Raw genomic sequence first — 72089 nt, 5'->3', positions numbered from 1 at the left:
AGGGTGATGGTTCACCTCTCGAGGCCACGCGGGGTTCCCCAAGGCGGCTAGGTGTGTGACGTGTGTCGAATCGCTGTCGACAGTTGGAAAGACGGGGCGACGCTGTGTCACACCACACCGAAGCCCTCCCGTCAGCCAATCGGCGCATAATCCCGAACCCTTCCCCCCGAGCGATCGTTAGGCCCCTGGCTGGCGGGATCTTAGTAGTCTTATACCCACTGTATATATGCCTTACCGGTCGGAACCTGTAGGCCGTGTAGCCTCGGCCCTTTCCCGACCGGTTTCACCCGACTTGGCAGTGGAGTCTTCCCGATTGCCTCGATCGGGAAGGGCCTAGGAGAGGCAGTGCCAGAAAGCTAGCGCCACGTGTTAATGTTCCTTGGGCAGGGTGCCCGCGGGTGCATGACGGCCACGCGGCAGGCATGCCGAAACCCCGGATCTTGCCCCCTAGCCCTCTATAAATACCCGCATTTATGACGTCAAGATGGACTTTTGACTCTTAGCTTGACCAGGAGCTGTTCGACCCACTGTTGACTGTCCCCGAGCTCAAGCCCTAGACATCCGTACGGGACAGTAGAGGCATTCGTATATACTTTATCAATGACTATTTAGTCGAGGTAATTCACTATTCTACCAGTGAACAATTCAATGGTCATCCGTAAAGTAACTTTTTACTTTTCAGAGATTCACTTCTCCCATCAACCTTTTGCAACCTTTCGAATTTGACTTTAGAATAGTCAATCCTACTACTTTCCAGTATCAACTAACTATCCGGTTAGTTTTACATTATGGTTAAGGTATGGCCCTACCACTTTCCGACCATTAACTTTCCAGTCTTCAAGTATTATACTCTTCAGTCTCGAACACTTCAGCTTTTTGTTTTCTGACTTGAACTATTCGGATGTAACTTTCTGTTACACTTTTCGGATACTAGAAATTTACTTTTTGGACGTAACTATTCATTACATTCTCTTGACATTCTTAAGGTTTACTTTCTTGATTGAATTACTTTATAGGATTTTTACTTTTTGGTAAGTATAGTTCGTTCCTAAAGTTGACCTTGCGAAATTACATTGAAAAATTCCTAAGCCTAGAAAAATAAAAATATTGGGGACCTAAATTTTCTAACTTGTTTGGTATCATCAAAATATAAATTACATATGTTCATAATAATTTCTTTCTTTTTGATGATGTCAAAATCTATACTCATTTTTATGGCTGATTTTGAAAATTAACTTAATCAATTTGATTTTTCATTGGTTTTCAGCGCATAATTGTGAGTTTGACAGTTATCAATTCTAAATTAAATACACTGAAAGCAAAAAGTAAACTGAATATTCACTAATCATCATAAATCATTACAAGTACATGTTCAATAACTTTGAAAGCAAGAAAGTAAATAGACATTACAATTCTCAATTGAACTTATGTTCTTCCTCAACTCTCTTCTTTTATTCTTTGATCTGCTTTCTGATCACTTCTCTTGCACAACTTTTTTTTTTTTTTTTTGTTAATTTTGCACCTTGTCATCCGGATGGAGTCTCTAATGAACCTCTGGAAGTGCTAGGATATATTAAAGTGTATATAGTTCCCAAATGCTTCATGTTGGGCATCGGTCGGGTTGGCCTTGCTCGATTTGAGACAACGTTGTGGCTTACCATGGAGGGACATGGTTAAATGGTTAATGTCTACCTACTTATCACCAATCAATTTTAAGTAAGATATAACAACCAAATAGCCAAAGAACTTTCTAGTTAAGCATGCTTGACTTACAACACTTGTAAGATGGATGACCCACTGGGAAGTAAGCATATTGAAATGCAGAGATCCATCAATTGTTATCAGAGCCAAAGTCACAGATTCGAATCGATGGCGAGGCGAAATTCGAGTCTAGTCCCAAATGGGATGTGGGCGTAGGTCGGGCCAAGTCCAGTCCCGAGAGGGGGATTAGAGGGTGCAGAGGCTAAGGACCGAGTCAGGCATGCTGCGTAACTTGACTTTGTGAACAAAGGTTGCGGCAGGTGCTAGGAGGGGGGATTGTTGGACATTAGTAGAGTTGGTTGAGTTCAGCCCCTGCTCGATTGGTACGTTGCACAGTGGCATACCATGGAGGGATGTGGTTAAATGGTTAATGTCCACCTACCTATCACCAATTGGTTTTAAGTAGGATATGACAACCATATATCCAAAGAACTCCGTGGTTAAGTGTGCTTGACTTACAACACTTATAGGATGTGTGACCCACTAGGAAGTAAGCATAGTGTAGTGCTGAGATCCATCACTTTATACATATCTTCGCTTTCTATCACACCTAACATCTACCAAGTTATGCATTCCCCAGTTTTTCCTCCATCCGTAAGAGCTATGTTTTCATCATTGATGATGTTAACAAGAATTTTTCTTAGATGTTAGTCCATGTTCATCTTTGTTCTTTGTGCCCTTCTAGCCAATCTTTGAAGAGCTTCCAACTCATCCTTTGTACGTTAAACATCCCTAAGTACTTTGGTAGCTATATGATAGGCATATTTTACACTCATATTTTAGGTACATCTTTATAATAATTTTGCATTAGTTATTTATAATTATTTAATAATTATTTCATTTTAGTGTTTAATAATTAATTAGTTATAAATAAGTATTTTCTATTAATATTTAGTTAATAATATGTTTTGAACCAATGTGATATTAGTAAGCTCTTTAATTTAATTTTAATGCTTAAGTATGCTTGTGTTTGGCCCACCCCTTAATTCAAATAATTAACATTGTTTTTTTAGTTTGTTAAGGCACAGCAACGTGAAAAGAGGGCAACGTGAGAAGAGGAATTTGTCAAAGTCGCCGCATCATGTGTACGAAGACACGTTCACCTCCTACATGCCGCATGAATCTCTCAATTTTGAGTATAAATAAGCTTAGCATTGTTCTTTGTAAAGACACACATTTCATGTTCATTCTTCCCCTCTCGATTATTCTGTAAAGCTGTTATCAATGTCCATTCATTGCTAATTTCTTTAGCTTGGTTTAGTGAATTGAAGCCCCGGAATTGATTATGCTGTAAGATTATTTATTTATTTTTATTATATAATTTTTATGCATTTGGGTATTAAATATTCTTCTAAGTTATTTGAATAGTTGTATCATTTAATTGCTAGGGAGGCCTACTAGTTATTTACTTGATATAATTATTTGCTATATTATATAATGTTGTGCTACAAATTATTCTAATATTCAGTAGCAACTGGGTTAATTATTGACGGCTTAGTGATAATTGGACTCGGGTATAATATTTTCCTAAATTAAATGCAACCGCTTGTGCTTGTGTTATTTAGTTTGTCGGTTTTCCTAGTTCCTATTGCTGCTATTAAATTAAATCTATAGCGCTTGTCTTAGGTTATTTAGTAGTTAGGGGTAATTAAACCGCGTGTGCTTTAGTTACCTACAACTAAGGGAAAACGAAAATGAAATAATTTCACGACAAATATTCAATTACATATTAATTGCTTTATGAATCAATGATCAGTGTTATATTCCGGTGATGGACCTTTACTAACCAAGGTTTTTTATTATAGGTGCTTTCAATATATTGTTTTCATTGCTTTATTCGTTTATTTTCTTTGATTATCACCTTCATACCAACCCCCCCCCCCCCCCCCCCTTTACTTTAATTTGAGCACAGACATTAAACTAGTTACTCCTCGTGGGATCGATCCTTACTCCCGCTACTACGTTTGTAAGGTTTTAATTTGGGAGCCTACGACAGCTCACCACTACAACATCTTTATCACGCTTCTCTTGCTCCTTAAGCTTGGAATTCATCCAATGCATCCACTCCTTTTTCTTTGAGTAGCTTTCTTTAACGTATAGAGAGAGGTTTGACATGTTATATCTCTATAGATGAATCCACTTGCCTTTCTTATATCCATAGTATAATTTGAATTTCCTTTTAGATTTGTTTTCTATGAATTTACCAATTCTACCAAGTTTGGAAGTATGTGTTGTCTAGGGTGATAAGTGCCAAAGATGTTATTTTTGTGGAGTGTTTTGGAAGCAATTTGTGCTATAATTGTGGTCCTTGGAGCTAATTATGTGCATTGAATATCTTAATTTGCTTAAAGTGATAATAAGGACTAATTGTTAGTGTATTTGTGTATTTTAGGAAAGTGGAGCCATATTAAGGGCATTATAGTCATTTTAGAGCTAAAAAAGAAGAAAATTCCAAAGCATGAGGTTACACGGGCGTCTATACACTCGTGCACTTGATTGTTCAAATCGAGTCTTGTACTTGTCTTAATTAGTTATCTATTTAATTAGAAGTCTTTGTCTTAATTAGTTATCTATACTTATTATTTATTAGAGTATTGTATTTTCCCTATTATAAAAAGGGGGAATTCATTGAATTAATGGGAAGTACAATTTTAAATTCCAAAAGGGGATTAAGGAAGTTTTGATATCTCAAGCAAACCCAATCTCGAAGTGTGGCAAAACACTTCCTCCTATTCCTTGTTACGCCTGTGACTTAGACTATAACATCTATTTCCGTTGCTAGGATCATGGGCGATTCACTTTCAAACAACCTAGAATTCAAAACTCTAACGGATTCACATTAACATTCACATCAACTCCTTTCTCACACTCCCCTTCCTCTAAGATATCTAATTCCTCATCCTTATCATCATTCACAATTTCACAACTCTCAACAATATTTTCTATGCAAACACCCACACAAGTAATATTAGAATTATCAACACAAATAGGCACACCGATATCATCACAATCATCATCCTCATCACACATATCACCCCATGATTTAGCACTATTGTTACTAAGAGTAGTGCTAACACAACTAAGATCAAGAGACTTACCATTTAACAGCTCAAAAAGTGTCACCACAAGGCTCTTCATCCTCACGTACTACTTCAACCTCCTCATCCTTCTCTTCTTCAACTTCATTTTCATATCTCCCGTCTTGATTTTCCTTCTCTACGCCTTGTAACTCTTCACTAGCGGGGATCACTAGCTCACTCTCTCTTATATCTTCAATGACCTCCTCCAAGGGCACTTTGAAGCTCACATGTTTCCCACGGTTATGCACACCATGATCAACCATTGGAGTCACTCTTATACCCTCCTCCATATTATCATGCGGCATAATGGTGATTCCCAAACTCCTCGCAAAAGCCCAAGTTTCTTCACTCAACCCATACTTGCCTTGAGGCTTGGCATTGCACCATTGATTAGCTCTATCATCCCTACAGTGCTTGTCCCTACATTCACATGAGAATTTGGTCATACATCTCTTGCAATAAGGGTAGTTTTGGCATTGATACCTATAGTGAGGCCCTTTACAAGTATGACAAATCACTTGTAAGTTCATATCTTCAAACATATGCTCCTCAATGATTTTGTAGGGTTCATTTGAATCTCTTGCATTGGGTTCCAACCAATACTCATACATCTTCTCTCGGCAATGGATTTCTTTTTGGGTGGGTAAGAGTTATAAGATTGAGAATCAATGGATCCTCTTTGCAGAATGTAGTCATCGTCCTCATCATAGTGGCTAGAGGGGTAAGATTGGGCATTGTAGCGTTGGTGAGATGCACTCCTCTTATTCCCTTAGTGCTCATAGTAATAGTCTTCCTGATCATGGTAATTCCTAAGTGCTTCGTATTCACTTGAATTGTCATAAGAGAGATCTCTCCATAGTTGTTGGGGCTTCCTTAAATGCTCATAATCATAACCATAATAAGACTTGTGTAGCTCTCCGCTAAGTCATCATATGCATATCTTCCTTGAGGTAGTGGTGGAGCTCTTCTTGAGTGGTTGTAATCACCATATCCCATGTCATTATATTAAGTTCTTGGTGATTGCCTTCTTGGTTGGTCACGCTCATCATATGCCACATCATCATATGTCCTTAGTGGTGGCTTTCTTAGTTGATATTCTTCTTGTGAAGGTCCATATCTCCTTTAAAATGGTGCTCTATAGTCCTCATCATTTCCATACCATAACATCAATGATCAATCTACAAGCACAAACACTTTAGAAAGATTTTGCAACTAAAAATAGTTGCAATAAGCTTAGAGTGTAGGAGTAATCCAAGTAGCTTAAGAAAATAAAAGCAACAAGATTTGAGATCACAAGACAAAACAACAAAACTAGGTAACAAAAGCAAATGAACACCACGAGACAACAATGACAAACACAACGTAGAACAAACACACCTAAGTAAAAGAAATGCAATATAGAAAAGTAATGCAAAAGAACAAGGGAAAGAAATGACCTAGACTCCCATGCTAGAATGCTTGCTTATGTCAACCCAATGTAAACGCATTCTCCAAGATCGTTTGCCATCCTCGATCGGCAACGACGCCATTTTGATAATCATAGTATGTGTGGGATGGAAAGAAGGTTGGGAGAGGTGAAGCTTCCCGGGATGTCGTCTCTAAGGATGCCGAAGGGGAATTGAACAATGTGCGGCTAAGCACAAGTGCGTAAGAGCCGTAGAAAGCTAGGCTTCAAGACTTTAAAAGAGAACATTATTAAAGCAATAAGGAAAAGTAAAGTAACCTACAAATGTAAGTAAGTGAATGGAGGGGACTAGGACTAGGTGTTCCTTGATTGGATGCAATAGAATGACCCTAAGTATAGGAAGTAGTGTAATGCACTGATCATGATTCTTGGAAGATGTTTCCATTGCCAAAGCCACTCTTGTATTCTATTTGGACTATCAAGTAGTAAAACCCTACTCTCATAGCAATCCTACTACTTGAGACATTTCATCGAACACTTAGTGTCCACATTTTCTTCCGAACTCTACCTTTCGGTGCAAGGTGGGAATTGCAAGTGGAGTAGGTTATAGTGTAGTCACAATCTCTTGGTAGCAACACGCGTCCTAGATCTCTTATATAATGTAGCCGTCATTACACAAAGGCCACAGCTGTTGTGGTTCACCTGAACCATGCCTCCTGGTTACATGAACCGGTGCAACACCCTCTATAGCCAACAAAGAAACCGTTGGAGCCGGTGACTGTTCAACAACTGGCACCACATGGCCTGAACCCCAAGGTACACTAGAGTCAGAAGACTGAGCCACACCCTGCAAAGGAGACGCTGATGCAAAAGGAAACACAGATTCATCAAATATTATGGTTCATGCAACGATATCCCCTAAAAGACGTAGGATACCCTAAGAAGACACAAGGTGCAGAACGAAACTTTATCTTGTGCTGATTGTTTGGCCTAAGGTACGGGAAACAAAGACATCCAAAGACCCGGAGGAATGTGTATGTAGGGGGTGATATATACATACGGTAGTATGGACTATCAAAATGTAGGACCGAGGAGGGCAAACGATTTATGAGGTAAGTAGTTATTTCAAAGGCATAATCCTAGTGTTTTAAGGGAACCGAGCCTTCAGCGAAGAGAGCCAAACTGGTCTCAACAATGTGTCTTTGTCGGCGCTCAACCTGACCATTTTGCTCGTGCGTGTAGGCACAAGACTGTCTGTGCACAATTTCAAGAGAGTTAAAAAACGTCATGCAGACGACGATACTCACCCCCTAAATCAGATTGTATGGACTTAATAAAATGTGAAAACAAACGTTCTACCATAACACGAAAATGTGCAAACACCTTATAAACATCAGTTTTTAAATGTAAAGGATAAAACCAGCAAAAATGAGTATTATCATCTACGAATAAAACAAAATACCAAAAATCGTTCAAGGAAATAACGGGCGCAGGGCCCCAAATGTCCGTGTACACAAGGTCCAAAACATTATCAATATAAGAGTCTACTCTATCTAAAGGGAAACGGGAGGATTTGCCGAGTTGGCAAGCAAAACATAACCCCGACGAACCAGATTTATTCGGAATAACTGGACATTCCTGGAGGACACGCTGGAGGACCCGAGCATGCGGATGGCCCAACCGATTATGCCAAACTACGGATGAAGCACGAGCGGTCACAAAGGCAAGGTGAGACCGTGGAACTGACAGTGTGTATAAGCCACCTGAACTGGGACCCTTAAGGTGCACTGCCTGGTGATGCAATCCTTCATAAAAAAAACGAAGGGTGGAATTCGAAAAACACATTATTATCATTAGTGAATCGATGGACAAACAATAGGGAAACAGATAAATCAGGCACATGCAAGATATTTGACATATGTAAAGATTTAAAAACCGAGGGAATCGTAGCATGACAAATACGGGAAATACCCTGTGACACCCCAAAAATCCAATTCTTAAATGGAATTAATTATGTAACTAATTCAAAACCTTCCTTGTGAATTTCCCTTCCAATTCCTTAATTAAAAATCAGATGACTTAAATTGACCAATTCCTTGGTCAATTGGTTTAGTCAAAAGTAAAGACCTTGAGCTTTATAGGTTATACCTAGCCTTTTTATGTCTTCCTAACCTTTTTAATAAGGGAGGGCATTCTAGTCTTCTCACCCTTACTTGGCATTCAAGCCTTACCCTAACAAGACTACTTATTTCCTACATTTGGCAAGAAAACACTAGACTCTCTACCTTCTCCCTAAAAGTCTAGCTTACTCTCCAAGCCAACCAAATCCTCATTCAACCTTGCAAGAAAGTTCTCCAAAATTCCACCTTTCCACCTTTAAAACTCTAGGAAGGGTAAGATCTTAGCTTAGATAGTGCTTTTAGTGGGTTTTACCTAATCTTTATCTAAGTGTTGGTTTTCTTTGTGTGGTTTGGTTGCGTTGAGAAGACTTTATTGAGGAAGAGCTTCAAGGAGAGGTCTAGGAGGTAAAAAGGAAGTTTTTCTTAGACTACAAAGGTAACATATGCTCTACAAAACCTATTTTATACTTGCTATGATGATTTCTTGCTACTCTATTGATGTTCTTGATGTTCATGAGTGATTTGATGCATAATCTTGTGTTTATGCATGTTAGAGCTTGTATCTAGGTTTCATAAATGCTATTCATTGAGCTATTCATGTGTTCAAGTCATTTCCTTGTTGAATGTGAGGTTTTGGGTGTTTTGGACTTGAACTTGGAGATGTTGATGTTTTCCCCGAAGGGAAATCTGTGGGTACAGGCGTGTACCCGCGGGCGGAACAGCGGGTGGTATGGTGGTGATCGGCGGGCAGAGCCGCGGGTGGAAGTCCACCCGTGGTTCCACCCGTTGGTACCTGTAAAGGGGGTTGGCGGGTTGTTGTCCACCCACTGTTCCACCCACTGGTACGTGATGCTTTGACCTCCGTTTTGTTGAATTGTTATGCACTTGTGTGTCGCCTTTGATGTTTCGTACTCTAGAACGGTGTCCTAAGTATCCATGATAGGATTATGAGTCTTGAATCGTGCTTATGGTCCAACCTTGTGATTCGTTGGATTAATGTGAAGTCGTTGATGTTAGATTGAACCCTTATGTTATCCTTTTGATATACATGCTAGTTATGATGTTGTTGATGCTAGTATGTGTTGTTCATTCGTTCCTAATGAGGATTGACAACTTGTGTTGCCAATCATTTAATCTTTGGATTAAAGTCTATCGTTGTTGTATCGTTGTTTGATTGTTGATTCATGTCTTTCATTGAAATCTATCGATTGAATTCCTTGTTATGATCTTGTGCATATGATGTACCTGTTTATTAATACTTGATTGGGCTATTGATGAGCCTTAATCCTCTATGATAATGATTATGTGAATGTTATGAGATTGGTGGTAATATTATTGAGCTTTGCTCACATGTTGGCGGTATACTATCATGATTAGTACTAAATGATTAATTACATTGCGAATGTCTACATTCGGTGGCAAGCTGGCGGATGCAGGCGGGGAGCAATGTAAAGGCTCTAGAGGGATAAGGTTGGACTTGGTGTACAGGGTGGCAGTAGGAGGTAATGGTTGGAACTGAGATAAGGTTGGGGGTAGCCATAAGGTTGGAACAGGGCATAAGGTTGGAACTTGGAACGTATCATTGAATGTGAATCTTGTCTCTCATGGCTTATGAGTATGATTAATGTTGTCCCTTGATTGATTATCGTATGATGTATCTTGTTGTTAAGCATGTTACTTCTGTCGTTCTTATTGATCTATTGAGTAACCGTTGATGTTGGTCTTTATTTGAGAGTGAACGATGATGAGTCTTATGATGTCTCTATTCCTAGTTTTAAAGACTATATATAATGTATTCCAAGTCTCAAATGTTTTCTCTATATCTATAATATATGGTACTCAACGCGTATTGGTGGTTTTACCAGCATTATTCGCTGACGGGTGTTACCCTTGTGTTTTCAGGCGTTGAATAGATCATTGAGAGCGCGCTAGTGAAGGCTTAGATAGCGTAGCTTTCCTTTTTGTTGTTCTAGACATGTGGCCTGTGAGCCTAGAATTATTGGATAATAACTTATGTTGGTTTTTGGTTTAGATTCTAGCCTGTGCATCTATAGTTAAATAGATGTGGCGTAACTCCCTCGTACTTTATTGTTAGCTTCCGCTAAGCTTTAATTTAATGATTAGATTTATCTTTATATTTAAGTTTTAAATTATGTCGAAAATCGAGGGTGTTATATACCCAAACCTGTTCCATTGCTGACCCGGAGGACATCGCCACCGATATACTCCTTGGATTGCGCCATCATCGCGGCATCGGGCGTGGCATGCGAAGACGCACCAGGATCCGGATACCACGTCGTAACCTCCGTAGCAGCACCGCCATCGCCGCTTACTGCTACGTTTGCCTGAGCCGGCGGCTTGTCGTAACCTCCGTAGCAGCACCGCCATGACCGCGTCCCTAGATGCCGCAACCTTGCTGATTCCCACATCCCTGACCACTGCTGGACTGCCGCCCTCTTGAACCACCGTCACCATTCTGCTGGCGATTTCTGCCGGCGACCGCATCCAGCCATCATCGTCGTGGGAGACCTGCCAGGCAACACCCGTCGATCCCGACGGAAAATCGTCAGAGAAAATAAACTGATGTGCTTGCAAGAAATCAAACAATTGCGGGATAGATACAGGGGTACCTGAAACGGCAAGGGAGGCTACCATGGCTCGGAATTCCGGTCGTAGTCCCCGGAAGACGTAGAGATTCTGTTCGTCAAGTGACATGGAGCGGCCGGCCAGCGCGAGATCCTCCTCCAACAGTTGGCTCGACCAAGGTCCGTCGGTGTACTGTTGCCTTGACGGAGGGCTTGGAATTGTCCGAGTAGGTTGAGACAGCACACATGGGTGGATGAGCCTAGCGCCATTTCGATGGATAGCCATACATCCCGGGCAGTGGAGTGGTCGACTACAAGGTACATCACCTCTTCGGATAGCGATGAGATGAGTAACGATAGGATAGATTGGTCCTGTTAGACCCAAACGGCAAAGGCGGGGTTCGTCAGACGCACCGTCACCAGTGGTGGCTTCGAGAATCGCCGGTGGGCATGGCAAATTGCCATCAACGTAGCGTAAAAGACCTTGGCCACGGAGGAAGGGAATGAGTTGGGTACGCCAGAATAGGTAATTTCGAGTTGTTAATTTGATTGATACGAAGTGATGGGTGGAGGAGAGGGGGTTGGGGGTAGTCGCTGGTGATGGTACGACGGTAGCCGTGAGTGTGCGTTCAGAGGCACTGGTGGACATTGTCGAAAGAGAGAGAGAGAGAGAGGGGATAAGCCTATCGCTAACTGATACCAGATGAATGTAGGAGTTTGTTGTGTAAACAATATCACAAAGATAATACAATAGTACAGAATACAAGTAACGTAAGTATTCCTATACAATAGGCTACCAGTTAAGTCAAACTAAAACATAACCACATATATTCCTAATATCTCTAATAATCAAGCGGCTTCCTAATTGCAATCAAAACAATCTAGCATCCTCACAAGTAAACCTAATCCTAATTTCCTAATAATTAGCTACACATTGTCACAATTGCGTAGCTAGAATGAAGAATCAATTGAAGCATTAGAAATAAAAGTAAATTGCAATTGAATGAAATGAACAAACTTAGATTCAAGAACAATTTTCAATCTCCAAGAAAATCTCCAATCAATTGTAGTTGGAATCCTCATAGAATCCTTAGATCGATGTGTCAAATTGCTCTAAGAATCATATGAAGGATTCTCTCTCTAAAATCTAAAGTACAGTTCTGGACAAGAGTAAAAATCTAGATAACTCCCGCATATGAGAACAAAACATCTATTTATTGTAACACTTCCAATTCTAGGGTATAAATAAAGCAATAAAATTTGCAATGATAGCTAAACAAAGTTCAAACTGAAGATAAAACTGCGGAAGCAAAGTCAAAAGGACAAGGGTGTTATGCCACACTTAGGCTATGCTATTCCTAAGTGCTAAGGCAAAAGTCTACATCTCAAAACATAAGCATAAAGATGCTAGGGTACTACTAATATCCAAAACATGTAATCCCAAAGTCTAAACAAAAGTCTATTAATAGAACATCATAGCTATCTAAAAGGAACAGAGTAAAATTAGGCATCCAGCTAACACGCTCTTAGGAAGGGTCTTTACTCCATAGCCGAAAACATATTTTAAAAGATTAGTGAGAAATGCTAAGTAACCCCACTCCAGTATGTAAAACTATATAAATATACTTTTCATAATCAAAATAGCCTTTGAAACTAGGAATACATATATACATCAACTAGTCAACTTTATCTCAAATGGACCATTTAAGAATGAAGAACAGTTCATAACCGGTGTAAGAAATATAACCAACAACGTAAATCAATTCAACAAATAGACTCTAAATCAAGGACACGAGAACACTCATAATCATAAGGCAATGGATCACAACCAAAAGACTTACTCAACAATACAATGATATTCAAGATATGAACTCAAAGGAAGATATATGCCAAGTACATAATCCAAGTACATTCCAATTCACATCGTAGTTACACATACAATACCAAGTCTCAAGTCCTCCAAAGGACAATATCATAACACATTCTCAATAATCAATCACATCGTGGAACCAGTGTGGAGGGCTTCCATCCATCACCAATATCTCAAGTAACCAATGGAGACAACTCTAGATCCTTAAGTGTATACACCCCTATTGGGATTTCCAGGCCCCAATTGACAACCCGATAACTTTCCAAAACTACCAGATCAGCCTACAATGGTTAACCGATGCTCCCTTGCAACCGATCTGTCCAAGGCTTACAACACCGAACAAGACCCATTGTAAACAGAGTCAGAGGCCCGCCAATCTCATATTAATACAAACAAGTCCACACACTGTCCACATCCAGCAAAACATTCTCAACAAAGATTCCATCTCAACAAAGGAAATCTCAGAATTCAAGGATACAAATGGATTCCTATAAAGGGATTCAACACATAGATAATCTCAAAGCAACAACTCTAGCTAAACCAAGGCAAAGATTATCAAAGGAATCATACTAGAATCAAGGAATCAACATTAGTGGCATGTTAGTTAATAAGATACTCTCAGGAAGGAAATACAAGGGGTTCTCAACATAGATTCTTACATAATTCAAATGAACATCAAGAATAGGATTTTATACATGATCAATAGCTCAAAACCGAAGCAAAGGATTCATAAAACATTGCTCTAGACCCGAATATGTTATGGGCACGAGAATCAACAATGGAAAGTTAGAATATTTTAGAATTAGTTTTATTAATTAATAAGGATGATTATCTTAAAATTGTTTTAGATTTAGTTTGTTAGAATTATATTATAATTTATGTTTATCTTAGTTTGTTGGTTAGGATTAGATTATCATATTATTAATAATTATCTAATTCATGTGGTTGTAATCTGCATGCCAATGACTATTTAAGGTCATTGCATGCATAATGAAATATAGAGTTGATAATTTTTGAGATAGGAAACTGAGTGTTTTCTAGAACTCGGGAGAGTTCAACCATGATCAAGTCATGGTGATCCTGACTTATCAAGTGTGAAACCTCACTTGTGGCGTCGTCCCAAATCCTACGTATCACCGTATAACCCGGTGTGACCAAGGACTTATCAAAAAGCACAAAAACAAACCCTTATACACAACTTAAATTAAACCTTTTAATCAGATTTCACCTAGCCTAATAAACTGTTCTGAAATATTATTTTAGTCAGAGTATGAAGAGAAGATCAGGCTAACCAGGTTCGCATCATTTGGTATCAGAGCACACGGTTGTCTCTTCGCGAAGACTCATGAAACATTCAACGGTGCATCAACATATAGTCAAAAATGCATTGGAGGCAATAAAACAATACTGGAATCCAAACAAACAACACCTTGCGAGCCTAGGTGGCGGGGTCAGAGGACCCGCCGATCCATACCACAAGAACAAAACGGTAGAGGTTGGCGGGTCTCCCACTCACGCCAAAACTCCCCTTAGTACACTAACGGGGGTGGACTACGAGCGTGCCAGACCCGTGAGTCCCTCTCGTTAGGTCAAATAACAGAGCAGAAACAATAGGTCTCAGACCTCAACCCAGAATGCAACATCAGACCAAACAACAACATGTTCCATAACAAAATACACCAACATCAACAATAATCTTAGAATAGAAGAATGACACATCAAAAATACAAGAATATACTCGAGATTTCAAGCTACAATTCCAGCATAAACACAAGAATATGCTCATATAACATCAAGAACATCAACAGCACATATTTAGGAGTGAAAATAGATTTTCTTGGACATAGGGTTACCTTTCAAGCTAGCAAACCAACCAAAGCTCCTCAAGCTCACTCTAGCATTCCTTCCTCAACTTAATCATCTTAAAGCCTCCAAAAACCCATCATAAAATAGAAGAGAATATTCATAAGAATAGAGAGATAGAGAAGGAAAAAAAGGGTGTAGGAGTTAAGATCTTACCATTTCCTAGCTTTGAATGTTATAAAGGTGAAGTCTTGACTTGGATTCTTGAATAAATAATGGAAGATGAATGTTTGTGTAGGGAAGAGTGGAAATGGCGTGAAGGAGAGGAAAGAATGAGTGAAGTGTCTAGGTTTTTAGCTAGATAAGATGTATAGATATATTGGTGTACATACATTAGGTTATAGAAATGAATATGTGGGCTATATGTGCAAATATGTTCACTACAAGAAAAATGCAAATAGACAACGGTTTTTCACCATTGTCGTAGGGGTAAAATTTCTGTTATTGAAGTCGGTGTTATTGTAAGTCCCGTGCATAGATAACAGTTTTAAACCATTGTCTTTTCTAGAAACGACAACGATTTTTTAACAGTTGTCTATTAAGTGTTGTTGAAATCGGTGTTGTTAAAAGTCACGCACATAGACAACGATTTTTAACCATTGTCGTTTATACAAAAGACAACGGTTATGGATCCGTTGTCTATTGAGTGTTGTTGAAATCGGTGTTGTTAAAAGTCACGAATATAGACAATGGTTTTTAACCGTTGTCTTTTCTAGAAAAGACAACGGTTTAGGAACCATTGTCTATTGAGTGTTGTTGAAACCGGTGTTGTTAAAAGTCACGCACATAGACAACGGTTTTAAACCATTGTCGTTTCTTTCAAAGATAACGGTTTTTGACCTGTTGTCTATTCACTGTTGTTGAAACCGGTGTTAAAAGTCACGCACATAGACAACGGTTTTTAGAAAAGACAACGGTTTCTGAACCGTTGTCTAATGAGTGTTGTTGAAACCGGTGTTGTTAAAAGTCACGCACATAAACAACGATTTTTAACCGTTGTCTTTTCTCTAAAACACAACGGTTTTTGAATGTTGTCTGTTTACTGTTGTTGAAACCGGTGTTGTTAAACGTGATGCACATAGACAACGGTTTTTAACCGTTGTCTTTTCTTTAAAAGACAACGGTTATAAACTGTTGTCTATTGTGTGTTGTTGAAACCGCTGTTGTTAAAAGTCACGCCCATAAATTGTTTTCTGTTGTAGAAAATACAACAGTTTTAAATTGTTGTCTATTGTAAAATAGACAACGGTTTTTAACCATTTTTAACCTGCTTAAATTTTAATCATATAAAAAATCAATTTATCCATTCACCATCACCAAGTGTAGTTACATAATTTTGCACAAGCTAAGGTTCAAAATACAAAAGAACTAATTAACAAGTCTAAATACTTCCATGACCAATTCAAATCGAATCACCATGCAAGTCATACTATAAAAATCAATTCCACGAAACAAGTCTAAACGATCACAACGTTCTAATAATCAAATCATACCTACTGTATATAACTTAATACAATACCGGCCCATTCAGAACGCACCAGATCAATAACCGTCTTGTCATAATCAACTTGTTGGAACTACATGTAAAAAGTGAGTAAATAAATTAGTACGTAGTCAACATAACATTATAAGAGATAGCTAGCTAGATAGATAGTGAATATTAGCGGCAGTGTTAGTGGAAGAAAAGCAAAGGGAACTAGGCAGAAAGAAGACACTACCAATTAAAGGTCTGTATTTGGTAGGTTTGGTCCGTAACCAACCCAAAATCAAAATAACAGTGACAATCAAAACCAACAGCAATATTTTAAATAACCAAACCAAAATGCAAGAATTCCAAATATGAATAAACTAAAGCAGCCGTGGTATGTTGTTAGGCACTTAGGCTAGGTCTCATGGCAATAAACCGAGCTGAGCCACATTTTTTATTTGTTGGGTCTATATTCATTAGTAATTTATGAGAACATTTAATTTAATTGTAGGCTTAACATCACAGGTTTTGAGGTTCATGGATAGATGCCACTTTTTTATGCAGATAGGCCATTAATAGGAGATCCCTTCAGATAACCATGTGATGCCTATCTGGAATTGCTATTTGCTTTCAGATGACAGAAAAATTGAACTAAATTAAGGATAAATTTCATTGACCAACTTAAATTATATTGAAGTTTCACTACCACATTGACTACATGTCTACATATATCTTTCAACAATACTACATGACTACATGTCTACATATATCTTTCAACAATACTACAGAAACCCTAGGATTTACACCATTCTAACACCACATTCCAGGAAACGCAGCATTGTTACTTTACTAAGCAGATCAGATGAACTAAGATTCATAAAATAACACCAAATTTGGACCCCTATTATATATCCACATAAATAAATACCAATACCCAGAAAGCTCAAAGTGGATGTGCAGACAGTGAAGTAAAGCAATTCAAATGCATCATATTTCCACTTTGAAACATTCAAATCAGAATAATTTTTAAACACAAAATAGAAATGGAATGTATTACCAATGCTTGAAGATAATCTTTACCAGTGTTTGGCATATTCTCAATTAAAGTTTTCAGGTAAGCCATGACATAGAAACCGCATTGGTTACTATCTGGTTGACGAGGAGCCTACAAATGTTAAATAATATTTGCATGTGCATTGACAATTTATCTAGATATACATATACAAACACTTATATCTAATTAGTTAAAAATATTAAATTACCTTGACAATTTCCGAAACAGTTTTACTTCATCCTTTCTTTCCATTCCCAGAGGCCGCATGAACCATTTTAATAGCCCTTCATATATATTGTTGATTATTCAGATAATGTAATAATCATATTGATATCAATCGAAAGAAATTAAAAAAAAAAACTTACATTTCTACAACATGTTTCCAATCATCATCGCGAATGCGATGACTAAGAGGGTCCCGCAAATAAACAATATCCTTAGTGACATTGATAACTATCAGAATCCAATGGAAACTATGCACAAACACATAATAATATTACATCAACACAAAATAATATGCAATTGAAAGTATAATTGTAAGCATTCTTACCCTATATTACATGGCAACAAAAGTGCTGCATTACTTGGATTGTCAATCAGTCTGTCTGCTAAAGCTCATGCCCTGCTTTCCAACTGTTTTTCTAGAAAATTTTTATCTGTTCTTGTCGTTGGCACACGCCCTACATGACATGGCTGCATAAATCTGAATTTGTCAAGCTTGTTCTCTTCCATCATCTTTCTATAAAAATACCTAACATTGGAATGGAAACTGAATTAGAATAGCAAAGCATAGAAGTGATAAGTATATATGTGTGTGTGTGTGCGTGTATATATATATATATATATATATATATATATATATATATATATATATATATATATATATATATATATATATATATATCAAATTGACTCGAAATATATATTAAATCATGCCATATGTACACAGCAATACATGTGTACGATATTGGCATCAATTGACAAAAAAGGAGTCACATCTTCATCGTGCACATAGAGAGTACATTCTTCCCCAAAGACATTATGATCTAGCAATATTTTGAAACTCTCTCCATTCCCAAGTGCACGCTTGTAATAACAGTATAGTAGCCATAATGACTTAGGCATACTTGAGGAGTGCAACTCAAGCTTTTTGACTTCCTTGCCCGTTTTCTTCTTATTACATTGTTTCTAATTTTCAAAATATACACATATTAGCTAAATAAATAAATATACTAAGAAAGGCATGTTTATTATATACATACACAAATTAGCATCATGATTATGTAAATAGATTGTGTGCAAATATCTCTGTTGATGGGATGAACAAGCAAATAGGATATATGAAAACTGCAAAACATTTGTAATATTTACCTCCAAGACATATTTTTTGTCAATAAATTTCAGCTCATCATCATCATCATCGAAATTCAATTTTTGTTTAATATAACCAATTTCTTCTTCACTCTTCTTCACACCCTTCGCATCCTTTGCAGTACAACTGCTTTTTTCTTCAATCTGAATATTACAGCTAACATTTTGAAGTACCAAATTTTCTAACTTTGTTACTCTGTCTTCAACTTTTGCTTGTCAGCTTAGAAGAACATTTTTCTCATGAGTAGGCATCATCCCTCTACCCATTCTAAAATATGTTGAGGGAATGACATGTCCCCCTATAGCCCTCACCCGGCCTCCATGCTCCTTAGATTCAAGAGCCTGTGTCAGGATGTCCTCATTTGGTCCTTGAAGTTGCAACAAACCATCTTGCTTTTGCTGAATATATTCATCATGTAATGCATGACAAATGACCATGATAACCACAATCTTTCGAAATACATAAAGAGGATAATATCAGTAAAGATTTTGCTTACAATCTTTGAAAATTTTGTCTTCAAAACATCTTCTTGTATTTCTCCTTGCTTACTAGTTCTCCCTTTCTTCCAACCTATAGCTCTATTTACTTCTTCATCATCACACAATTCTGTTGACTACAGGCAAGAAGATTTATCAATTTTTATGTCAAACTTAGGGTGAAAATGAGTTTAAGTAATAATAGTGAAAGTGAAATAATAATTACTTACATTTTCACTAGCAAGACGCGCATATCCTTTACGAGCAAGCCTATATGGATAAAGGTTTTGCTTTCTTCGTAACTTTTGTTGTTCGCTTAGTTTCTAAGACAAACATGATCAAAACTTCACATTATATTTCTGCCATAGCACCATACATTAAGATACATACAGTGAAATGTCCTATTTTTTTTTTTAATAATTCGGTTCATTAATTCCATGTAAGAAGGCAGCACCTATCCACAATATACATTTGCTATAAAACCTCAACCATACTGCTCTAAGTAGGCCAGCTCTACTATCTACAAATTATAGTTGCAACATTTTAGCAGTATAGACTACATTTTTTCAGTTTATGAACCACTGCCTATGACAACCCAAAATTTAATTTTATAAATTCGATTTTAAGAAATTCCAAAATAGCCATTTTCACTATATTAAATTTTTTTTAGATAAATTTGGTGTTTGAATAAATTATTTTGAGTTACATTTTTAAATGAATTCAACACCGGAACTTATTTTAATTCAAAAATCCTAAATTCTCGGGTACATTGCGTACCAAGTTTCTGATCCGAAAGTCAATCTGAGTGAAATCGGGAGAAAATCTGAGAAATCTAAATTAAGTGGTTGTCTAGAAAGTATTTTTGGAAAATGTATTTTTGACCCCATGATGTTATCACATCTTTGCTTGTTTTTATAGTTATTTTGAATCATCTCGGTAATTAAGTTCTTTAATTTTACTTATTTAATACATGTTTTCCTTGCTCAAATCATTTAATTATGGTTCACACTTGTTTTGAATGTTTAATGGTGTTTGTTAGTGTTTTTGAACCATTTTAGGTCAAAGATATGAGCAAGGGGAGTTCAAGGATGAGTTCGGAGCAATTTTAGACAAGTTCGGGACCTAGAGGATTCGACGCGTCGAGCCAAAGGCTCGACACGTCGAAAATTTCCAGTACACATTCCGATCGAGACAGCAGGTCTCGACGCGTCGAGCGACATTTAATTTTCGAAGCGTAAGAAGCAGTGCATTCTAATATCAAATTGCAAAGTGATTAGTGGCTGCAATGTTTCCCAATTCAACTTCAATTCCAAATCCCAATTCAACTTCAATTCCAAATTCCAATTCCAACTTCAATTTTAAATTACATACGACAATTTCTTTATTTAAATATAGGAATTATAATTTGAGTCCAATTTTGTACAAGATTCCTATTTCATCTCAACTTTGTACCCACTATAAAATCCCCCCTTCCTCAACCCTAATGAGAGACCGAGAGATTTTTAGAGTTCTTTGTAGACAAGAAAGAGAGAAATCAAGAGGCTCAAGTTGTCTTTGGAAGCAAGGAGGAAGCCAAGGAGATTTGGGAGAATCGCTTGGTTAATTCTTGTACTCTTTTGATGATTTGTAATCCTTTATTCATATTTGCTATGTATAATTTAGCCATGCTCGGCTAAATTCTTTAAGGATTTTTTGGGTGAATTTGTTTATAAACCTATGTGCCTAGTTCGTTAATTTCTTAATATATTTATGTTTGGTTTTATGATTTGTGTTGCAATCTTGTTTTAATCTGTTGTTGTTGGTAGTTAAAGGCCTAAATTACTAGCTTCACAGTCATGTTTGTGTCACCAATGGGAGTTGGGGCATAAATTAGGGCACACACGATTGCACCTAATGGTTGGTCCTTGGGAAAGGGGAACTTATTAGGGGAAGTTTATTCTAGATTATTGCTCATCGGGAGATGGTAGTAATTAGGAATAATTGACTGCTGATCTTTGATCTTATTGGGTGTTTAAGCCATGGGAGTGGAAATTCACTAGGAATAGAGATTACGGGAGTAATTCGATTCCACTTTGCATTCCCATACAAATCTTAATTCCAAACCAAATATTACAAACGTTTGGGATATAATAGGCTTCATCAACAGTCTTTCCAACCTCAAGGGACCTACCATCCTAATAATTCAAGGAACCATCCCGGCTTTTCATGGAGCAACCCAATGGGAGCTGCCAACCCTCAACATTTTGTTAATAGAGGTCCTCTGGGTTTTTAAGGTACTTAAGTTCAATCTAAATTTCCCGTTTCAGAGGCCCCACCACAATCGAATACGGAAGTATTGTTGGAAAAATTGATTAAAGGTCAGTTAGAGATTACAGAAAGGATGGATAAAATGGATGCTCGCCAAAATATGGTTGAAAAGCAATTAGCAAATCAACCATCTATATCAAGTACTAAAGTCACAGGGAAGTTGCCAGCTATGCCTGAAAATCCAAGGGAGCATGTAAATGCAATTGTTACAAGGAGTGGCAAAGTACTTGAAGAGCCACCTCTTCCAATCAAAGCATCAATTCCTAAAAAGAAAGTTGAGGAGAAGATTGAAGAGATACTTGATGGTATAGAAGATGAGCCAATTGCTGTGCAAAATAATCCACAAGTTCAAAAGGAAGTAGAGAAACATGTGAGAAGGTATGTACCCCCATTGCCTTTTCCTCAAAATCTTGAAACAACAAAAGAAAGTAGGTGGAAAAAGTTTTTGGAGATTGTTGAGAGTTTGAAAGTTTCAGTTCCCTTACTTGATTTGCTTTCACAAGTTCCCTCTTATGGAAAATTTTTGAAAGAGATTCTAGCTAAGAAAAAAAAATATGGGGAACGAGAGATGGTAGCTGTGGCACAAGAGTATCAAGCGTTGACCCCGGGAATTGGGAGGAATATACCTAAGCATAGAGATCCGGGGAAGTTCACAATTCCTTGTGTGATTGGAGGCCGACCTTTAAAGGGATCCCTTTGTGATTTAGGAGCCAGTGTGAGTGTTATGCCTCTTACTCTTTGTCAAGGGTTAGGGTTGGGAGAACCAAAACCAATCCAATTCACCTTAGAAATGGCGGATAGATCCATCGTAAAGCCTATTGGAATTCTTGAAGATGTCCCAGTTCGTGTGGACAAGTATTTTGTGCCTTGTGATTTTATTGTGATAGATGTCCGAAGGAACCTAGACGTTCCACTCATTTTGGGGAGGCCCTTCCTAGCCACTATTGGAGCAATGATTGATGCAAGGAAAGGGTCCATGATTTTTGACTTTGGGGAGGAAAAGGTGGAATTTAATGTTCTTGATGAGCCAAAAATCATTGATTGCAAGTCAATTTTGCACATCGACCCTACTCTCAAGGTGAAACATGATGAGTATTTGCATTTGAAGAGTCTATGGGGTGATGAGATCAAACTCGCGGATCAACCAGGATGAGCACTCCATAACCAGGTTAGGTCGAGCTAGCGACGTTAAACTTAGCGCTTCATGGGAGGCACCCCATGGTATCTTTTATTTATTTCATATTTATTGCTTTCTAGTTTAATTTTATTGCTTTCTAGATTCGTTTTATTTAGTTTTATAGCTTTCTAGTTCGTGATTATTAGTTTTCTCTTTTCTCTTGTTCTACTTTTCTTTTATGTTGCATCAGGGACGATGCAAAGTTTTAAGTGTGAGGGGGAGGAATCATTAATTTGGGGATATTTCTAAATTTTTAAAATTTTTGCTTTTGCTTGGATGACTCATATGCTATTTTTGGTGAATAAGTTACTTGTCTTAGCATGCAGTTACAATTATTCTCTCTTGTTGGTTTGTGGTTTGTTTTAGTGGTGCTTGCTGCATCTCAATTTGTGATGGATGATTAGAGGTGTAACACATATTTGATCTATTCCCTTGCCAATAGCTTTGTTAACCACTTAATAATTGGATTAATTCTTGATCTTGTGTTTTGCATTGCTAGTGAAGGCTTATGTGAGATTCCGGTTATGGGTGTTTTGCTAGAACTTGCCTCATTACTCCCTAAGTGATGTCTAAGTTTTGCATGTTTTGAAGTGATTTAGGCCATTTTTGTTTAGCCATACCCTTTAAACCTGTCCCTATATATATTTTTATCCTTCCTGTCCCCATTGTGCCTTTTGTTTGTTCAAATAAGTGCTAAGAACTTATCTCCTCTTTGTGATTGTTTTTCTTTGATTTACCCCATTATTATAACCCTTAGCCCGTGGCCAAATATTTCCCTTCCACCCTTGAGAGAATGAAACTTTTATCTTTATCTTTTCCGTAAGAAGAGTTTTATGGAGTTGTGCTACGAAAAAAAAAAAAGCAGCTAGTGTTACAAATGTTCAAGTGTGGAGGTCATGAAAGTTTGGATTAAAATTATCTTGCTATATCCAAAAGAAGTCCAAAGACAAAGAAAAGAATGAGACAAAAAAAAAAAAAAAAGATTTGAAAGTTTTTGAGTTTGGATCCCCACTTTACCAAAAAGTTGCTAAGTTCTTAAAAGAAATTTGCTCCTTGAAATTATGATTATCTCATCTCTTCCAAATTTTGAAAAGTTTAGATAAATTGTGACATTCTCTCTTTTTGATTAATTTTTCCATACCACTTCTTTGTTAGCCATCACCCGTAGCCCCATTACAAGCTAAATAAAGTCCTATTTGATCTTAGCATGAATTCTTAGATTTGATCTAGGGGAGTATGAAGGGCAAGCCTATGGGATCTCATTCATGAACCGTGTCTTGCATAATCTCAACTGAGTACTTGTACACACTTGATCCTCACACACTTTAAATTCTTGGTGCTCGGTTATTGGCTTGAAAATGGGTCTCTTATGTGCCAAACTAATTTGATTCTTGAAGCTTGTTGTTTTGTAGCAAGTGGGTTGGTGGTTTGAAAGGTTGTGCAAGAGAGAGCATTAGTAATTTGTATGTTTTGACTTGTGATTTTATTCCTTAGTTTTGCTTGAGGACAAGCAAAAGCTTAAGTGTGAGGAGGTGATGTTATCACATCTTTGCTTGTTTTTATAGTTATTTTGAATCATCTCGGTAATTAAGTTCTTTAATTTTACTTATTTAATACATGTTTTCCTTGCTCAAATCATTTAATTATGGTTCACACTTGTTTTGAATGTTTTATGGTGTTTGTTAGTGTTTTTGAACCATTTTAGGTCAAAGATATGAGCAAGGGGAGTTCAAGGATGAGTTCGGAGCAATTTTAGACAAGTTCGGGACCCAGAGGATTCGACGCGTCGAGCCAAAGGCTCGACACGTCGAAAATTTCCAGTACACATTCCGATCGAGACAGCAGGTCTCGACACGTCGAGCGACATTTAATTTTCGAAGCGTAAGAAGCAGTGCATTCTAATATCAAATTGCAAAGTGATTAGTGGCTGCAATGTTTCCCAATTCAACTTCAATTCCAAATCCCAATTCAACTTCAATTCCAAATTCCAATTCCAACTTCAATTTTAAATTACATACGACAATTTCTTTATTTAAATATAGGAATTATAATTTGAGTCCAATTTTGTACAAGATTCCTATTTCATCTCAACTTTGTACCCACTATAAAATCCCCCCTTCCTCAACCCTAATGAGAGACCGAGAGATTTTTAGAGTTCTTTGTAGACAAGAAAGAGAGAAATCAAGAGGCTCAAGTTGTCTTTGGAAGCAAGGAGGAAGCCAAGGAGATTTGGGAGAATCGCTTGGTTAATTCTTGTACTCTTTTGATGATTTGTAATCCTTTATTCATATTTGCTATGTATAATTTAGCCATGCTCGGCTAAATTCTTTAAGGATTTTTTGGGTGAATTTGTTTATAAACCTATGTGCCTAGTTCGTTAATTTCTTAATATATTTATGTTTGGTTTTATGATTTGTGTTGCAATCTTGTTTTAATCTGTTGTTGTTGGTAGTTAAAGGCCTAAATTACTAGCTTCACAGTCATGTTTGTGTCACCAATGGGAGTTGGGGCATAAATTAGGGCACACACGATTGCACCTAATGGTTGGTCCTTGGGAAAGGGGAACTTATTAGGGGAAGTTTATTCTAGATTATTGCTCATCGGGAGATGGTAGTAATTAGGAATAATTGAATGCTGATCTTTGATCTTATTGGGTGTTTAAGCCATGGGAGTGGAAATTCACTAGGAATAGAGATTACGGGAGTAATTCGATTCCACTTTGCATTCCCATACAAATCTTAATTCCAAACCAAATATTACAAACGTTAATTGGCACTAGGTGATTAAACATTGTGACCCCAAGAATCCTATTTTGCTCTATTGTCTACAAAACCTTGCTACTTATTTTATTCTGCTTGTTATTTTATGCAATCAATCGACTTTCAAGTTTTGTTCGGACCAGTTTCATATGAGTAACCTAGTAGCTAGTGATTAGTACCCCACCTCTCTGTGGTTCGACAACCCGAATACTCCGGGTATTATTTGTTTGCCCCAAATTACAGTAATCACCCCAAAACTATTTAAAACTATGATTCTAGATCTTGGTCCATGAAGCTAGGTGAACCACTAGACTCCATCTCTCTTTGCCTGATATTTTTAGAAGCCAAGCCAAATTACCATTTTGCCATCCACCAATCATTGGTGATTCTCCTAGGGTTTAAAGTCCTATAAAATGAATATTTTCCAGACGTTGCCTCTTGATTCTCTTCCTTGTCTTCCCCAAACAAAAGCTTTGCAAGAAACACAGTAAGTTTCCCTTCCTTCATTTATCAGCTTACTTCCATTTCTTAGCTTTCATCTATGAGATTCTAGTCCTTAAGGTTGTTGTGTGGTTTGTTTGAGGTGTCTAGGAGGTGAAGGAGGCAGTGGCTGACTTGGGAAGAAGGAGGAATCCCAACAAGAAGAGGAAATAACAAAGGTATAACCCCATGGACTCCCAACTTAGTTTTGGCTCTATGAAGCCACTGTGAAATAACTAGAAATGAGTAGAAATGCTAGAATGTTGTGTGTTTGAGCTATTGGATGTCTTGTTGATGTTGTATGAGGTGTTGTTGTTGATTTAGAGGTGGTTATTTGTCTGGTTTGGCTTTACAGGTGAAGAAGGAGCCACTGGTGCACCTCTCAGTGTGCACTAGTGGAAGTCACAGGCCTAGCCAACGGCCCACGAGGGGAACCGTTTGCTAAAGCCATGGCTAGACGGCCCTAGGGCACGACCCTAGGCAAGGGCAGTGGCCCTAGGCCGCCGCTGGACGGCTCCAGGCGGCAGAGCTTCCCTAGCCCCGCCGCTAGGACCGTTGTTGGCTACCTGTGCAGTGGCCGGGCCCTTGTGGCTCAGTACCTTGGGGCCATTATGACGCACGTTTGGGCTTTGAGTTCGTTGAATTTGGATTATAAATGAGTAGGTTATGATAGAAATTGTGATGGAATTGTTTATAGTAATATGCAAATGTGATGTATCAGACTTACTGCCTATGGGAGTTGCTTGTTATTATCTGCTTGATGATTATTGAGTACTAGATAGAGGAGCATGATCATTATGTGATTAAGTGTTGTTAGAAAAGCATGACTAAAGTGTGTATTATGTTTCATGGCAATTGTAGTCTGTTTATAATGGTAGAAATGTACAGAGTATGTTGTTTTGCAATTCAAGCATGATTGTGTGTTCTTTGAGAGTTCACATTGATATGTAGAATTGGAGCATGTGTTCAGTAAATTACATTCCAAGCATTTTATGTTTTAAAAGTGCATAAGTGGCCAACGTGAGCCTTGTATTAATTTCCAAAACTCATGAGCATGTGAAATGTCATTTCCTTGTTGCATTGAAAACGTGTTGAGAAGTGACTTGCATATAAGTGCATAAGTAGAACAATTGCATGATATATATATATATATATATATATATATATATATATATATATATATATATATATATATATATATATATAGAGAGAGAGAGAGAGAGAGAGAGAGAGAGAGGGGGGGGGGGGGGGTGATCACATGTGGCCCTGTTGTTAGGTGTGGTCATATGGTCAATTACAGGCCATTAGATTAGATAGATCCAATGAATCACATTAATCAAGATTCTTCTAATATTTTCGCGCACATTCTCCTACCCAGCGAACTGCAGAGGTAAACTCGTCATAAGGCATCAGAATAGGGAAAATCACATTTTTTGTGCGTTTTATCTGTGTAATTGGTGCATTATTAAGCTTACTTTGGTGTATTTGTATATTCCCATTGGTGTCAAGTTCAGGTGCGGCAACGCCTTTCCGTGTGGTCAGTGCGACCGCACCAATTGTTATACAAATATACACAATCCATGTTATGAAATGCACAACAAAAAACATACACAAATTAGGTACGCATCACCAAAAATGCGCGATTAGATATGAATAAATACACCATACAGTGTTCGGGAATACACTATTGGTGTGTTTCATTGTGGTGTGTTTATTACACTATTGGTGCATGTTGTCAACACTGTTGGTGTGTTCTAGAACCTGGCCGCTATAAATGGCCACTATAATTACCATAACACCCTCATGCGCGAAAATCCTCAGAATTAGCCACTGCTGTTAGATTAAACTGATTCAACGACACAGATACGACCACACCGCCACACCTAATGACATGACCACATATGAGTGCTCTTATATATATATATATATATATATATATATATATATATATATATATATATATATATATATATATATATATATATATATACACACACACACACACTATCCATATAAGTGAGGTTTTGGAGGACCCGTTGGGACTATGTCCTTTCGGATGATGTTAACCGGATATTGCGATCCAATATTTTGTAACGCGGTGTATTCCCACGTTACGAGGTTGGAAACTGCCCGCCACGCTTGGAATCCTGGTCAGGGGGTGTGCACGCTAAAAGTTCGGTAACTGATTCCACAGAGTTGAGTTTAGAACCAAGAGAGTGGTTCGGTGGATGAGATTGAGCATAGGTCGGCTAGAGGCCGTATCGGGATAGGTTCGTCCACGCAACGGTGAAGTTCCTACCTCATCCATTTGTAAAGAAAGCGATTCATTGCGACTCTAAGAAAGCGAGTCATTGCAACTCTAAGAAATAAAAGTAAGCGAGTCCTTATGGCTCTAAGAAACCTCCACAGAGAAGTACTCTATTTACAACGAGAGTATATGTATACTTATAGCATTTCATTGCATTTGAGTATAGTGTTGCACGAGATTGCATAATGAGAATATTTGCACTAGATTGCATATCGAGAATGATTACCCGAGATTGTATATTGAGTATGATTGCCTTAGTTACATATTGAAGTTGATATCTCTTAATTGCATGTTAAGAACTTGATTGCATGAGATTGTTAAGGAGTTATTCTATAGAGTTGAGTTTTTCTATGTCGATTATGTGTCAGTATGATTATGTTGTTAAGTTGTTTATTGATGAAACATATCTGTTGATATTATAGGTTGCGAGCATATAGAAAGCTTGTAGTTTATCTTAAAGTTTGTCTAAGTGATTGAATTGCTTAATTTGAGAATGGGAACAAATGTTTTTTTTCTAAAGTATATACTGTAGTATTTTATAGGGTTGAGTGTGGTTATGCTTAGCTTCGTGCTAACGGGTGTTTTCTACTTGTCTACTTGTTGTTTTGCAAAGCCCCTTTCAGGTGGGCCCAACGTTTGAGAGTTGTTCGAGTTAGACTATATATAGTTGATCTAGTAGTCTAAACTCTTGTTTTATTTTATGATGTTATGGATTATGGTTGTAGACTCTTGTTTTTATTTTTGGTGATAGACACCGGGATACGTTTCCCCAAGTTACCTTAATTTAGTAATTTCGAATGTCAGTTTGACTTGATGATTTAGTTCTATCCTTATCCTGTGCAATCACCGTGGGAAGGTGGTTGTGGCGGTGACATTCCCACTAGTTTGTTAATTAAATTTGATTTTCCGCTACTTGGTTTATCTTAAATTGGTTTTAGAACTGTAATTAAGTTTAAGAAAAATGGGGTGTTACACTGCCAGATTGCCAGTATGGCAGACTATAGTAGAATCACAGAGTATAGGCAGAGTGGAGCTGATATTGGAAGAATACAAAGGTTCAGATATGCTAACATATCATCACTCACTTCATGATAATAATTAGCATTAGGCTTCATAAACAAAATACAAATTTAATACATAAACACTTCTAGTTTTGAGGTTACCTTGAAGTCTTCGGACATGCGGGTAATCACAAATTGACTCCACTCATCTCCCATAATACCAAATCCCGCGGGTGGTTTATGCAAGTTTTCTTCATCATTCAGTCTCTTCCAAATAAAGTTATTTGTGAGTTGTGTTTTATATTGCCGCCATTTGTCATTTGCTGAGCTCAAGCAAGATTTCTTGAATTGTGGCGGAACAATGAAGCTCAACTACATAGAAAAAATATTGTGAGAATTAAAAGAGTAATATGTTAAATATCACAATTAATACAAGTAAAAGATTGAGAATTTGCTTACATTAACAGCCTCCCATATCTTTTCTTTAATATCTTGTGACACATGTTTCCATGTCTTAAAATTCAACTTGACCTTTTCTCTTGCAAGGGCACCAATGTAACTTCGCAGTTCTGCAAAGCTTTGTCCAATTGGTTGTCCCAAATCATTGAACTTTGCATCTTTCTTTAGTCCCTTTTGTTCCTCATCATCATGTACCTCTTTTCCCTTTTGTTCTTCATCACCATGTACCTCTTTTCCCTTTTGTTCTTCATCACCATGTACCTCTTTTCCCTTTTGTTCCTCATAATGATGTTCAGTTTTGTTCTTTTTACGACCAGCCATAAAGCCCGCAAACCTAATAAGCATAAAAATTAAAAACAAAATTATTACAAGTCATAGAAAAGTAACAATGTGTAGAACACATACATAGTCAAATTTAAAATATAAGGTTTGAAAAGTAATTATACACTAACTAGCTAGGAGTTACGTTCTTATTCTCAACCCAAGTCCCATCACAATCTTCTCGAATGCATGGCAGTTCACTCTCATCTTTATCGTCAACATTCATAGATGGCATCTCTTTCGTAAAGCATTGGTGATGGATTATTGTTTCATCCATCTCAGTCCCATCTTGATATTCAAAGTAATCCCGATTAGGAGTTGCAAGCACGACAAGCCATATAGGATCTTGAGGTTCTTGAATATAAAATACTTGCTTGGCTTGACTCCCCAAGATAAAAGAATCAGATTTGAATCCAATCCTATTGAGGTTTACTAATCCCGATTAGGAGTTGCAAGCACGACAGACCATATAGGATCTTGAGGGTCTTTGTAGTGTTGTTTATTCAAGTACACTTAAAGACAACATATCAAAGACAACGGTTAAATAAAACCGTTGTCGTTGAAGTGTTGTCTTTTCTCAAATTGCACAAAGACAAAACACTTATAACAACGGTTAAATAAAAACCGTTGTCTTTGACAAAAGTGTTGCATCAAAAACAACGATTTTGGACCAAATTGTTGTCTTTTATACAAAAGACAACACTTTTGTTAAAAACTGTTGTCTTTCTAGTGTTGTTTATGTGCATTTTTATTGTAGTGATTAACTTTATAAATACTAGTAATTTACCCGTGCGCTACACGGTATATAAATTGAAAAGTATTAATTTTATGGATGTTATATTATAAATTGTGTGAAATAATGAGGTTATAATTTATAATATATAAATTAATTGTGTTTGGAAATTTAAAAAAAAAAATATATGTAAATGGTATATTACAAATAGTCGAAATTAATGTTATGGTATTAAAAAAAAAAACTTTACAAAATTACAAATTATTGAAAACTTCATGATATACAACGTTAGTGGTTGATGTAGTAGTTGTACTTGAGTCTTTTACTATCAATATTTTCAAACCATCTGGATTGTTAACCCGAGATGCAGCCACATACAACTGGCCATGTACAAAAACCGGTTTTTTTAGTATTAATCCGACATGAGACAATGGTTGTCCTTGACTTTTGTTTATGGTCATTGCATATGATAGCATCAACGAAAATTGTCTTCGTTGAAACTTGAACGGAAATCTTGGATCGGAGGGTGACATGGACATTCGGGGGATCAACACTTTTGTTCCTTTGTTAGCACCAGTCATTATCTCGGCTTCAATAACATGATTTGCTAACTTTGTGATTACCAACCTAGTACCATTGCACAAACCAACTAAATGATTATTTCTCATTAACATGACCGGTGACCCAAATTTCAAAGTCAACGTATGATTTGGTAAACCTGAAACTCTAATGTCGCTTAGAAATTCCAGTGTGTGTATTCCACTGCGTCACAACTAAAATATGTTATACTTTCAGTAGTATGCAACGCACTCATATATTCATTAACTGAGTTGACCACATCTAGGGTTGGTGCTAATATAGCACGACCTTGAAGATGTTGCGGGTTAGAATTGTCATTCACAAACATAGGAAATGTACTTCTCACAATTGTTTCAATATGATCCCCTTCTGATGATAATAACATATGATTTGGCATTTCAACCTCTACATGACCATCATTTCGACCACCCATCTTTCCATGACCGATAGCAGCAATCCAATCAGCAAATTCTTGTAATGATTTTCGGTCAACACCATTTTGTACCGAACTTAGCCTGAGATTTTTAGTCAATCTTAAAACCCTGCAACTATTCCATAGATATGATGAATTTATTGCTTAAGATACAATATCTTGCCGTGAACCTTTGGGTATTACTGGTAGTATTTGCCGAAAGTCTCCACCCAAAACAACTGTTTTCCCCCCAAATGTCTACGTCGATCTAAGGCTTCAAAGCAATGTATGTGCATCATGGGAGCTTCATCCCAAATTATTAAACTCGTCTTTATCAACAGTTAAGCTAAATCGCTACCTTGTTAAGAGCTCTATCAATTTTTTCACCTATCGACGTGAAGCAAAACATGTTGTTATAGGACCTTATATTCTTTAAAAAACATTTGTTTTTATCACTTGTGGTAAAGAATAGATCATACAACTTTTGAGGAGGCTTTATCATTAATGGCAACTTTATCTTCTCATTTACACAACATGCTGAATATTTATGGGAATTATATGACTTAGAATTGATTGCCCTTTCATTGTGCCAAAAAACTTGAATTACAATGCTTGCAAACATAATCTGGATCACTGAAGTCTAAATAATCAGCTGAAATAGAAAATAAATAATTGTTAATTTTTATTTAACATAATGTAACTATATAGTTCTAAAAATACGTATCTTTTTTTAATACATAAAATTTTAACTCACCATTGTTTGAAAATATATTATCATGTTCCGATTCAACAACACCCTCACAACTTTTCCCTAAATTCCGACAATGCTGGATGGGTTCAATATCGATTGTTGGCATGACTCTTTGTGCATTGTCAATTGTAGTACAACCATTATGTTGGGAGTCTAAATAAACAAAAGTATAATTTAGATTTGCGCTTAAAATATATAATTAAGCATTGAAGGTGCACATGAAAAAAGTCTCCAACAACCGAATTTATACCTGAATGCAAATATGGTGTTAGATTTAAGTTGAATGCACGAATTTGACGCTTGGTTGGAGGTGATTTATCACGGCCCACAATAACTCTAGAGCAATTTTCTTTAATTACACGAATATTGTATAAAACACGTGTTAGAATATTAAATCTTTCAGTAGATTGTATAACAACTTATACTAATATTATTACAATATTCGTTTGAACTTCATACTATTTGAAATGATGCTTAATGGTATTCTACTACCAATGTCTTTACTTGAGGTAGTCCGTATCGTCGTTCGTACAGCAGAAGAAACTGTGAATTACAATAGCAAATATTATTAACAAATGTTCATTATGGAAGTGCTAACGTGAGAATTAAATACATTTACCATTCGTAACAACACTTAAAGGTGTACAAAGCGAATTTTGGAATACGCCTAATAAATGTGAACGATGATCTTTATGAGCCATTTTTTCCATGGACGACATTCCAATATTCTCATTGAATGTACCATTTTCATTCTCTACACGAAAGAAATCCAGAAATCACTATAGGGTCATAAATAGATAGAATATAACTTTGTTAATGAGGAAAATTTATAATTATTAATTATTTATTAGTATTTTATAAATATAATAATTATAAATATAATCATAAAACTAAACATATTAATATTAATAGTCATAATACTAATCATATTTATCGTATTTATTTTTATATATAGTAGAGACTTAATACTTTGCTATTTGATGAACACACACTACGTATATACCATAAGTATTTATTTTTATATATAGTAGAGACTTAATACTTTGCTATTTGATGAACACACACTACTATACGTATATACCATAAATATAATGTATACTACGGATTACTATGTAAGAAATTGTCAAGCACCATATACCATAAAGTTTTAACACTTTAATATTATAATTATAATTATTAACAATAACAATAATAATAATAATAATAATAATAATAATAATAATAATTATTATTATTATTATTATTATTATTATAATAACAACAACAACAGATGAAGATGATCTTGTGGCCTGTCCGGTCAATCTCATTTCAGCAGTTCTCTCCCTCTCTAAAAGTGGAGGGTGCTTCCTCCGGCTTATCATTTTCTCAGTTCTCTCTCTCTCTCTCTCTCTCTATCCAATGGTTCACGATGAAGATGATTTTGTTTCACTATAAAAATCGCCGATCGTTATAGAAATACTTCGTCTCTGAGTGTTAAATCCATATTTCCCGTAGGTTTCCAGTCTTCACCGATTTTATGTCATATGTGTCAAAACCAGTGAACATTATCCTTCGTCGGAATACGACCGTAGAGAGAGATCGGAGCTTAACTATGATTATACAGGTCAGGTGAAGTGCATGTTAAATTTGTGCAAATCTACACGGTTGCTTACAGATTAGTTGACAATTTCTACCTAATTCGGTGAGGATTTCTAACCGTAACATCTTTACTGTTTCAGATCTAAGTATGATATATTTAGGATTTATCTATCTATGTTGTTTAACTGATACGGTGAACCCTAACAGTTAAGGGTTCGTTTAACTACTAAGTCCAATTAAAGTGTAGATCTGATGAAATCATTCATTGGAAAACACATGCATCTGGATTTTGAAAAAAAAAAATTGTATTCTAATGTTAGTATCTGCATTAGCTTAGTGGACTCGCGGTTGCGAAGTTTCTTTTTGTTTTTAATTTTTTCTTTCAATATGTTATTTTCATATTTATTTTAAAAACAGACTTTATATTTAACAACGACGTCTAGTCTTGTGTTAATATATGTCAGGACTATGTTGGGATCCAGAAAAAGTGATGCGATTTGCTACAGAGATAAGTTTTTCCAATCTTATTCCTCTGTTTTCTGGAAATTTTGAAATTGTTTTAAATCCAGACTGTTTTTCATGCTAATATGGCTATATATCTAAGAGTGATTTCAAGCATTAGTGGTGTAATAATCATATTAGTAGATAGATTTACCTTTGTTTTGGCTTAGATGCTTCCTCTTCAACCCAGTAGTGATTGAAAATGTAATTTTCGTCATGTTGTCTTCAGAAAATGCTTATACTAACTATATTCGTGGATAGGTGGTGTTGAAAATGTTTTCTTAAAATCTATGTACTCCCTTTTATAGATGTTAAATAATAATTTCAGATTGAAAGAGAAACGTCGCCATTTCTTGAAAACTGGTCATTATTATACATTTTGGAATACTATGAATTTTATGTGTGCTACTTAATGCAAAATTTGGGAAAAAGTCTTATTTTGTGTTCACATTATCATAATTCCTGATTCCAACAAATTTGATTGCGACTCATCAAGCATGTCATATCTCGAGCTTGGGAATGTGCTTCCCACTATAGTTGCTATGGGATTGTGTCTACACTTAAACAAAAACTGTACCGGAATATCGATCTCAAATGAACAGCTGTATACAACCCTTGCAATCACATCTCCGATGTCTGCAATCCATTTTTAAAATCAATCAATCGTTTGTCTATATTCATCTGAAGCTAAGGTCCATAGTCTCAAGTTCTTGGTGAGCCTTAATACCTTGCAATTTGTCCACAGGTATGAATAATTAATATTTGCTCCGACAACTACTGGTCTTGTTACTTTTGGAATAACGGGCAAGATCTGTTTAAAAACGCCGCTCAAAACTATTGTTTCCACCAAAAGTCTTTTCAGCACTACCAGGTATAGCAAACCTCAATAGACCCCTCATGGTTTTGTCCAAAGTCTCAAAATAGTGTTTGTGCGTCATTAGTGCTTCATCCCATATTATCAATTTGCTCTTTATTATAAGTTCAGCAAGGTCACTGTCTTGCGATATATTGCACGTGGGATGAAATCTTCGTTCAAGGAGAGTGGTATAAAAAATCTAGAATGCGTCGTCCTGCCTCCCGGCAAGAGCAACGATGTTATTCCACTTGAAGCAACATTCAGAACAATATCACCGTAGCTCCTTATCTTTGACGATTAAGGTCTCCACACGAACGTCTTGCTTGTTTTTCTGTAACCATACACAAAGAACAATCCACCTCCATTAGACTCAATATCATCCATCACAGAGTCGTAAACATTCTTTTGCTCGTCGGTCAATTATGTTACCAATGTTTCATGCTTTGTCTTCAACGATTCCTTGTCATACGCCAACTCTTCAGCTACCAACATGTTTTCACTCAAACCTATGCTAGTTTCGTATGGAATTGGCATTTCTGAAAAGTCCTTCAAGTTTTCCCCCACAAAGATAGCAATTTCTCCAACTCCACCAAAGCAAACTGTTTTTTATCTAAATCCGATAACTTCAACTCTTAAAAGGAAAAAAAAATTATTTTATTTATAAATAATTAAAAGTAAATAAGAAATTCGAATAAATAGATTGGAGTAAACTAAATATCGTTGATTCAGTATTGAGTAGTGCCAGAAAAATAGGAATAGAAATTTTAATATTGTTGTATTTTTAATATTAAATATATTGCACAATATAATATTTGTTGTTATAATTTATATAATTTTATATTGATCCAAATATTCTTAAAATTCTAGTATTTTCACTATTGCGTTGCGCACAAAATTGATTTTTTATAATATTTAAGAATATTTGAATAGATATACAATTCTATAAATTATAATATCCAAGAACCTTTTGGTCCAGTGGTACTAAGTTGCTCTCTTATGAGGGATGTTATAAGTTCGAGCCTCAGTAAAGGCGATAAAATTTAAAATTAAAGATAAATTATAAACAATACTAATATTTGAAAATGTACATTTATTTGATTATAAGATTAGGGTAAAAGTATCACTCAATTAATTGAATAATATATGATTCGTTTGTCTACAATTATCCTTAAAAATTGATATTTAATACGATTTATGTAATTATATTATTACTAAAATAAATAAGAAAAAAATGATAAATAATTTAATTATAATCTATATCTATATATATAAATAAATAAATAAATAAATAAATAAATAAATAAATAAATAAATAAATATATATATATATATATATATATATATATATATATATATATATATATATATATATATATATATATATATATATATATATATATCTTCATGAAATTTTTGCATTTTCCCGCTCAGTAAATACTACATCGTTTTGGCCATAACCTTTTTCTGATTAAATATTTTTATTAATTCTTAGTACTTGGAAGGAGGAATCTGGGAAAGCTGCTTTTTGGAATTGATTGATGATTGATTGATTTTGGACGGTTGTATTTATGGATAGTCTTTTTGGTTTTCGAAATGTGGATAGGTCTTTGGACGAGTGCACGCTTGCATTTATGGATAGTCTCTTTGGTTTTCGAGATATGGATATGGATAGTCTCTTTGATATCCGAACGTTTTCAAATTAAATCTGAGATGATTAATAATCATACTCAAACATTATAAATAAGACCTCACAATTTGCAAGATAACCACCACTCCGAGTTCATCATCGAAAAAAATGGCTCCAAGTTGCAGGAGAACCATTCGTGTATTTTTCTATGGCGGTACCGATTGAGGAGGCGGAAGACAGAATGTTGAGGAAGATCAGGCACTAACAGTCACGCCTGCAAAAAAAGAAGAAGACAACAGATGGTTAAACAACGGAGAAGAATAATGGAAAGAGGCCAAACATAATGGACTTTTCTCTCCCAATTCCTTTGTGAACCAAGGTACATATGGAAACTGGTATATATTGATTCTTTATCTATTCTTTTATCTATTTTATCTTAATTATTTTGTTCTTGCAAACTGAGCCTTTACATTTCAGATTTCCAGATGCAAGAGGAAGGCAAGATCATATATATGCAAGGTATTCATTTTAGTTTCCTCTGGAATTCTATTTCATAACTCAACCAAATACAACAAGAACAATATATATATATATATATATATATATATATATATATATATATATATATATATATATATATATATGATTTGTAAGATTGCATAAGAATGTATTTACAATAGAATGATTTTCTTTGCTTTTGTAAGACTATATAATTCTATTGTAAATGCATTCTTTGCTTTTCATATCAATTTTTTAAGTTTTTAAAATGTACAAATGGTCCATTAAAAACTGTATGACTAAAACAACTTGATTCATAAATTATCAGTTTGTACAAATGTTCCATTAGTTGATATATGTATCTGCATACGTTATAAATATTAAAGTATCAAATACTTCAATACACGACTTCATATTTTGAAGAAAAAAAAAAACTTCGTTTAAAAAAAATGGAAATAAAGGCCCTTTTTTAAAAAGGATTTTTTTTCAAACAGAATTAAAATGATTTTTGAAATCTGTATCTGCACGCTTCATACAAATGACAACGAAAGTATACTAATCTAATTGAATATTGAAATGTTAATATTACACTAGTAGAAATTATGGAATTTCCGACCACCTGAAAGTGATCTGAAATCAAGTTGATGCCAACAAGTGGTCGGAAATAGCAACAAAGGTTTTTCCGGATACCAAAAGTGATCGGAACAAGGCTTTTGACTTGATTTAATATCACTTTCAGGTGGTCGGAAATTTCATAATTTCCAGTAGTGTTACCTGATCATGTCTTCTTCTATTCAGTTCTTATATGCTTCCTTATCAGTGAGTAATCTAAAATCTAATTAACTTTTGTTCTAGGATTCTGAATTTGAGATTCCAATAGAATTGGAATCCCTTCTCATAAGACTATGGTGTTCAAAGTTATGTAAAGATGGAACATTTAAGAAACCAATCTACCAATTCCAGTCTTGAAGGTAGCTAATGATGATGAATTGGTTTCCACCTACTGTGCCTCATCCAAATGATGAGCAAGATCAGTTTTCAAGTATCATTGATGAAGAAGAGAATGATGAGGAATCTGATGTATGTTATTTAAGACAAAAGTAATTATCTATTTTCAAAGTTCTAAAAGTGCACACTTATTCAATTAATTCATGATTTTCACCTATAGTGTACTGAATTTGGAGATGAAGCCAGCAGTCCAGGTGTGGCACCATGTCTATGGGTTACAAGTTATGATACACCCCAACAAATTGAATCAGGTTCTACCAAGAGCTGTCTGCTGGATCAATTCTCATCCAGTAAAGGTTTCATGAACGCTAAGGCTGTGATACTTAAACAAGAAAAGTAATGCTGTGTTGTTTCTAACGTTTGGTACTCTTATGGACTTTTTAGTGCAACAATGTTATGGCGGGTGATGTTGTTGAATTAATGTACATCGCATCAACCATGCACATGGTGGACACGGGTCCATAGCATAATTTCGTTATGCTGTGCTACCGTGTGCACCATGCATGGTGCACACGGTTGCAAAACGACGCCGTTTCATTAACAAAAAAATTCCGTTCAAATTGTAGTTAACGGCATTAGACGGTTTCCTTTCGTATTCAAATAGTAGGATATATCCATAAATTCATAACTATATATCTACAAATTCATACCTATATATCCACAAATTCATAACTATTTATCCAGATCAAATTACATAACTATATATTCATAATTTGACAATAATAACTACATATTCATAATTTCATATCCATATATTCATAATTTCACAACTAGACATTTATAATTACATAACTCCATATTCAAAAATTTTAAAGTGCTTGTTCACAGAGAACTATATCCATAATTTCAAAGCTATATATCCACAACTTAATAACTATATATCCATAACTTTATAACCATATATTCATAACTTCATAACTATATATCCACAACTTCATAACTATATATCCACAATTTCATAACTATGTATCCATAATTTCGTAACTATATATTCAGAATTGCATAACTATATATTCATAGTTACACGTCGATTGGAGTTTTTGTAAAAAAAAAAAAAAAAAAAAAAAAAAAAAAAAAAAAAAAAAAAAAAAATTAATTGGTGGGGTTAAACGATACCACTAATGGCACCGTTACTCCATCATATTAAACGGTGTCGTTTTTCAACCGTGTGCACCATGCATGTTGCACAGCATAATTTGCGTAATTTGCCCATGTAAACTTTCTCAACCTATTGAAGCATGTGTCAAAAGGCTCTTATTTAAAAAACCTTATCTTAATAGCTTCTTATTTTAGTTTTTTTTTTTTTTTAATTTTTTAAATTTATTAGGGGGTTTGAGAAAGATTAACTCAAAATGTATATGAGTTGTTTTAGTTTTTAGCAGTTTGGAGCAAATTGCTAAGTTATTACATAATACTTTTGGTGTTTTGATTAAATATAAAATGTTAAACATACGAATTTCTTAAAATTTTGACAAATTTGCCAAATAATCAAATTACAATAACAACAAAAATAAAAATAATAACAACAACAACAATAATCCTATATATAATAAAGCTATATGGTCTTGTGAAAATTAAATAGTGATAATATCAACATTTAATTTTCATAAGACCATAATAATATTGTTATTGTGAAAATTAAATGTTGATAATCAACATTTAATTTTCACAAAACCATAATAATATTGTTAATTATAATAAAAATACTAATAACAATAATAATAATAATAATAATAATAATAATAATAATAATAATAATAATAATAATAATAATAATAATAATAATAATAATGATGATAATTTCCACGGACAGTTTCTAATATATATATATATATATATATATATATATATATATATATATATATATATATATATATATATATATATATTTATTTATTTATTTATTTATTTATAATTCAATTTCTACTGGCAAATTATTGTGTGAACGATGGTCCACATAATTGTATGGATCATGAATATCAAATACATTTTTAATATATTAAAAATACATTATTTTTATATTGAAAGTACCTTACATACATATATAATGTACCCTTAGTATATTTAAAATATACTTTTTATTGCATGCAATCCCAAAGTTCATAAGTTTGAAATTAATATATGGCATAGCTAAGCGGCCTAATATTTAAGATTGTTGATGTGCATATTGAGGACTACGGAGACAAAGATGCGTTATTCGTGGATTCATCGGATACTATCCAACAACAGTCTCCAACTTAATTGACGTGAAGTGGCTTAGTAACATTAAGATTATATTCTCGAATTATTAGTTCTAATCTCTTATTGATTACACACTTAATTCGATAGTATTTGGAAGAAAAAATCAATGTTCGAACTAATATTGTGATTTTGGTCTTTAAAGGTCAATTGTATGGTGCTACATCTAGAGTTAGAAATCTCAAAGGTCTAAAAAATTTGATCCGTGGTAATTCTAAAATTGTAATTCAATTACTATTGTAGTTTACTAAGTTCTTAAAAATTTGTAATATTAAATACTATGTACTAAATTTTTAATATAGTTTAAGATTTGTAGTAATCACCCACCTTAAATATTATTTTAATTGTAAATATATTTATGTTCATAATTTTATTACAGGAATTCACACATAATAATTATTAAATAACAAAAATTTTATATATGAATAAACCTCATATAGAGTATACTTTTATAACATATTTTCCGTGCATCGCACGGGACAAATACTAGTAATAATAATAATGGTAGGGAATATCCCGACCGACATAGTGTTACCCCGATCGGTATGCCTTCGTCCTTTTCTTCTTGTCTTTGCAGGTTACAGGTCGGGTTTTCCTGTGAAGAACCCTGTCGGGATCCGACCGGGAGTTACCCGAGTGGCAGTGTCGACCACCGAGTGGTAGCCCTTTAGTGAGAGAGCTGACGAGGGACGCGTGGCGGCTCCACGCGTTGACAGGCAGGGCACTCGGGGAGGCGACACGTGGTTGCTACGTGGGAAGCATGCCGGACGGCCGGATTTGTGTCTCCGGCTCCGCGGCTATAAATACGCGCAATAGCGACAGTGTGAGGGACTTTTGGACGATCGATAGATTGTTATTAGAGATTCCCGACCGCAGTCAGTCGGTACTCAGAGCAACCAACTAGATTGTACTTAGGGCCTTCACTGTGATCAATAAAAGTTATTTACTTACTTTAATTGGTCTCGTGTTTATTTAATTACTGCATTACATGGCAATTAACACTATCAAATAATAATTATAATGCAAACAAAATTATATACAAATAAAATTAAATTAAAAAAAAAAAAAAAAAAAAAAAAAAAAAAAAAAAAAAAAAAAAAAAAAAAAACAAGAGTCACAGGCTCCCTTTGTAAATGATTTGGGATCATTTTGATCCCACATTGAAAATGTTTGAAAAGAGATAGATTGATCCCACATTGAAAATGTTTGAAAAGAGATAGCTCCTCTGTATAAGAGGAGCCATGATCCTCTTATAAACATAATTGTTTGCCCATCGATGTCGACAAGTATTAAAAAGTCAAAATATTCTTATTTAAGAAGGCTTAACTTTGTCTTCTTATTTTAGTTTTTATTTATTTATTTATTTATTTATTTATTATTAGTGGGGGTATTTATTTATTATTAGTGGGGTTGTGAAAGATTAACCCAAAATGTATGTGTTGTATTAGTTTTTTAGCAGTTTGGAGCAAATTACTGAGTTATTATATAAAAATAATAGACACGGGCTCCCCTTTGTAAATGATGTTGGATCATTTTGATCCCACATTGAAAATATTTGAAAATGAGCTATTGAGCTCCTCTATATAAGATTGTTCATCTTACAAAAATAATTGTTTGCCCATCAATGTGGGAAAGTATTGAGAAGACCAAAGGCTCTTATTTTTTTATTTTTTTTGAGTACTATTGACTCGTCAAATTATGTTGTGGAATCGTGTCTACCTAGCAAGATAGACACGGTTCTTAAATTGTTCATAGTTATGAATTATGAATATATAGTTCTATAATTATGAACATAGTGTTGTGAACATAATTATGAACATATAGTTATGTAATTATGAATATAGAGATTCAATAATTGTGAATATGAAGTTCAAAAATTATGAATATATAGCTTTATAATTATGAACATATAGTTCAGTAATTATGAACATATAGTTTGTAATTGTGAATATAGAGTTCAATAATTATGAATATGAAGTTTAAATGTTATGAATATATATGTTTATAATAATGAACATATAGTTCAGTAATTATGAACATAGAACTGTGTCCACATTGCGAGGTAGACACGATTCCACATCATAACTATTCGATTCACCATGGTACATGTAGTATTTGTTCATATAAATTTTCTCAACCTATTGAAGCCCAACATGTCAAAAGGCTCTTATTTAAGGCAAGTTATATCCTGCACCACGGCGCGTGTTGCATTGTGCGCCGAGATGCAAAACGACGTCGTTTCAACTTTTTTTTTTTTTTTGAAATTTCGCTACCCAGTGTTTAGCAGTTAATTTTCCTTTTAAAAAAAATCTCATGTTAAAAAATGTACATAATGTTATACTAGAATACACATAATTGTATACATGAATTACATAATTATATAACAAAATACACATAATCTTTTTTAAAAGATAATACACATAATCTAACATAATACATAATAAACATAAACTTTTAATATAATACACATCAACTCTTAACATAATACACAAAAATTTCTTGATTCGGATGTACATAATTGTATAAAAAAATGTACATAATTGTATAAAAAATGTACATAATAAAAAATATACATAATTGTATAAACAAATATACATAATCATGTCAACTTCCTACCGCGCCTCCCAAAACGACGTCGTTTTGGGAGGCATGGGACGCACAGTGCACTGTGCGCCATGGTGCAGGGTATAACGATTGCTTATTTAAGAAACCTTATTTTAATGGCTTCTTATTTAAGTTTTTTTAAAAAAAATTATTATGGGGTTTTGGAATGATTTACCCAAAATGTATATATATGTTGTTTTAGTTTTTAGCAGTTTGGAGCAAATTGCTAACTCATTAAATAATATTTTTGATGTTTTGATTAAATATAAAATGTTAAACCGGCGAATTTCTTAAAATTTTGGCGAATTTGTTAAATAATCAAATTACAACAACAACAACAACAACAACAATACTAATAATAATCCAAACAAAACTATATATAAAATAAATTTAAAATTTAAAAAAAAAAAAAAAAAAAAAAAAAAGACAAAGGGGTGCAACGGCTCCCTTTGTAAACGATGTGGGATCATTTTGATCCCACATTGAAAATGTTTGAAAAGAGGAGCTCTTGAGTTTCTCTATATAAGAGGTACAAACATAATTGTTTTCCCATCAATGTAGGAAGTATTGAGAAGTCAAAAGGTTCTTATTTAAGAAACTTTAGCTTTGTCTTCTTATTTTAGTTTATTTATTTATTATTAGTGGGAGTTGGGAAAGATTAACTCAAAATATATGTGTTGTTTTAGTTTTTAGCAGTTTGGATCAAATTATTGAGTTATTAAATAATATTTTTGGTGGTTTGATTAAAGATAAATTGTTAAAATGGCGAATTTGTTAAAATTTTGACGAATATGTTAATAATAATAATAATAATAATAATAATAATAATAATAATAATAATAATAATAATAATAATAATAATAATCCAAACAAAATGATATACAAAATAAAATTAAAAAAATAAATAAATAAAAGAAGAAGACAAAAGGGAGTCGCTCCCTTTGTAAATGATGTGGATCATTTTGGTCTCACATTGAAAATGTTTGGAAATGGGAGCTCTTGAGCTCCTCTTACAAACATAATTGCCTTTGTAAATGATGTGGATCATTTTGGTCTCACATTGAAAATGTTTGGAAATGGGAGCTCTTGAGCTCCTCTTACAAACATAATTGCTTGCTCATCAATGTGGGCAAGTATTGAGAAGTTCAAAGTCTTTTTTTTTTTTTTTTTTTGTTTGTTGAGATGTATAGGAAAATTAAAAATGGAAAGGTCATATTTCAATAATAATATTTTACATCATTCAATAGTAAAGGCATATTTTTAAAAATAGTAAAGGTAAATTAAAAATGGAACAAAAATATTTCATTAATAACTACATCATCAAATTAAAATGGAACTGAAATTAGGTAAAAATATCACTGCATCTAGGGGTGTCAATACGGGCCGGCCCGCCTCATTAGGCCCGCCCCATGCGGGCTTGCGGGTCTCGCGGGCCATCACTTAAATTTAAAAAAAAAAACATTAAATAGTATATAAACATGTTAAAACCGCTTGAAATATGGCATCGGAAACTTCCATAAAATCCATAAACCTCGCCCAAACTCCCAAATCGATACCACGCGTTCAGCAGAACTGTAGAAGGGTGATCAAAGCTAGGGTTCAATAGCACACTCGATTTCTCTCTCGGCTTCAAATTTTCCCTCTACAATTCCCGTCTGTGTATACATATATAAATATGTATGTTTGCTAGACTTTGAGGATATTTAGTAATTCATAAATATGTATGAATTGATGATTTAGTTTTAGTAATTATTTGATAGAGTTGGAGGCGGATGGAGACGGGAGAACCGAAAAACTACGTACTTTAGGAATTATTGAATTAAGAATTGGCGAAGGATTATATTGAATTATTGGATTTCTCCCCTTCTGCGTACTCTTAGATAGTTAGATCTACACATTGCCTAAGAATTAAGATATTATATATATGATTTTTTTTTTAAAAAAAGATAGTATATATATTATTTATTTATTTATTTTTTAAATATGGCCTGGCCCGCGGGCCGGCCCGCAACCCGCGCGGGCTCTGGCCCTCCGCGGACCATGCCCGTTAGGCCCGCATTTTCGCGAGCCTAATTTCTTGAGGCCCTAACCCACCCCTAACTGCATCTATATTCTAATTGACTAATTGAAAGAAAATAAAAAAGAATAATTGACTAAAAATGAATCTAATATTACTAATTGACTGAAAATATAAAAGGAAATGAATATTAATAATTGACTGTAAATAAAAAAAATGATCCATAATTGACTAAAAAAAATGGTCAGAGCATTGCATTTTAATTAAAAATGGAATGGAAATTAAAAATTGGAGGAAAATATTTCAATAATAATATTCTACATTATCAATAGTAAATGCATATTTTAAACAATAGTAAATGTAAATTAAAAATGGAACGGAAATATTTCAATAATAATATCTATATCAATAATTAAAAATGAAACGAAAATTAGGTAAAAATATCATTGCATTTGATATTCTAATTGACTAATTGACTGAAAATAAAAAAGAATAATTGGCTGAAAATGAATCTGGTATTACTAATTGACTGAAAATATAAAACGATAACTCATTGAGTGATATTCTACCATTATATATTTTCACCCAAGTAACTCGTCTTGATAGATTGAAGATGTTAGCTCTAGACGAAGATGAACAAGATTGTGTTGCCACTACCAATGTCGTCTACAAAGAGGTTTCAATAATATGTAAATATAATCGGTGATATTAATTTTTTTTTTAAATTAAAAAATTGCTATATATCTAGACAAAAATATATATCTTCCATACAAATGAATAATGATAGCAATTCATTTCTATAACTAAGTTATTAGAGAACGAGCACATTTGCCTAATTTATGAAAATACTAAACAATGATAAATAAAATCTTCAAAGTTATAGTACTGCATGAGTACATCTAGACATTAGCTATTTGAGCAATTATTTGCACAAATTCAAGCAATGATAACATCAAAATATATAAACGATCCAAACCATATCTTTAATTGCACTATATAATATTTGATGTTCTAATAATTTAAATAATTATATATCGAATCATATATTCTTAATATATTACAACAAATCCATTCCGTGCATCGCACGGGTGCAAATACTAGTTATTATAAAAATAAATCCAACGATCCATGTTTAGCTTAATTACTATAATTATATCATTATTAGTCAATTATACTAATATCTGTGCAATATACTTCTATACCTTAAATATATTCCTTTTCACCATATCGCCTTCACTTTCTTTCCTCATCCTCTATATATGAATAGATTATATTTAAAAAATCTAAAAATGCATGTTTAATTGTAATTATACTAATATCCTTGTAATTATTAGCTTAATTAACATAATAATTATTAATGAAGTATACTAATATTTGTGCAATTAATATTTTAATTACCATAATAATTATTAGTTAATTATACTAATATTTTGCAACTATACTTTTATACCTTCATTGTATATATATATAACTTTTAACAGGAAAAGGAATAATATAATATTGTTGAATAGAAATATGAATTTTAATATTGTTATATTGTATTACGAATAGAAATTCTAATGTAAAATTGTAGTACGAATAGGAAAGTAGAAAACAATATATTATATTAAGAATTGTATTAAACTATTTTAAAATATTATGCAAATCTTAATAGTATAGGACTGTTTTGGACGGAAAGTTAAAATGGAGGATTTTATTTTTATATATAGTATAGATTTTATTTTATTATTATATTATTACATAATAATAATAATAATAATAATAATAATAATAATAATAATAATAATAATAATAATAATAATAATAATAATTTTCTTTTAGACAATTTTCTAATGTGCAGATAAACATTGAAATGAAAAATATTTTTTGAAAAAATAAATTAAATAAGAAGCCATTAAACTAAGACTTCTTAATTAAGAGCAATTTGGCTTTTCAATACTTGCCAATGTTGATGGGCAAACAATTATGTTTGGAAGAAGAGCATTGCTCCTACAATTATGTTTGGAAGAAGAGCATTGCTCCTCTTTCCAAACATTTTCGATGTGGGATCAAAATGATCCCACACCATTTACAGTCTTTAAAAAAAATTATTTTGTATATAGTTTTGTTTTGATTATTATTATTGTTAATTTTATTTTATTATTACATTATTACTTAATAATAATATAGATCTTCTTTTAGACAATTTTCTATTGTGCAGTCCCGAACATTAAAAAGAAAAATGTTTTCTAAAAAAAAAACTAAAATAAAAAGTCATTAAACTAAGACTTCTTAAATAAGAGTTTTGCCCACGTTGAAGGACAATCAATTATATTTAGAAGAAGAGCATTGCTCCTCTTATATAGAGAAGCTCAAGAGCTCCTTTTTTCCAAACATTTTTGATGTGGGATCAAATTGATCCTGCATCATTTACAAAGGGGAGCTCATGACTCTTTTTTTTTTAATTTTATTTTGTATATAGTTTTGTTTTGATTATTATTATTATATTATTATATTATTATTGTTATTATAATTTTATTTTATTATTACAATATTACATAATAATAATAATATAAATTTTCTTTTAGACAATTTTCTATTGTACAGCCAAACATTAAAAAATAATATTTTTTGAAAAAAAAAACTAAAATAAGAACCCATTATAATCTTAAATAAGAGTGTTTTGGATTCTCAATACATGCCCATGTTGATGGGCAAGCAATTGTGTTTGGAAGAGGAGCATTGCTCCTCTTATGTACCTCTTTCCAAAAATTGTCGATGTGGGATCAAAATGATCCTACATCATTTACAAAGGGGAGCCCGTGATTTCCTTTTGTCTTTTTTTTTTAATTAATTTTAATTTTATTTTGTATATAGTTTTGTTTTGATTATTATTATATTGTTATTATTATTATTATTATTGTAATTTTATTTTATTATTACATAATAATAATAATAATAATAATAATAATAATAATAATAATAATAATAATAATAATAATAATAATAATAATAATAATAATAATATAAAATTTCTTTTAGACACTTTTCTGCTGTGTAGCCAAATATAAAAAAGAAAAATATTTTCTGAAAAATAACTCTTATTTTAGAAATTATTTTCCTACTTTCCTAACGAACTTTAATATCTATAATGCCATAATGATTACTAGTAATTTCACTTGTGCGATGCACGGAATGAATTTATTGTAATATATTAAGAATATTTGAATAGATATATAATTATTTAAATTAGAACATCAAATATTATATAGTGCAATTAAAGATATAATTTGGAACGTTTATGTATTTTTATGTTATCATTGCTTGAATTTGTGCAAATAATTGCTCAAATTAATAGCTAATGTCTAGATGTACACATGTAGTGATATAACTTTGAAGATTTTATTTATCATTGTTTAGTATTTATCATTGTCTGTAAAATGTTTTCTTAAAAAAAAAAACTAAAATAAGAAGCCATTAAAGCTAAAGCTTCTTAAATAAGAGTCTTTTGGCTTCTCAATACTTGTTGACATTGATGCGCAAGCAATTATGTTTGGAAGAGGAGCATTGCTCAAAGCTCCTCTTTCCAAACATTTTTGATATAGGATCAAAATGATCCTACATCAAAGAGGAGCTCGTGGTTCCGCTTTGTCTTCTTTTTTTTCTTTTTTTTTTTAATTTTAATTTTATTTTGTACTCCGTATATAGTTTTGTTTTTGTTATTATTATTATTATTATTATTATTATTATTATTATTATTATTGTAATTTTATTTTATTATTATATTATTACATAGAATTTTTATTATACTTGAACAATATATAGATATATATATTAATTATTATGTTTTATTCTATGTTATAATTCTTACGTTAATATTATTATTATTATTATTATTATTATTATTATTATTATTATTATTATTATTATTATTATTATTATTATTATTATTATTAACACTTGATTACTTTTAGAGATTATTATTACCACTTATATTATTATTATATTATTATTTTTCCTATCAAATTCCTTTATTATATGCTAGAAGGAAGATTTTACTTTTAATGATATATAGAATAGAATATAGATATAAACAATGAGTTGGGGGGGGGGGGGGGGGGGGTGGAATATAGAATAGAATAGAATATAGATATAGACAATGAGTTTGGGGGGAAATGCTAGGAGGATGATTTTATTTTTAATGATATATATACAATGAGTTTGGGGGGAAGTGATATATAGAATAGAATATAGATATTGACAATGAGAGTTTGGGGGGGAAATGCTAGGAGGAAGATTTTAATTGAAGGTGACTCTAATACCAAATTGAAGCATATGCTCCATCTCAACTAAAAGTCTACACTGATAGGTTGGATTGCACATTTATATGTTTACTAGTTCTTTTACGCGCTTTGCGTGAATGGAATAATGCTCAATGATTATTTTTTAATAAATATTTCAAAATATATCAATGCAATATTATATCGGATATGTTAATGCATAGGTAAATAAATCTTGAATTTATTTATTTAAATCGTAATTTAAAGTATATATAAATGCAAGATAATATATGAGACATTGATTATATTGTCACTAAAATAATTGTTTGAAACTTTGTAATAATGTTAGTCTAAAAACGATAGTCTAAATAAATACTACTTTTGGTTTAAATTTCTCTAATATAATTATTCTTAATTCTCTTTTGGGTAGCATTGTCATTGTCTTCATCTTCAGTACATGTCGTCTTTTTTTTTTATTATTATTATTAGTAGTGTGTCATGTGCAATTGAATTACTGGTGGTAGCATAGATGGATTCATCGTGCAATGAGATTATGGTGTAGGAAGCTTTAGATTTGCCTTGTTATGTATATGATGGGATCTTAGTTGCACTATTAACTCTTTATCTTACAAGCACATATTGATACTTGGTAGTGCTACACTACTGAAAATTATGGAATTTTCAACCACCTAAAAATGATCTTAAATTAAGTTAATACCAGAAAGTCCAAAAAATGGTCGGAAATAGCAACAAAGGTTTTTCCGAATACTAAAAGTGATCGGAACAAGGCTTTCAACTTGATTTAAAATCACTTTCAGGTGGTCGAAAATTCCATAATTTCCTATAGTGGTAGTTTTTCCCTTACATGTTTCATGCGTTGTGAGATGTGTGTCGTAGGTTATAATGTGAAAGTATTGAACAAAATATTAATATTTATTATATTTGTATAAAATACTTGGTAAATAAATATATATAACATATTTTGTATTATAACTTTGATATTTAATTACAAGATAATGTAAAAAAGAAGACAATGGACAATGTAGTGAATATTATAAATTAATAAATTTGAAGGTAATGAATGAATCTTTGAATTGTAGAAAATAAAGATAATATAACTAATGAAAATATATCTCTTTTTGTTAAACAGAAAAAGACCGAGAGTGGAGAGGGAAAAGTCAGGATCTCTTTCATTCATCTGTTTCCTTCATATAGCATACAATATATGACAATACATATATAATACAAAAGCCATAATGATGGTATTAATAATGACCGTCACATCTGTTATAGAAATAATGTCCACTTATGATATATTTATAACACTCCCCCTTGAACATTATTTGACCACGATTTTGTCTCGTCAAAAACTTGTTAGGAAAACCCGGTGGGAAAAACCTAGACAAGAAAAGAGTATAATAGAAAATATATTCATGCCTCATTAAAAACTTCGCTAGGAAAACCACGTGGGAAAAAACCTAGTTGAAGAAAAGAGTACATGATATATGTAAGAACATATATTGTATTGGTCGCCTCATTAAAAACCTTAACTTAAGAAACCCTGTGGGAAAAACTTAGTTACGGGAAAAAGAGTACAACCATAAGCCTTCAGGACGCAAATTGGATAATCTTCAGGATTTTGGGGTTTGTCCATTTAAGCAATTATTTTGCAACTTTTCCCCATTGTCATTACTATATCATACTCATGCCTCGTTAAAAACCACACTAGAAAACCCAATGGGAGAAAACTAGTGAGGAAAAGAGTACATGATATTTATGTATATATGTGTTGCAAATAGTGCGCAACTGTTAGTCTTTTATGACTTAATCTTCAGGATTTTACGTTCAATCTTCCGGATTGATTCAAGTAAATGTACATCCCGTTGTGTTGCAAATAGTGTGCAACTGTTAGTCTTTTATGACTTAATCTTCAGGATTTTACGTCCAATCTTTCGAATTGATTCGAGTAAATGTACTTGCTTCCCGTCTCCCCCTGAAGATAACAATCTCCAAGTTCTACATATATTTCAAAATTTGAAGAGATGGATTGGACAAATCTTCTAGATTGTCACTAGAGCAGTGTACAATAATCTTATGGCTCTTCTAAAGTTCATATAACATTTGTGCAACACAAGTGTTATTGTCCTCATTTTGAACATTTAGGGAAATTCATTGTATAACCAGTTTGGGCTTGGCATTGCGGGGATCAAACAAAATAGCCAGTACCCAAGTAGCCTATTAAAACTGTATCATGGTTTCTTACATAAATGTCATGTCTTTGTATCTCGAAGATACCGGAGGGGATATGTTAATCATTATTCAAGTACTTCATTTGTAGGGGGAGCACTAGATTTTGCTAGCAATTTCATCGCAAATATCATGCCTGTTGTGATTATGGAACTTCTGGTTCTAAAATAATCCTCCAACGATAATGAAGTAAGGGACTTTGAGTCCAAATTGTTCCTTATCTGCTTCAAGAGATTATTAGACAACCTTTAGTTTGGTAAATACATGACACTTATGCATATAGACATGTGAAAAAGAATTTTTAGATGTAGGCTGACTGGTGTAAAAAAAATTCTTTTAAGGAAAAACTCGATCTTCAAGTCGAGATAATACTTATAGCTTTCACAAGCTTTTTATTTCAAAAGTCTCAGCCTTTAAACATGAACTGACATTATCAAGCTCTTTATATATTTCACTGATGTTTACACCATCAATCTTGACTGAGATAATAAATAATAAATGAGTTCATTATCAACACTTTATCGAGTACACAATGGTACATATTATTCATTCAATGAGGATATTAACTCCATTCACAACCCTTTAAAGAGTAAATAATGACACATAATAATAATAATAATTAAATAAATCCTCATTTCGAGAATTATGAATCCATCCAGAATTTCTCAAAATAAATTTAACTGCATATCTAAATTTATTATTTTGCCAATTGTATTATGTAGCGGAACTTAATGCCATTTACCGTGGGAGAGTATATTTGATTAAAATCAATTAAGGGTCTCTGCGTGAACCCATAGGCTACAAACTCACTTCATATCTTATCACCTTGTTATTCTTACTTCTCTTTCATGCACACACCCGTTTGTAACCTTCAGGGTTAACACTTAATGGTGTATTGTTATAAAAAGAATTTATTCATTTTAGCGAGTCGAGCTATGCCTTAATTGCTCCTTTATATATTAAATAGTCATGGCACTTCTGGTGCCTAACTCTGGATCCAGATTATCATATAATGAGCAATTTGTAATGGCAATTGTGTTGTCGACAACTATAACCTTTTTCTAAAACTCCCATATTTGTAAAAGTAATGGCAATTTCTAAAACAACCAGATTCTAGACATTTCTCAAAGATATTTTGATCTGGTCGTTTCGCATCCCTAGTATTACGTTTGTTTGGTGCACCTATAAATTTTACTAGGGTTTTTCGTCATTTGGACGAACGTCTGCAGGACATAATTGTTCAAGCTATTTCAAGAGTGACAATATTTCTTTACTAGATCTAGTATTATGATCCATATCTCTTTCACCGATAGATCTCCTACACTTCTAGTGTCAATTCAAGGAGTATCGATAGATATGTTTGGTCCAATGATATAGGACCTAGTCACTTCTTTTATGATCATTATGATCAATAAATGTATTTGGCAGATTATTTGCTAAAATCGCAAATAGATTATCTTTTGAACTTCCAGTTCAGTCTAACTAGTACATGGATTTAAATAATGAAGATGTTTTTATTCTTATGAAATTTCTTGGCATTCCATTAAACGCTACGGAGTAGTATATTATCTCCCCCTAATGCCGAGAAACAATCTTCATTAGGAATGCAGTCAACGTATCCGATTATATGTATTGATCCCCTATCATGGGCTTTCGGTATTTAATCAATAGATGGAGGTTTCTTTGATAGCCCTTTTTGGGGTACGTTGTGTTGGTGATATAAAATAGACTGCGCAAATAAAATAAGGCAGATAGGGAAATGTTACTTCTGAAACCACGTACTAGGTGAAAAAAAGAGGGTATAGCAATCCTAGGGATTGATGGGATAGGTGGACCATTTTTTGTCAAGAATTTATTGTAAGGTTCATCCTAAAGGGTAACTCATAGAATTAAAGTCCTTAATCTACCTTCTGGGCAAATAAGTATAGAAAAATGAGGGCTATAAACTTAAATATCATATGCCCAAATCTCATGTCAAAGAGTTTCTATAGCAGAAACTAGCACTGTAAACATGTCATAGCCTTTAATTGTTATCATATGCAAGCTAAGGTTTAGCAACGACAAGTGCAACCTAACCATATTGAGAATTCATGCTATTTTCCCACTTATAAGTTGGGTGATGAATCTCAATAGCTATGGCCTATAGCAAATCATAAATTGCCAACAAGAGAAATAACAAAATCTCATATATGAACATAATCAAGAGATTATATGCTAAATGATGTCAATTAAAGAGAAGCACATGCAATATGTGATATATTTGTCCCTCATGTCTTGGACACCAAAAACTCAATTTAGTCATGCACATCATATTTGGTACACACACAAGGCATGACATGACAAGAGATATTCTTATTAATTCATAAATTAGAAAAATGAGAGAAGTACCGTTCGCCGAAGAATAATGAGCACATGTTTGCTGCCGGGCCCATTCATTCCTATTTTGGGGAGTCAAAAAAAGTACTTTTCCAAGCAAGCTCTCATTTTATCTCAGTTTCATACAAGCATGAAAACATCACAAAATAGCAAGATATACAAGCTAAGCTGAAAATGGCAAAAATTTTCAGAATTGTGACCTGGATTTCAGAATTTTCTGGGGAAAACGGTAACACATTTTGACACAAAATTTTGCAGATATGTAGTTTAAGTCTAGAACATACATAAAAATTTTCGTGCTGATAACGTGTTAAACAGAAAAAGACCAAGAGTGGAGAGGGAAAAGTCAGGATCTCTTTCATTCATCTGTTTCCTTTATACAGCATACAATATATGACAATACATATATAATACAAAAGCCATAATGATGGTATTAATAATGACTGTTACATCTGTTATAGAAATAATGTCCACTTATGATATATTTATAACACTTTTAAAATTTTTATAATGAATATTTTTTTTTTAAATAAAGGCATTATAGACATCTAATTCTAAATTAATTAAATGCATATGTATTATTTTTTGTTATAGCTACTAATTTATTTAATTTAATAAGAGTAATAAAGTGGCGTACATACTTTTCATCAACAATAATGAAATCATTGATTTTTTTTTTAATTTACATTCGTTGTTGAGACAAATTGTTTTGAGAGTTTGTCAATGACAATTGTTACAATTCTTGTCAATAGATGATGATAATAAATAATTCGAAATATATAGTTACAATGGATATTGTTATAATGATATAGTAAAAATTAACTTACAAATTTCTTTAGAAGTTTTAATGCGTTGATAAAATTCTGATGTGTAAACTTGTTCAATTTGAGCTAGTGGGATGTCAATATTGTCAAATTCTTTGGAAAACGGTTTTACCGTTTTAGAGTCCAAGTGTAATTGTATAATATTTGTAAAGTAATGTACAATTATACTATTATAAAAATACGTACAAAAAATATTAATACCATAACGACCTAAATCATACCAATAATACAAAAGTATAATTGAAATATTAAGTTTTGTTCTAATCTAAATAATCAAAAGAAGATTAATTAAACGAAAAAAAAAAACTTAACCTAAGGGTCCGTTTGGAAAGCAGGAAAATGACTTCTGGAAAATGTTTTCTGGAAAATGACTCATTTTCCAGAAAACAGTTTCCTTTCCCGTGTTTGGTTGCATTATGAAAAACAGGTTTTGTGTGTTTGGTTCATTTTCTGGAAAATGAGTAAAATTGTATAATTAAACATTTTAATTATTTTATTTAGAATATTACAACATGTATAATAATATATAATAATTTAATAATAATTTTAAATATAATAAAAAATAACTAATAATATATTTAAAAAAATATTATGGTGATGGTGGTAGTGTAGTGGTAGTTGTGTTATTTTTTATATAATAATAATAATAATAATAATAATAATAATAATAAATGGTGGTGGCAGTGGTGGTGATGGTGTGGTGGCGGTGGTTGCGGTGGTGTGGTGGTGGTGGTTGCAGTGGTATGGTCGTGGTGGTAGCGGCAGCAGTGGAGTGATGGTGGTGGTGGTGGCGGTGGTATGGTGGTGGTGGCGACGGCGACGGTGGTTGCGGTGGTATGGTGGTAGTGGTGGCGGCGGTAGTGGTGGTGGTGTGATGGTGGTGACAATGGTTGCGGTGGTATGGTGGTGGTGGCAGCAGTGGTGGTGGTGGTGGTATGGTGTTGATGATGTTGGTGGTAGTAGTGGTTGCAGTGGTATGGTGTTGGTGGTGTGATGGTGGTGGTAGTGGTGGTGGTGTGATGGTGGTGGTGGTTGCAGTGGTATAGTGGTGGTGGCGACGGCAGTAGTGAGGTGGTGGTGGTATGGTGTTGATGATGTTGGTGGTGGTGTGATGTTGATGTAAAAGTTGGAAAATGACTTCCCCCAAAAAAAGGGAAGTCATTTTCCTCCAAAACAAGCCTATTTTCCAAAGTCAACGGAAAATGATTTCCGTTGACTTGATTTTCCAGGCACATCCAAACAATGGAAACTTGGAAAATGATTTCCAAAACTCATTTTCCAGGTTTCCAAACACACCCTAAATTTGTTTTTTTTTCTTAAATGCATAAAAATCAAATGATTTTTAAAGTTATTGATTTATAATCTTTGATGCTTAACTTTGAATTTTTGGTATTTAGTCGGACTAATTATTTGACCAATGTTTATGTTAAATTTTATATTATATATTTTTTAATACATTTTAACATATTCGTAGTATATATTTAACAATTATGCTAACTTTAATTGGGATGAGGTTCGAACCTAAGACCTTTCTTATAGAAATTAATGAGTAAGTTAAAAATAATAAATAGCTAATGGAATATTCCGTTACTAAAGTTTATACTAACAGAATTTAGGTTATTTAAGGTAAGAAATTAATATAACAGAGGGTAAATAAGGAAAATCATTAAAAAAATACTAAAATCGAAATAATATCAACCATTCATTTTAAGAAACAATAGTACCGACATTTTTTTATTCCAGTTAAGGGCCTAACATTATTGGCTCTTATTATATTATATATTATATTATTATTACTAGTTTTTTACGCGCATTGTGCGATTGGGATAATGCCCAATGTTTTTTTTTTTTTTAAATAAGTACTTTAAAGTATATTAAGGCAAGATTATATTGAAATTGTTCATGCATAGATAATTGAAGGTTGAATTTGCGTATCTAAATAGGTAATTCTTCTCCCAAATGTTGAGTCCCCTACCCCAAGGGCCCCCCACATTCTGACCCGACAGAGCATTGTAGTAGGAAGTTGTAAATCACGGTGACTCTCTGCCCACTTTGGACATAATTCCCGCACTGCCGCCGCTGAGGTTCAAACCTTGGTCTCTTCTCCCAAATACTGCCCACTAAACCATTGAGCTAATTTAAGCCCGTGCGGGTTAAATAGGTAATTCTAAGTTTACAAATGCAAGATAATATAGTCAAGATTGATTATAATTGTCAATAAAATAATTGTATAGGTATGGTTGAAACCAAATACGGGACATAAGGGAGAACAGATAAAAATTAGGGCATAAAATATTAAATATATACTAATATTGTTTGAGGAGATTTCGACATTAGGATTTGTGGTTAAGTTCTATTAAGACTTTAATATTAGAATTAGATTAATGGTGTAATTATAATTCTATATTAGACGTTAATATTATAATTAGACTAACGGTGAATTAACGGTATTTAACGAAAAAGTTAAATGGATAATCATATAATTAAGGATAAATTAGAAAAATTTAAAAAAAAATTAGAACCTGAACAATTTGAACCATTCATTTGATTTAATAATTTGGCGGTCATTTTTTCTACCCAATGTTAATAATTAAATAAATTCGTTGGTCAAATCCGCTAATATAATCCGCGCGCTAACTGCTGATTGTCAAACAAGGACATTGCAAGGTAGTTCTCACTTCAATTTGTTGTGTGATTTGAATACTCTTTTTGTCACAAAATCTCTCAAGTAGTTAATATGGTTGGCTTTATTAATTATATATTTTTTTAATTTTTTCATGGTATTAATAAAATACTTGGTACATAAATATATAGCATTATTTTGTAATATAACTTTGATATTTAATTAGAAAAATAGTGCAAAAAAAAGATAATAGACAATGTAGTGAATATAATCAATTGATGAATTTGAATGTAAAAATTTTTACATTTGAGAAAAATAAAGACAATATAACTAATGAAAATATTTCTCTTAATTAATTTATTAATAATGAATAATTTTTTTTCACTCAATTAAGACATTGTAAGGACAATGTAGCGAATATAATCAATTAATAAATTTGAATATAAAGAATTTTTATATTGTAGAAAAATAAAGACAATATAACTAATACAATTATTTCTCTTATTTAATTTATTGATAATGAATAATTTTTTTTTGAATAAAGACATTGTGGACACATAATTCTAAATTAAAGAAATGCATATCTATAATTTTTTGTTGTAGCTACTAAATTATTATTTATATTTATATAATTTAATAAGAGTAAAATAGAGTACTAATTATGCCAACTTTAATTTGATTGGGATGAGGTTCGAACCTAAGACCTTTTTTTTATTATTATTGAAATCAATGAGTAAGTTAACGGTGAACTAACGGTAATTCTTAAAATTTTAACGGAATTAGTAACGGTGTGTGGGTATTTTAGGAAATTTTAGTGTAAAATTTAAATCTTATCAATCTTTTAATCAATCTGAGCCATTCATTTGATTAAAATCTGTGACTGCCATTTTTTCTACCCATTATAGGCCTAACTCTCTTGGGCTCTTATTAGTATATAAATAATAACTAGTTTTTTACGCGCATTGCGCGATTGAGATAATGTCCAATGTTTTTTTTTTTTTTTAAATAAGTACTTTAAAGTATATCAAGGCAAGATTATATTGGAATTGTTCGTGCATAGATAATTGAATGTTAAATTTACGTATTTAAATAGGTAATTTTAAGTTTACAAATGCAAGATAATATAGTCAAGATTGATTATAATTGTCAATAAAATAATTGTATAAGTATGGTTGAAACCAAATACGGGACATAAGGGAAAGTAAATTAAAATTAGGGTATAAAACATTAAATATATACTAATATTGAAAAGTTAATTGCTGATTGCGAAACAAGGACATTGCGAGGTAGTTTCCTACTTCAATTTGTTGTGTGATTTGAATACTCTCTTTGTCAACAAATCCCTCAGATAGTTAATATGATTGGCTTTATTAATTATATTTTAAAAAAAAATTTCATGGTATTAATAAAATACTTGGTAAACAACTATATAACATTATTTTGTATTATAACTTTGATATTTAATTAAAAAATAGTGCACAAAAAAATAATAGGCAATGTAGTGAATATAATCAATTGATGAATTTGAAATTTGAATGTAAAGAATTTTTACTTGGAGAAATATAAAGACAATAGAGCTAATAAAATTATGTCTCTTAATTAATTTATTGATAATGAATAATATTTTTTTTAGTAAAGACATTGTAGGGACAATGTAGCGAACATAATCAATTGATGAATTTGAATGTAAAGAATTTTTATATTGGAGAAAAATAAAGACAATATAACTAATGAAATTATTTCTCTTATTTAATTTATTGATAATGAATAATTTTTTTTGAATAACGACATTGTAGACACATAATTCTAAATTAAAGAAATGCATATGTATTATTTTTTGTTATAGCTACTAAATTATTATTTTTAATTTAATAAGACTAAAATAGAGTACTAATAATGCCAACTTTGATTAGGATGATGAGGTTCGAACCTAAGACCTTTCTTATTGAAATCAATGAGTAAGTTAATGGTGAACTAACAGAAAGTAACGGAAAAGATAATATTTAACGGAAAAGTTAACGGATAATCATATTCATTAAGGGTAATTTAGTAAATCTTAAGGAAAAAATTAAAATCTGATCAATCTGAGCCATTCATTTGATTAAAAAATTTGACCGCCATTTTTTCTACCCATTATAGGCCTAACTCTCTTGGACTCTTATTAGTATATATATACTAGTTTTTTTACGCGCATTGCGCGATTGGGATAATGCCCAATGTTTTTTTTTTTTTAAATAAGTACTTTAAAGTATATTAATGCAAGATTATATTGAAATTGTTCATGTATAGATAATTGAAGGTTGAATTTGCGTATTTAAATAGGTAATTCTTCTCCCAAAGGTTGAGTCCCCAACCCCAAGGGCCCCCCACACTCTGACCCGACAGAGCATTGTGGGAAGTTGTAAATCACGGTGACTCAATGGTTCAGCAGACAGGACCAAATGCCGGTGCGAAAAAGGAATCTGCCCACTTTGGACATAATTCCCGCACTGCCGCCACCGAGGTTCAAACCTTGGTCTCTTCTCCCAAATACTGCCCACTAAACCATTAAGCTAATTTAAGCCCGTGCGGGTTAAATAGGTAATTCTAAGTTTACAAATGCAAGATAATATAGTCAAGATTGATTATAATTGTCAATAAAATAATTGTATAGGTATGGTTGAAACCAAATACGGGACATAAGGGAGAACAAATAAAAATTAGGGCATAAAATATTAAATATATACTAATATTGTTTGAGGAGATTTCGACATTAGGATTTGTGGTTAAGTTCTATTAAGACTTTAATATTAGAATTAGATTAATGGTGTAATTATAATTCTATATTAGACGTTAATATTATAATTAGACTAACGGTGAATTAACGGTATTTAACGAAAAAGTTAAATGGATAATCATATAATTAAGGATAAATTAGAAAAATTTAAAAAAAAATTAAAACCTGAACAATTTGAACCATTCATTTGATTTAATAATTTGGCGGTCATTTTTTCTACCCAATGTTAATAATTAAATAAATTCGTTGGTCAAATCCGCTAACTGCTGATTGTCAAACAAGGACATTGCAAGGTAGTTCTCACTTCAATTTGTTGTGTGATTTGAATACTCTCTTTGTCACAAAATCTCTCAAGTAGTTAATATGGTTGGCTTTATTAATTATATATATTTTTTAATTTTTTCATGGTATTAATAAAATACTTGGTAAATAAATATATAGCATTATTTTGTATTATAACTTTGATATTTAATTAGAAAAATAGTGCACAAAAAAGATATTAGACAATGTAGTGAATATAATCAATTGATGAATTTGAATGTAAAAATTTTTACATTTGAGAAAAATAAAGACAATATAACTAATGAAAATATTTCTCTTAATTAATTTATTATATTGATAATGAATAATTTTTTTTTTTACTGCATTAAAGACATTGTAAGGACAATGTAGCGAATATAATCAATTAATAAATTTGAATATAAAGAATTTTTATATTGTAGAAAAATAAAGACAATATAACTAATACAATTATTTCTCTTATTTAATTTATTGATAATGAATAATTTTTTTTGAATAAAGGCATTGTGGACACATAATTCTAAATTAAAGAAATGCATATCTATAATTTTTTGTTGTAGCTACTAAATTATTATATAATTTAATAAGAGTAAAATAGAGTACTAATTATGCCAACTTTGATTGGGATGATGTTCGAACCTAAGACCTTTTTTTTTTTTATTGAAATTAATGAGTAAGTTAACGGTGAACTAACGGAAATTCTTAAAATTTTAACGGAATTAGTAACGGTGTGTGGGTATTTTAGGAAATTTTAGTGTAAAATTTAAATCTTATCAATCTTTTAATCAATCTGAGTCATTCATTTGATTAAAATCTGTGACCACCATTTTTTCTACCCATTATAAGCCTAACTCTCTTGGGCTCTTATTAGTATAGTAGATATAGTAGATAATTATATATATATAGTAGATATTATTATATATATATTATTATATTATAGTTTTTTTACGCGCTTTGCGCGAATGAGATAATGCCCAATGATTATTTTTAAATAAGTATTTCAAAGTGTATCAACGCAATATTATATCGGAGATGTTCATGCATATGTAAATAAATATTGAATTTGTTTATTTAAATCGGTAATTCAAAATATATAAATGCAAGATAATATTTATTGAATTTTCTAATCGATATTTGGTAGTGGTAGTTTTCCCCTACATGTTTCATGCATTGTGAGATGTGTGTCGTAGATTATCATGTGAAAGTATTGAACAAAATATTAATATTTATTATATTTGTATAAAATACTTGGTAAATAAATATATATAATGTATTTTGTATTATAACTTTGATATTTAATTACAAGATAATGTAAAAAAAAAAAAAAAAAAAAAAAAAAAAAAAAAAGACAACGGACAATGCAGTGAATATAATAAATTGATAAATTTGAAGGTAATGAATCTTTGAATTGTAGAAAATAAAGATAATATAATTAATGAAATTATATCTATTTTTAAATTTTTTATAATGAATAATTTTTTTTTGAAATAAAGGCATTATAGACATCTAATTCTAAATTAATTAAATGTATATGTATTATTTTTTGTTGTAGCTACTACTTTATTTAGTTTAATAAGAGTAATAAAGTGGCGTATATACTTTTCATCAACAATAATGCAATCATTGATTTTTTTTTTAAATGCATACAAAAAATATTAATGCAAAAGTATAATTGAAATATTAAGTTTTTTTTTTTTTTCTGATCTAAATAATCAAAAGAATATTAAGTTTTTTTTCTGATCAAATGATTTTTAAAGTTCTTGATTTATAATCTTTGATGCTTAACTTTGAATGTTATGTATTTAGTCAGACTAATTATTTGAACAAAGTTTATGTTAAATTTTATATTATATATATTTTAAATATATTTTAACATATAATATGTTTAACAATTATGCCAACTCTAATTGGGATGTGGTTCGAAACTAAGACTTTTCTTATAGAAATTAATGTATAAGTTAAAATAATAAATACTTAACGGAATACTCCATTACTAAAGTTTATGCTAATGGAATTTAGGTTATTTAAGGGAAGAAAATAATATAATAGAGGGCAAATAAGGAAAATAAATAAAAAATACTAAAGTAAAAATAACATAAACCATTCATTTTAAGAAACAATAGTATAATATGAACCATTCATTTTAAGAAACAATAGGACCGATATTTTTTTGTTCCAGTTAAGGCCTAACATTATTGGCTCTTATTAGAATTGTAGATTATATATATATATATATATATAGATGCACTCAGGTGCGAATAAGTGCCCAGGAAGGAATATGCGAACGAATCAGCGCGCGACACGTGTCCAGATCAAATAACTTAAAAAAACGCGGTGGCATTTTCGTAAATAATTGAACATCGAAGTGCAAGTAAAATCACTTACAAGTGCACCTACTTTCACCTATAAGTGCAAGTAATTTTGCCTTGTTAGTATTCACTTCCCGCAAACATTCATGCACCTGGGTGTGCTTATAACAATAGGTGCAACTATTTATAACTATAGGTGCAACTACTTATAACTATAGGTGCACCTACTTTCACCTATAAGTGCATGTAATTTTGCCTTGTTAACATTCATTGATCTGAGTTCAGCGGGTAGTAATACCCTAGAAAACCACCCGCAAACATTCATGCACCTAGGTGCAACTACTTATAACTATGTGTGCAACTACTTAGAACTATAGTTGCAACTACTTAGAACTATAGTTGCAACTACTTATAACTATAGGTGCACTTAGTATTGATGCTCAAAGTAAATTTTTACTTGCACCTATAATATATTTTACATGCAGTTGTAATACATTTTACTTGCACGTCGATGTTCAATTATTTACGAAAATGTCACCGCATTTTTTTTTTAAAAATCAGTGTTTCTCATCCATTAGATCTGGACAATTCATTCATATTTCGCGTCTGGGCGAAGCATTGGCACCTGAGGTGCGATTATATATATATATATATATATATATATATATATATATATATATATAGAGGAAGGTTCAAGTGCGGCAGTGCACTTAGGTGCGGCGGTGCGGTTAATTGTAGGTCATAAGATTAGATAAATCCAACGAATCACATTCATCTAGGCTTTTTCGATATTTTCGCGCATGTTCTCATACAACGCGAACTGCAAGGTTAAAGTCGTCATTGGGCACCTGAATATATCAAATCATAGTGTTGTGTGTTTTATGTTTGTTATTGGTGCATTATTAACCTTACTGTGGTGTATTTGAGGATTCGTGTTGGTGCCAAGTTCAGGTGCGCCCGCGCCTTCCCATGCGGTCAGTGCGGGTGCACTAATAGTTATACAAATATACACCATCCATGTTAGAAAATTCACACCAAAAAAACATGCACAAATTAGATACGCATCACCAGAACGCACCATTAGGTATGAATAAAAGCATCACACAGTGTTTAGAAATACACCATTGGGGTGGTGAGTTATATGGTGTATTTTTTGGGTGTGTTGTGTGTTTTTTGGTGTATTTGTGCATTTCATTGTGGTGCTTTTTCCTAACACTATTGGTGTCTTTTGTTAACACTGTTGGTGTATTCTGATAAGTGACCGATATAAATGACCACTACAATTACCATAACACCCCCCACTTAAATCTTTAAATCTTCAGAAATTAACCGCTGCCGTTAGATTAAGCAAAATGGACGATTCTGATATAGCCGCACCGCCGCACCTAAAGCCACTGCCGCATTTGAGCGCTAATATATATATATATATATATATATATATATATATATATATATATATATATATATATATATATATATATATATATATATATATATATCTTAATTATAATAAAACTATATGGTTTGGGAAGTAATTAATGTTACAATTAATGCCACAACATTCTTTATTATAAAAAAAAAAAAGCACAACATTTGAAAAATAAAATAGCTATATATGATATAATCATATAAAAAATGTGTTTTTGAAAAATAAAATAGCTATATATTATATAATCATATAAAAAATGTGTTCAATTAGAGTTTAAATTTACTCATAAAAAATTTGAAATTTGCTTTCCAAATGTAATTATCTTAGTTATTATTCGTATTGTGAAAATTATAATATCGATGAAATATAATTAAGAATAAATCAATGTAATTATGTAAATTCTCTTTATAAGTTTATTTGAATATGCACATAATTAGAGATTATATTAACCATACAAAATTTTAATTTTAATTTTGTATTTTATAAAAATATAATAAATACTTGACCAATGTAAGCTCAAAAATGTTATTATATTAAATAATTTAAAATATTTTAATTTTTTTATTTTTTATTTATATTTATAATAACATAATTTTTTTTGCGTGCATCACGGTGAATTACTATATATATATATATATTTTGTAGATGTAGATTATATTATTATATGCTCAACAAGATAGATTGGGTTTTTGCCCTAAATGAAAATTAAGTTGGAATGACCAAAATGGACTGGAAGTAACCAACAGAGGCTGTATAAATTTTGACCGGTGGGGAAGAACACAGTTTCGGGAGATCAGGGGAAGTCGATGAAGAGCGAAAAGTAGCCGAAGCGGAAAGAAAGAAAGACACCCCTCTTCTCCTCTCTCTGGAAATGGAACCCGAACCCGAACCCGGATCCGGCTCCAGGGGAGTCCTCATCCCCATCACCTCCCACACCGTCGCCGCCACCTCTTCGTCTCCACCGCTTGACGACGAAGATGACGATCACCATCCTGATTTCTCTCCCGTCGGATCCCCTGACTTCCACGAGGATCTTCCTCAGCACTCCGATCAACCCCACCCCTCCTCCATCGCTCCTCTCACCGATGATCTTCGCCTCAAGATTATCAAGCAGGCAAATATCCCCCTCTCTCTTATCGATGTTGTGGAATTTTGCAATTCGTCCATTGTGATCATTTCAAGTACTGTATGGAACGAGTAGGGTTTAAGTTTCAAGTGGGTGATTGTGTTTAGTTGACCCTGTTTGAACTTCTCCTTCAATAATTTTGTTCTGCTATTAGAGCATACTGTAAATTAATTTTTAACTTTGACTGGATTTATAAGAACACTTAGGACTTAGATTGGCTTTGTTTTTGTTTAGCTTAGAATAATAGGATCTAAGTGACACTCAGATATTGGATTAGATTGCCTGTGGATTAGCATAGAAGTACTATTATATCAACCTCCCAATAATGCTTAACTCACCAGTCATTTCAATTTCATTTATGGAACAAGTTAGTAAAAGTAAAATTACAGGACTGTTTAGACTCACTATAAATTTTTCAAAAGGAAAAAAACCAAGAAGAGTAGAAAATGTTCAGATGTATGTGATACAAAACAATAGGTCAATATGATCTTGAAAAGTCACAAGTTTAGTGCACCACTGCACCAATGTACTAGTTAGAAGGACTGATGTGATAGTTACAAGTGTAGATGAAATGCTATAAGAAATCAGGTTGCCAGGAAAGTTGAGTTAACTTGTGAACAATGCTCGGGATAGAGTTTAATGGAGAAAAACGATCTAACCAAGGTTAGACATGATGCAAATGAGCTGTTCCTGACTTTCGTTGATAAAGCATTGTAGTTTAGTTTTATTAAGGATATGACTTCCCTTTTAACTTTATAATTTTACTGTAGGTATCCTTTGGTGACTACAAACACCACTAAGTGTAGTGTTTAGTATTATTTTGGTTTTGGCATCAATGGATTAACCGATTAAGTACTCATCATTTTTTAATGGATGACACTCTTGAATTTTGTCCTATAAAAAACCCTTTATGAATTTGTTTGGTCTTGCAGGTGGAATATTACTTCAGTGATGAAAATTTGCCAACGGATAAGTTTCTTCTGAAATATGTGACCAAGAATGAGGAAGGATATGGTAAGTTCTGATTGTTTTTTCAGAAGGCTCTTTCACTTTTTATACCTATCTCTTGGGTTCTTATAGAGTGTATGGGCATAGAGTTCAATAATTTTCTTCATAGATTAGTGATCTCCACTTTTTCCATAGTCTGAGATCTAAAGGGGAATGCTCTATCTTGCAGTTCCTCTTAAAGTCATTGCTTCATTTAGAAAACTGAAGAAGCTGACCAGGGAGATACCTCTGATTGTGACTGCACTCAAGGACTCCTCTCTTCTGGTAAGCATCTTTAATGAAAAGATTATTTACATCCATTCAAAACCTAACTTTCTGTTTTTGCTCCTCATTTTTTTCCCTGCAAAAATGATCTTTTATTCCTTTGTCCTTTAATTCACAGTAAAAGCATCTATAATGCAGGGAACAACTACTGTGCCTTTCCTCCTTCCTACCCCCCGCCCTCGCCTCCCACAGGGCCCACTTTTCAGCACTTCCTTTAACCCATCACTTGTTTGCACATGCCCTCTTGAGCCTTAACCTTGTCATGATTTGCAATTTCACTCTCAAAGTAAAAACAAAGTATAGCTATCAATAAAATAGTATAAAATAAAAGGAAAGCATAGGACAGAAATAAGGAAAAGGCTTTTTGATAAGCTGCTTGGTCATGTTGTGAGATATGCTCACTCTATTGGTTCAAATTATACAAGTTATAGTACTGCGGCTGTTCTATGCTGTAATGTTGCCTCCATTCGACAAGAGGGGGGCCGGGGGTGGGGGAATGGGGAAGGAGAAATGGGAAATTTGTAAAAATGTCATCCTTTCGGTGAATTTCTTTATACATTCTCCAGTCGCACATCTCACAATTTCTATGATGCTTTATAAGTTGTCTATCAATTGAAACAAATTAAGGTTAGGACTTGATGAAACTTGAGTTAAAAGAGCTCTTTTTTTTTCTCTGAAATTTGTGAATGTATAATTTCTCTTTCCTTTCTTGTTCTCCCACCTGTTGGCCGTTGGGTATCCTCAGGTTGTCAGTTCTGATGGGAAAAGGGTGAAGCGACTAAATCCTCTCCCATACATTGAGGCCAGGGATCCTCAGGTATTTTTCTTTTCCATTGGCCTCTGTGTTGTTAAACTCAGATATTGCTCATAAAGATGTTTTACTTTAAGCTTTTCTTCATTTTAGCTATGCACTGTATTGGTGGAAAACTTACCAGAGGATCATTCGGTGGAAAATCTTAGGCAACTATTTGGTTCTGCTGGACGGTGTGCATCTATCATTTTTCCTTTTTTTTTTTTTTCTTCTTTCTCCCCCACTTAGCTTGATTGTGTTTTATGATTGATTAAATGCTTCACAATTGTTTGAATTTCTAGCATCAAGCATATCAGCATCCGGGAACCACATGCTGAAAGAGATCCCAAAAAGTGTACAATTGCAGAGAAGCTGCTTAGTGGCAAGGTATGGAATAAAAGTTCATACTCAGAATTTTGTAATTTTCTTGGACCCAAGTACCTAACTGGAATAAACATGCTGATATTGATATAACTGGGTTGAAAAGTTTCATCTGAGAGATACTCGAGCTTAATTAGTTATTATCCCCTTTCTTTTCTTCTGCACATCTGTTTCATTATTTAGTATGCTCATCCAATCTTGTCCACTGGTACATGAAAACCTATTAAATGGAAGATGGAAACTGCTCTAATTGTAATTGATATAAGTGGTTGTTTAAGGTCTTTGTAATTACTGTACTCTCCTTTTTTTTTTTTTTTTTGGGAAAGTTATTGATAACATGGGTGCATTATGTCATGGAGTATGACTGGTTTCCTTTTCCTAGTTAGAATTATGTATTTGATTTGGAATGTAAGCTGGTTATACACATTACTATTTGCAGTAATTTTAAAATTGAATGTGCATAAAACTATGATATAAAACCTTATTCGCTTGTTTGTTATTGAGTGGTTCCTTCCTTTTTATCCTGCATATTTTAGGTAATTGAGAGACCTTTTGGTTTCTTCTATGCAGCTCCATGCTCTTGTGGAATTTGATACTGTGGAATCTGCTGAAAAAGCTGTGAGTTGCAGCACTGTCCCTATTTCTAGTTCATATCAGTGAGGATATTACATTAACTGAATTGTTTTGTTTTTATGGTAATTTGGTGCAGGTGGCCACTTTGAATAACGAACAAGATTGGAGATTTGGCTTGCGGGTGAAACTTCTCAAGAAAGCGGCGGTAATTATTCTTGTTTGGTTACCTTAACTCTGTCATTAGTTTGTCATGCCCCAGTTTGCTTCTTCAAAATTACCCGTCTAAGTGAATTTTTTCTTTTTATTTGCTTCACATCTTCAGAGCAAGCGGGGACAGAAAAAGAAAGTCTGGAGGGAGTCAGATCCTGATAGGCATACTTGTGGTCAAGCATCTGATCAAGCTATAGATGAGGAGAACCACCATCCAAGCGAGCACCATGGTGATTCACATGATGAAGAGGTTAGTAGTCTCACAACTTTCAAGACATTGAAAGTTTAGTTTGAGATGTAGTATTGGAAATGATTGTTAGGATATTTCAAGTGTTCATACTTGGCTAGAAATTTGGATCAGATATTGTGAGGGTTAGTTTTTCACTTTTTCGCCGATTAGCAGTTTGTTAGGATGGCTTTGCTAAATTAGAAGCATGAAGGTAGACTAACCTTGGATGATGGACTAAATTCGAAGTTGGTCTAATTTTGAGGGACTTTGGGAGTATTCAATTTGGATTACTATCATTTGCTGTGTTCATGGAATAAGTAGTCAAAACCGAAATATGTACTAACCTTGAATAAGTACTACTGCCAGGTTCACTGATGAGATTGATAAGTTTGTGTTGTTTTAGCTTCTTAGAAGTTTTATTTTCGTGTCTACTTACATTCTAGGAAGGGGACCATTTATCAAAGGAGACAATTGGCGAGCATGCACCAAGGGAAAAAAATGGACATACAGGGCGCAACAGAGGACGTGGAAGGAGGCCGCAAAAACGTGGTACAAATATGCCAGGTAATTGACCATTGTAGCAGTAGAACTTGCTGTTTATTCCAATATGTATTCCATAAACCTAGTGTTTAATTGCTGCCTGCTGTTATCATTTCTTTATTTAAAAAACTCGTTGCAGTCCATGGAATGCATCCTTCCTCCGGTCACGGTCATGGTACTGAACCCTCAAAACCTCCTCCGGGTCCAAGAATGCCAGATGGAACTAGAGGATTTACAATGGGGCGAGGACGACCTCTGGCTTCAAGTCCAGTCTAATGTTGCTTCTATAGTGTTTGGTTGTTTGATGATCCTGGTGTGTAAATGCAGGCACAGCCTGGTCATGTATAACAATTAGTGATGGATTTCTGGCGCCTGCTTTTGGTGGTTCTATTTTTTATTTTTGCTTTGTAATGGTCTCTACTACCTATAACTTGATGCTTATGGAGAATGGGGTGTTTTAATTGAATCCTTGCAACTTTGCTAGATCCTCCCTCGCCAAATTTTACTGTGTATCATGGTCCAAAATAGTTTCGTTTCTAAAGAAACGACACACATTCGGTGTTCAATTAATTTTTTTTTTTTTTTTTTATGGCGTATTCAGTTTCATTTTATATACATTGTAGTTTCATTATAACACACTTAAAGTATCATTTTGATTTAATTACAATTCTATTTGACGTTACAATATTATTATTATTAAAGTATAATTCTAATCTAATTAATTATAGCTTCGTTTCTAAAGAAACGACACACATTCGGTGTTCAATTAATTTTTTTTATTTATTTTATGGCGTATTCAGTTTCATTTTATATACATTGTAGTTTCATTATAACACACTTAAAGTATCATTTTGATTTAATTACAATTCTATTTGACGTTACAATATTATTATTACTAAAGTATAATTCTAGTCTAATTAATTATAGTTTCGTTTCTAAAGAAACGACACACATTCGGTGTTCAATTAATTTTTTTTATTTATTTTATGGCGTATTCAGTTTCATTTTATATACATTGTAATTTCATTATAACACACTTAAAGTATCATTTTGATTTAATTACAATTCTATTTGACGTTACAATATTATTATTACTAACGTATAATTCTAATCTAATTAATTATAGTTCCGTTGAATAAAATATGAAATTTGTTATTCAGTTTAATTTTATATATATATATATATATATATATATATATATATATATATATATATATATATATATATATATATATATATATATATATATAAACATAATAATTGTGAATGAATGTTATACCCTTCATTTATGTCCAATTTTTCCATTAAGTTTTTTGATACATTATGCTATAAAAGTTGTATCATACAATATTTTGGACAAATATACCCCTACCGTTATAACTTCCGTTATCTTTTCCACTATTGTTACTATGCACATGCATCTACCATATATTTTCTTATCTTCTTCAATAATAATAATAATAATAATAATAATAATAATAATAATAATAATAATAATAATAATAATAATAATAATAATAATAATAATATACAAATTATATATTGGAGTTATATGTTAGTTATTTCCTAAAATTAAATATAAAAATTAAATTTATAACATTATTATTATTATTATTATTATTATTATTATTATTATTATTATTATTATTATTATTATTATTATTATTATTTAAACATCTAAAATTTAAATAAATTTAAAATTCTAATATAAATTTTAATATTGGGCACCTATGTTTTGCGCATCGCGCATAAAAAATACTAGTGAGAATTTTATTATTGTATACATATTGTAGTTTATAATAATAATAATAATAATAATAATAATAATAATAATAATAATAATTCATTGTTGAATTACAATTTCACAAGGGAATTGAAACTCCTAGAGAGCAAGACCGGTCCTATCATTTTATAGGTCCGGGTCAAAGTAAAAACAAGGACCCTTAATATATAAAGTTAAAATGTATATATATATATATATATATATATATATATATATATATATATATATATATATATATATATATATATATATAGATAGATAGATAGATTGAGGATCAAATGAGGACGCATTCTGAGGTGAGGACGTGAGGACTAATCTTATGCGTTTGTTTTTTTATTTTGATGGCCCAGATTTGATTTCCTAAGATGACATGGATTGATTTTTTTTTTTTTTGTTAAAGTTGGGTAGTAGTGTCTTTTTCTATTTTTTTAAGTGTGAACGCATGTGTAATCCTTATCTTAATTGGTTTCCTATTTTTTTGGATCACCACCGTCGCGATTTCTTCACCATTGATTGAATGTTAGCCCATGCAATGTGATCGGTATTTTTTATTTTTTTCCGCTCGTTCTTTTGAATATAATATTGTCTATATTTGGATGATCGTGTATATGTACAAATGCTTGGATAGTACGATTGTGCATGTGTGTGCTGGTTGTGCAACCTAGTGTTGTAAGTTGTGCACCGTAGGCTGGTGAGTTGTGCATTAGTGCACATATTTCAGTGCATCGTAGGACATTGAGATGTCCATTGTAGGATTTTTAGGTGGTGTTTGAA

At 32.8% G+C, this 72089-nt stretch overlaps 1 protein-coding gene, 1 long non-coding RNA gene and 1 pseudogene across 3 annotated transcripts; 2 read left to right on the top strand and 1 right to left on the bottom strand.

The window, feature by feature from the left end:
• Positions 1 to 16177: 16177 nt before the first annotated feature.
• LOC109183607 lies at positions 16178 to 29866 on the bottom strand (annotated as a pseudogene).
• A 3759-nt stretch (positions 29867 to 33625) lies between these two features.
• On the top strand, positions 33626 to 38830 carry LOC109183608. Of its 2 annotated transcripts, none has more exons than XR_002054576.1 (5): positions 33626 to 35291; positions 36880 to 37282; positions 37381 to 37422; positions 38257 to 38481; positions 38570 to 38830. It is a non-coding gene; the product is annotated as an uncharacterized LOC109183608 (long non-coding RNA). The 2 variants fall into 2 exon arrangements; XR_002054575.1 differs by having other exon boundaries at positions 36769 to 37282.
• A 26331-nt stretch (positions 38831 to 65161) lies between these two features.
• On the top strand, positions 65162 to 70017 carry LOC109183683 (la-related protein 6A). Its single transcript, XM_019333740.1, has 11 exons — positions 65162 to 65525; positions 66470 to 66551; positions 66715 to 66809; positions 67555 to 67626; positions 67714 to 67793; positions 67902 to 67986; positions 68551 to 68598; positions 68690 to 68758; positions 68876 to 69013; positions 69436 to 69556; positions 69672 to 70017. The coding sequence occupies exons 1-11, from the start codon at positions 65283 to 65285 to the stop codon at positions 69806 to 69808; spliced, it is 1170 nt and encodes a 389-aa protein (XP_019189285.1). The 5' UTR covers positions 65162 to 65282; the 3' UTR covers positions 69809 to 70017.
• Positions 70018 to 72089: the final 2072 nt, after the last annotated feature.

The sequence above is a fragment of the Ipomoea nil genome, unplaced genomic scaffold, assembly GCF_001879475.1.
Source record: "Ipomoea nil cultivar Tokyo-kokei standard unplaced genomic scaffold, Asagao_1.1 scaffold1149, whole genome shotgun sequence".
NCBI classification, from domain to species: domain Eukaryota; kingdom Viridiplantae; phylum Streptophyta; class Magnoliopsida; order Solanales; family Convolvulaceae; genus Ipomoea; species Ipomoea nil.
Note: the sequence above shows the minus strand (reverse complement) of the source record. Positions and strands in the feature narration are given on the sequence as shown.

What these genes read in the sequence shown, in the direction of transcription:
- LOC109183683 (XM_019333740.1), top strand. Translation starts at nt 65,283, where the DNA reads ATGGAACCCGAACCCGAACCCGGATCCGGCTCCAGGGGAGTCCTCATC. An exon ending in AGAAGCTGCTTAGTGGCAAG is followed by an intron (nt 67,987 to 68,550) that starts GTATGGAATAAA and finishes TCTTCTATGCAG; the next exon opens with CTCCATGCTCTTGTGGAATT. An exon ending in AACTTCTCAAGAAAGCGGCG is followed by an intron (nt 68,759 to 68,875) that starts GTAATTATTCTT and finishes TCACATCTTCAG; the next exon opens with AGCAAGCGGGGACAGAAAAA.